Source organism: Notolepis coatsorum, assembly GCF_963971535.1.
Source record: "Notolepis coatsorum genome assembly, chromosome: 7".
Classification (NCBI taxonomy): Eukaryota; Metazoa; Chordata; class Actinopteri; order Aulopiformes; family Paralepididae; genus Notolepis; species Notolepis coatsorum.
This window is the reverse complement of record NC_140171.1, coordinates 7,957,174-8,029,262: the sequence shown is the minus strand read 5'-3', so window position 1 is coordinate 8,029,262 and position 72,089 is coordinate 7,957,174. Positions and strand designations below refer to the sequence as shown.

Sequence of the window (72,089 nt, the reverse complement as noted above, 5' to 3'; positions counted from 1 at the left end):
TCCTGGCTCACCTTAAATCCTGCCTACCACCCTCACTTGACCCCTACCAGTTTGCCTATACCGCCAGAACAGGAGTACGGACGACGCCATCTACGCAGCACTACACCCTGCCCTCCTCCATCTGGACCAGAAGGACACATACGTGCAACTTCTGTTCATTGATTTCAGCTCAGCATTTAACACCATCATCCCCTCCAAGCTGATCACCAAGTTCCACAACCTTGGCATCGACCCCTCCCTCTACAACTGGATACTGGACATCCTGACAGACAGACCTCAGCATCAGTGGCGTCATTTCAGTAAAAGGCAAGGTATGGCGAGGGGGGGGGGGGGGGGGGGGGGTGAAGGGTATTTCCACCAAGGGGAATTCCACCAAATTCCCCCTTGGTGGAATTTTTTTGTCAAATCAGTTGTGCAATAGTCACTTTTGGTGAGTTGTTTCTATACAATTCAGTTATATGACATTTAGGTATGACACAGGACTACACAAGCATTTTTAGTATAGAAATGTGTCAACAGACTAAAGCAGGGAACCACAATATTTTGCATACGAATTATGCAGAATGTAATATCATAACTGTCTATTACTTTTCTTGCAATTGAGCCAATTTTCCTTAGGTACGGTTTTGAGGTGTGTGTTCAACAGAATGTAGTATCAAAAACACATTCACAAAAAGTATGGGTTACTGAATGCTGAACTGCACTGTTATAATCACTAAGCCAGACCTTACCTGTGTCCCTGTATCACTTGTCTCTGTTGCCCTTTGATAAAAAAAACGTCCCTATGTCCATTTTCATTTTTTTTGGGCATATTTCAGTTAGTCACAGTAAAAGTCACCTAGTAAAAGTGAGATAATTGACAATATCAAAACATGCTAGGGCTGTACCGAATAGTTCGAAGCTTCGTTCATAATGTTGACATTCGAATTCTAAATCAACATAAAAAATTGTAAATAATTGGATGGATTATCCAAGGGGGGGGGCCCGGGGGGGGGATCGAGCGAGAGCATATATGTATAGGGTATTAGATAGCAAGTATTAGGTGTATACCTTGTATATTACATTTATTTAAATGGTCATTTCATTGGATGTGCACTGTTAATTAATGCTTGTATATCTAATTTTATGTTGTCATGTTTATGTTTATGTTTGTTTAAAAAATAGTAAAAAAAATATATATATAAAAAAATATATATATTAAATAATTTTATTTCTTTTTTTTTTACATTTTTATTTGCCAAGGTATGGCGAGTGCCATACCTTGCCATACCAAATTGACGCCCCTGCTCAGCATGTCAGACTGGAGAGCCTCAAGTCCTCCACTCTCATCCTGAACACTAGTGTACCGCAGGGCTGCATGCTGAGCCCTCTTCTCTACTCCCTCTTCACCCATGACTGCAAACCGGTGCATGGCTCAAACACCATTGTCAAGTTTGCAGACCGTGGTGGGACTAGTCAGCAACAATGACGAGTCAGCGTACAGAGAGGAGGTCCAGTACCTAGCTCAGTGGTGTGCTAATAACAACCTGGCCCTCAACACCAAAAAAACGAAGGAGATAGTGGTGGACTTCAAGAGAAATAAAACAGGCATGCACAACCCCATCCACATCAATGGAGAGGAGGTTGAGCGGGTCTGTAGTTTTAAATTCCTAGGAGTCCACATCTCTGAGGACCTGTCCTGGACCACTAACACCTCGACCCTGGTCAAGAAGGCCCACAAGTAGGGCTGACCTTCGATTATTTTTTGGAATTCGAAGCTCTGGGGCCGAGATTCGATTTTAATTCGAAGCTTCAAGATAAAATATTTTTATAAAAAATTTATAAATATTTTTATTTTTATTATTAATTTTTTTTTGTTTTTTATGTTGTGGGACTTGTACATCAATTTGTTCAACTTTGTCAGTGCTGTAACATTTAAACCTTTTTAAATCTTAGACAAACGAAACACTTTGCTTTCATGAAATATTGTAAGCCGTCATTTGAGGCTTTATAAAAGCAGCACAATGAACACAAATCTGTCAGTGCTGAGTCCGACCCCATCTTAAATAACAAACAGCATTGCTTGTTGTAGTTAACAAAGAGAGTTGATTTTGCACAAAAATTAAAAATAAAATAAACATTCCTTTTTTTGGTCGTTGAGTTTGGATTTTGTGTGTGAGCTTACTTTGAATATGTACATTTGTGATTTGTGATTTTTTTCTTTTCCTTTTGAAAGTCCACATGTGTGTTTTTGATTGATCTGTAAACAAAGACCGAAAATAAAACTATTCGTCAAATGTGATAACCCTGGTGATATGCCGGCTCTCTATCTACACGTTGGGTTGGGGGGGCCATTGGGGGCCATGTGGTGGGTGGGGCACATAGCATAGGCGTTGTCAATACCTGGAGCTCACATCAGGCAGGGGGGTAGGTGGAGGTAAACTTGGTAACCTTGTCACCAAAGAATGGTGTTAGACTGGTTTGAATTCCTGTACTTTCGGCACCTTCTGAATCCTAACAGTGTGTGTCTTTCTGTCTGTCACATATATCTTGAGAACTGTTCATGCGATCCTCTTCATGCTCGGCAGGTATATGTAGAGGACACAGGGGGTGTCTGGTTTAACATGTGATGCCATTTGGCCAGATGATGGTGCTATAGTCAAGTGTGTAACTGTCCTTCACGTTCGTGCAGCGGCCCACCTGATCTCAAACCTACCGAAGTCGGCCCATGTCACCCAACTTCTTAGGGACCTGCACTGGCTCCCCATTGCTGCACGAATCCGCTTCAAGGCCCTCGACCTGGCATACCGTGCGGCAAAGGGAACCGCTCCCGCCTACCTCAAGTTTCAAGTTTATTTAATAGTTGTCGTACAGAAGTACAGAATACTTTTATACAAAATGCTTCTTACTGTTACGCTCCAGAGACTGTGCTAGACAAGATAAGCATGAAATAAAATAGTATAGCATGTAAAATAGAAGTAAAAATAGAGGTCACAGTGTTCAGTATATAGACATATGTACAATGTTCGATGCAGAATAGAAGTAACTGAGTTACCATACCCCACAATGGTGGAATGAACTACCCACCCCAGTTAGGACAGCCGAAACCCGTCCAATCTTTCACGTCGACTAAAGACGCACTTCTTCAACCATTATCTGAATTAAAAAGAAAAAAGAAAAAAATATCTAACCCTAACTAACCTTACTGTCGTGCACTTGTCCTAATAAACTAACCTACACTGTAGCACTCAACACTTTGATGAACATTGTTACTCAGCTGATAGAGTTGTGCCCTTCTTGCTGACTTGTCGTACAGAACTTGTAAGTCGCTTTGGATAAAAGTGTCAGCTAAATGACTAAATGTAAATGTACTCTCAGCATGTTAGAGTTTATTCCAGGTACACTGATCATGGAGAGTACTTTCGGCATGTTAGAGTTTATTCCAGGTACACTGATCATGGAGAGTACTTTCTGCATGTTAGAGTTTATTCCAGGTACACTGATCATGGAGAGTACTTTCTGCATGTTAGAGTTTATTCCAGGTACACTGATCATGGAGAGTACTTTCTGCATGTTAGAGTTTATTCCAGGTACACTGATCATGGAGAGTACTCTCTGCATGTTAGAGTTTATTCCAGGTACACTGATCATGGAGAGTACTTTCTGCATGTTAGAGTTTATTCCAGGTACACTGATCATGGAGAGTACTCTCAGCATGTTAGAGTTTATTCCAGGTACACTGATCATGGAGAGTACTTTCTGCATGTTAGAGTTTATTCCAGGTACACTGATCATGAAGAGTACTTTCTGCATGTTAAGAGTTTATTCCAGGTACACTGATCATGGAGAGTACTTTCTGCATGTTAGAGTTTATTCCAGGTACACTGATCATGAAGAGTACTTTCTGCATGTTAGAGTTTATTCCAGGTACACTGATCATGGAGAGTACTTTCTGCATGTTAGAGTTTATTCCAGGTACACTGATCATGGAGAGTACTTTCTGCATGTTAGAGTTTATTCCAGGAACACTGATCATGAAGAGTACTTTCTGCATGTTAGAGTTTATTCCAGGTACACTGATCATGAAGAGTACTTTCTGCATGTTAGAGTTTATTCCAGGTACACTGATCATGGAGAGTACTTTCTGCATGTTAGAGTTTATTCCACATTGATGGTAAATAGTACTTGATGTTTTCACAGGCAAGAGATATGGAGAAGATGGAGCCTCTCATGATGCTTATCCTACTAGCAGGTATTTGTTTGAATGTTCTTGCTTATGTGTGTGAATGACTGTGTACTGTGCATGTGGGTATGCATGTGTGTGTGTGCAAAGTGTGTGTGATATGAGTGTGTGATGATGTGTGTGTGTGTGTGTGTTTCAGATGCTGTGATTTATATAATTCTGTGACATTGTTTTTTGTCCGATATTATATGCTACAAGCATTCTGTCAAGCATGAAGTTTGACAAATGACAAATGCCAAGTGTGTGTGTGTGTGTGTGTGTGTGTGTGTGTGTGTGTGTGTGTGTGTGTGTGTGTGTGTGTGTGTGTGTGTGTGTGTGTGTGTGTGTGTGTGTGTGTGTGTGTGTGTGTGTGTGTGTGTGTGTGTGTGTGTGTGTGTGTGTGTGTGTGTGTGTGTGTGTGTGTGTGTGTGTGTGTGTGTGTGTGTGTGCGTGCGTGCGTGCGTGCGTGCGTGCATGTGTTTAAACACTTTAAGATAAGATAACATATTCCTTTATTGATCTCCTTGGGGAAATTCAGGGATCATAGCAGCATGGGGGAGGGGGGAGAGGAGGTACAGGGTATGGGCATGGTAATTGTAGAAGACATAAATATAGGCAATACAATTATAGTACAGTAAAAAACGAAATCACATGTCATATAATGCTGCAGGGCTCTACATGCAATCATTTCGCAGGTGCTGGCTAGCGCTGGCTAACTGGCTATCGTTATGAGAGCTAACGTTGGTAGCTACTATACCTGGCGCTGGCTAACTGGCTATCGTTATGAGAGCTAACGTTGGTAGCTACTGTACCTGGCGCTGGCTAACTGGCTATCGTTATGAGAGCTAACGTTGGTAGCTACTGTACCTGGCGCTGGCTAACTGGCTATCGTTATGAGAGCTAACGTTGGTAGCTACTGTACCTGGCGCTGGCTAACTGGCTATCATATGAGAGCTAACGTTGGTAGCTACTGTACCTGGCGCTGGCTAACTGGCTATTGTTATGAGAGCTAACGTTGGTAGCTACTGTACCCGGCGCTGGCTAACTGGCTATCGTTATGTGAGCTAACGTTGGTAGCTACTGTACCTGGCGCTGGCTAACTGGCTATCGTTCCTGTTTACACAAAAATGGGAGCTTCCTAAAACAACCATCTCTTTCCCGACAATCCCCTCTGTGCACGAACCCTTACATATGGTAATTAAACATTAAAACACCTGTGGCTTATAGTCCAGTGCGGCTTATATATGTACACATCATTGAATTTAGCTGCTGCGGCTTATAGTGCGAAAATTACGGTAAATATAAAACCTCATTATTATCCTAGTTATATTTTATCTATAACATATCTGTGTTCAAATAGTGACGAAGGGAAAAAGAAAAAAGAAAAAGAAAAACATATATATCTATAAAAAAATAAAAAGTATACAAAAAATAAAAATAAACATAAATAAACATGTATACGTTTTGTACATAAAACTATGAAACTTTGTAACCTTTGCTAAATGATATACTGAATTATGTTTCTTTTTTGTATTTTTGTATTTATTTTTTGTAAATAGTGTAATGTAAAAAGGGTAGGGAATTATAAGCCTCGGCTTCAGCCTACACCTTTTCGGTCATTTTATTTTTTTCGTTTTTTTGACACATGCAATTTCAATTTTTATTATAGAATATAGAATACCAGGCCTATAAATTACCTTATTATAGCCAACTTGCACATCTATGGATCGGACCAAATCTCCTCTTTCAAATGGCAGAGTTCAATTTGGATTTAGTATCTCCAGGCGTGCAGGACGAACCATCCATTCTTATAATGGATATGGCTCTGCCATTTTGGATCGGATTGCAACGGGATTGTTGCTAAATGTTCACAGAAGGTATACACACTAACTGTGCTCCAATCTATGCCAATAAATCATCCGCAGATTGCGGAAATGATTGATCAGGGTTGTAGCCAATGAGTGTAGCTTTCCAATGATACCCCACGTGGGGGTGTGCGAATAAGGGATCTAGGTGAAAGTTGATGAGCGAAAATCAGAAATGAAAAACATTCCGAATTAATGGCCGTAGATGAGAAAATGGAATACCGGAGAGCTTTTTTTTTTGGCACACGGTTTACCCAGATCTCTCTAGAAGACTCATTTCTGAATAGATTTTTTGAAAATATGGACCTGCACTACATAAGACTTCAGACTATGGATCTGCAGTGTTATTATTTTCTTTTTATTTTCGTTTTGCAACTGCTACAGAAAATGTTTACTCTATTTCATTAGCACTAAAAGTGATTTTCCTTTTTTGCATTAGTAACTTCAGAATGTTATCTTTCAAAAGAGACCAGGCTTATGCATGTGCTAAAAGCATAACGTATAAAGATAAGCTTTGCAAAAAAGGTATGCAGTCCTCAAAATCAAGTTAAAAAATTGCCACTTTTCTGCCCACCTGTTAAGAGGTTAGAATTGTATAAAGAAAGTTCCATGTTCTGTCATCTAATAATATATTACATTACCTTTCTTATCGGTATCGAAGTCAAAATGTTAGTATTGTGACAACACTACAACATATAAAAGCAGCTCGACAAGCGATATCCTTTGCGTCTAGTAGGCATGGGCCAATGTGTGATTTTATTTTGGTGGTATGTGCTATTGCACAGATGTTTGTCCCTTAGTATGCACATGCACACACGCACGCACACACATGCATGCATGCACAGTATAATAATGCATGTAATAAATAGTTTGTTAATAAACTCTGTTACTTGAAAATGTTTCACTGTGCTCCTAAATTTCTTTGTGTGCTGCTAGATTCTTTCATTTAGGAGCATGTGCTCCTTGGGGAAAAGGTTAGCATAGAGCCCTGTAATGGGAATTTAAATGTGAGCTATCATACACCATTAAATTACCATACTTCTACTGTACAATGCAGTTGAGCATTCTGTCATTCTCTCCCACAGGACTTGGGCTGACTGGAGGGCTGACTTCCACTGCCGCTCCCACTACCGCTCCCACTGCCGCTCCAACTGCCGCTCCCACTGCCGCTCCCACTGCCGCTCCAACTGCCGCTCCCACTGCCGCACCAACTGCCGCTCCCACTGCCGCTCCCACTGCCGCTCCAACTGCCGCTCCCACTGCCGCACCAACTGCCGCTCCCACTGCCGCTCCAACTGCCGCTCCAACTGCCGCTCCCACTGCCGCTCCAACTGCCGCTCCAACTGCCGCTCCAACCGCAGCTCCAACCGCCGCTCCCACTGCCGCTCCAACTGCCGCTCCCACTGCCGCTCCCACTGCCGCTCCAACTGCCGCTCCAACTGCCGCTCCCACTGCCGCTCCAACTGCCGCTCCCACCGCCGCTCCAACTGCCGCTCCAACTGCCGCTCCAACTGCAGCTCCCACCGCCGCTCCAACTGCCGCTCCAACTGCCGCTCCAACTGCAGCTCCAACTGCCGCTCCAACTGCAGCTCCAACTGCCGCTCCCACTGCCGCTCCAACTGCCGCTCCCACTGCCGCTCCCACTGCCGCTCCAACTGCCGCTCCCACTGCCGTTCCAACTGCCGCTCCAACTGCCGCTCCAACTGCCGCTCCAACTGCCGCTCCCACTGCAGCTCCAACTGCCGCTCCCACTGCCGCTCCCACTGCCGCTCCAACTGCCGCTCCAACCGCCGCTCCCACTGCCGCTCCAACTGCCGCTCCAACCGCCGCTCCCACTGCCGCTCCAACTGCCGCTCCAACTGCCGCTCCAACCGCCGCTCCCACTGCCGCTCCCACTGCCGCTCCAACTGCCGCTCCCACTGCTGCTCCAACTGCAGCTCCAACCGCCGCTCCCACTGCCGCTCCCACTGCCGCTCCAACTGCCGCTCCCACTGCCGCTCCAACTGCAGCTCCAACCGCTGCTCCCACTGCCGCTCCCACTGCCGCTCCAACTGCCGCTCCAACTGCCGCTCCAACTGCCGCTCCAACTGCAGCTCCAACTGCAGCTCCAACTGCCGCTCCCACTGCCGCTCCAACTGCCGCTCCCACTGCCGGTCCTACTGCCAATTCTACCACAGGTGAGTGACTTCCTGCTTCTATAGGTGAAGCCTTCGAAAGAAGAACAGTAAAAGTCTGCGACGGCATTTATTTTAAAATCTTGAAATTCTTGCATTGCATACCGCCCCCTCTCACTGATCAACACGGATATTAAAATAATAACTAAAGCGCTAACCACCAGACTTGAAACAGTCATATCCACCTTAATTCACCCCGACCAAACAGGATTTATTAAAGGACGCCTCGCAACATGCACAGATTATTCCATCTAATGAATATAACCAAACAACAAAACCTCGATGTAATAATCACCTCACTAGATGCAGAAAAAGAGTTTGATCGAGTAAACTGGTCATTTTTATTCCGGACATTACAAATATTTGGTTTCGGAGAGGCGTTTATTCACTGGATTAAAACACTATACACGTCACCCAGGGCCACTGTTACTACTAACGGACTAACATCACAAAGCTTCACACTTCACAGACAGGGATGTCCACTCTCCCCCTCTCTTTTTGCCATTTTTATTGAACCTCTCGCAGCAGCAATCAGACAAAATGATGATATCAAAGGAATCATTACACACAATACTCACCATAAGATCAGCCTCTATGCAGACGATGTGTTGTTATACCTACAGGAACCAACCAATTCACTATAAGCAACTACCAAACTCATAGACTCCTTCTCTAAAATATCAGACTACGCTATAAATTGGTCGAAGTCAATCATCTTGCCATTGTGGGGGGGTGATAGGAGTCCTGCAGCTCAGAGCCCATCCTTCCCCTTCCCCTCAGGGAATATCAGATATCTAGGAATCAACATTTCACCCAGGCTGTCAGAGTTATTTCAACTCAATTTCATCCCACTGTTAAAAACAATAGAAGACGACACACAAAGATGGCTAAACTTACCACTCTCACTAATAGGTACAGTAGAATAGCATGTCAAAATGTCAATTCTCCCAAAAATAAATGATCTATTCACTATGATCCCAGCCTACCACCAACTGGTTCAACTCCCTGGACTCCACCATTACTAAGTTTTACTGGAAGAATAATTCATTTAACCACCCTTCAAAAAAACTAAAACCAAGGAGGACTTGAAGCACCTAACTTTCTCAACTACTATCTGGCCAACCAATTAATATACATCTACAAATGGATTCACCCTACCCAACAATACAACCCCTGGGAAGACATTGAGAAGGACGTGTGCATGGAAATCTCACCACAAGATCTGCCATTCCTTAGCGCAAGCATAAAACATCACTGTTGTTTTAGGAATACAGTCATTTCCACAACTCTGAGAGCCTGGTGGAAAGCCAACAAAATCACTGGTAACACACTAACCCCCTGTAAATCTGGCACAACCTTGACTTTCAACTCGGCAAATCACCCATATACTTCCCAGCTTGGAAACAAAAAGGCATTACTCATCTTCACCACATCTTCACAGACAATAGCCTAATCACTTATCAAGATTTGACTGAAGGATACGGCATTGGGACAGACCAACACTTCCAATTTCTACAGCTGAAATCAATTTTGAAATCTAAAATTAACACTACACAGAATGATCTTGAACCACCTCCAATTATATTAGCAATGAATAAAATAACATCACAGAAGAAAATATTTTCAAAAATATACAAAATACTGGCAAGCGCAGACACTACATTCCATCTCCCCTTCACAAAATGGGAACAGGGCCCCGTTCCCCGTACCTGGATAACTGAGTTAGCCGGATAATTTTCGGTCAAGCCTGACTTAAGCCGGACCTTCCCATTCCCCGACGCTCGATTGTCTAAATCACCATGACAACAGATCAAAAAGTTTGAGCCTGGTCGGGAGCAGGGTTAACTTCAGTTAGCCGGATGAACCATGGCCACGCCCCCACAAATAAATGACAGCTCGCTTCCTGAAATGATTCTCACAGTCTATATCCCATTATACCATTCTGAATTATGTTTCTGTGCTTCGTTTTCCTAGAGGGGGCTTTTGAAATGTATAATAATAGAACTAAATGCTGATAATAAATCATATTGAGCCTATAGATTTACTTTGTCCTAAATAAAATAATGCACGTCATATACGGCGCTCGGAGTCGCGATACACGCTGCATGTGGTTATTTTAATAACGGCGCATTGCAAATGTGAATCCCGCGGGGATATTTTTAATGAATGAAACCTATCGGCCGTTTGGCTCTGATTAGTTTCATATATTCTCCGCTGTAGATTTGCTTAACGGAGCGCCCGGATTGTGTTTCATTCAAGCATAAAATTGAAGTGTCTATGCGTGGATTGTGGATTTTGTGTGATATTGTAACTGGGATTAAAATGTCTGATGAGATGCGCTGTTTGACGGATTTGAGAAATTGAATGAGCCGTTGACGTCACATTAATGCATTTGAGAATAAAGAGATAAAACTTCATTCAAAAGAAAAAATATTCTAAACACGGGTCTCTTGTCCATTGATGGTCTTGGATAAACAATGAATCTATCCTGTCTGGCACAGTGGCGCAGCGGTAGTGCTCAATCCTGGCAACCGGGCGACCGGTGTTTGAAACCCAGCGTTTCCAATAAAATTTTTTGGAATATAATATTAATGATTATACGCAAAAGTAGCCTAGTTTTAAGTTAAAATATTATAAATCTACATGCATTGAGGATGTCATTCTTTATATAGCTCTCAACGTGCACCAAATTGAATTATTCCTACATTGCAAAAAGAAGGAAAAGACTAGGATTCGAACCCCGGCCGTCTGCGTGAAAGTCAAAAGCAGAAACCGTTACACCACAGTGAAGATAAGTAAATGATCCACCATACATCAATCAATGGGTAAGAGAGCCGTATCCTTATTCTGTATAACAGTTTAACTAATTATTTTCGCTAGCAAGATCTCATTTGATTATTCAATCCATAAACCTACTGCCAGCAGGCAAGTTTAAAGAAATATAATCTGATTGATTGAGGTAATGAGGGACTTAAAATTAGCCTATAGATAACGCATTTAACTTGTCGGCGAGGCGATTGAGCCGTACTGCAATCTGTTAATAAAGTTTTAAATCAATTAATCAATCAATGCCGTTAGAAAATCAGGATCTCTGCTATCGATAAGTGCTGGCTTTTCAACTGAAGCGGCCGCGCGCACTTATCCTGGGTCTCAAGTCTGGTTCGAGTTAACAAGACTGAATCCACCTTCGAGGAACAGGAAAATCCCTGCTTCAAACATCGGGTTAACTGAATCTGGATAATGGGACTCTTGATCGACTTAGTTGAACCAGGTACGGGGAATAGGGCCCAGGACTTGGCTTTCTCTCCCAATGCCGTATCCTGGCAACAAATTTGCACCAACACATTCACAATGACTAACAACACTAACCTTCAATTAATCCAATATAAGGTGTTACACAGAGTACATATCACACAGCACAGGATGTTTCAAATGGGATTTGCAAGCACAGATGTATGCTCCCATTGCACCCTCAACACCCCAGACAACTATTTCCATGCCACCTGGCTCTGCCCACCTGTTCAAGACTTCTGGAATTCCGTCATCAATACACTATCCCGGGTTATGAGCTGCAGCATTCCTCTCTCCCCCTCCCTCTGTCTACTTGGGGATACTACTGCTATCAATTTATTAGTCCAGAACGCGTCTATATTAATCCCAGCCGAAGAGTGCAAGAGCGCTTCCGCATTCTTCGCTGCGCATGCGCATGAGGTCCTCGCTTAGTTCAGACGCCCCATTCAACACGGTGAATCCCAAACTCGAAACTCCGTTAAGCTCCAGAGAGAGAGGCTGAAAACCCACAGTTCTTGCCCGAGGGATGGGAGCCGAATCGCGGATCCGAGTTTTCTGATGAATAGCCCCAAAACATGGAGGTTGCGAACGGCGCCGGCTTCGCTGACCAGAGCTCTCTCAGATTCAAAGTTTTAATTGCAGCCTGGAACATACATGTTTCGGAACCAATGTGTAACTAGACAGTTACAATATAACATTTATATTAATTAACCCAGTTAATGCCTTAAGAGAAAGAGTCTGGTGGTCAATTACTACGGAAATGTCGTGTCTTACTAATAATAACTAATTCCTTGGTCAATAGAAGTCTCTGTGATACTTTCTGAATATGATTTGGGAATGGGCAGGGTTATAATAGAAGAAAGACAGTGTAAACAATATAATTAACTCTGAATATAATAATGACGAAAAATAAACAGGATACACAACAAGGTGCACTACATATAATCTCATCTCATGCACCTTGTTGACGTGTATCCTGTTTATTTTTCGTCATTATTATATTCAGAGTTAATTATATTGTTTACACTGTCTTTCTTCTATTATAACCCTGCCCATTCCCAAATCATATTCAGAAAGTATCACAGAGACTTCTATTGACCAAGGAATTAGTTATTATTAGTAAGACACGACATTTCCGTAGTAATTGACCACCAGACTCTTTCTCTTAAGGCATTAACTGGGTTCATTAATATAAATGTTATATTGTAACTGTCTAGTTACACATTACACATAAAAAGCTAAATGACTAAATGTAAATGTAATGATAAAAGTCCAGCGATATGAGTCTGTAGTGCAAAATACAAGATAGTCAGTACGGTGATGTGAGTCTCTACTCAAGTGGGAAGTGATGACCGTGTTAAACATGTCTGATGTCTGTGTGTCACTGGTTTCAGCTGGAGGAGCGCGGAGCAGACCAGACGCCGGCCTCTCCATACTTGTCCTCCTCCTCCTTCTCCTCACCTCACAGCACTTTGTTCTCTGATACCACAGCAACGCTCTACACTGCAATTAATAAGTATTGAGAGATGGGAAATATACATTTTATTTTCATTATTTGGGATTTGTGTATCACTTTCAAATAGGTAACAGCTAAAGATGCCTTAAACGGTGTACATGTTTTCTATACACTACTAATGTTATTGCTTAAAAAAATACCTGTACTGTACATACCATTCACACACGTCGCCGTCGGTTGTGTGATAGTAAAGGGTTAACCGGCTGTCGTGTGGCAGTGAAAGGGTTAACCTTCTGTGTATTGTCGCAGTGAAAGGGTTAACCGTTTTGGTAGTGTGGCAGTGAAAGGGTTAATTGTTCCCAGATGAAGAAAGAAAAAATTACGTGTTCTCGAAATTATCTCAATTATCTCACGACTGTTCACCTGTGTGTATGATTTTATGAATAAATACAATGTGATTGCACAACAATAAGTTTAGTACTGTGAGTACATCTATGATGTCTTAATTGATATAAGAAAATAATATTTAATTGCTGTCCGATATTATAATAATTAGGAGACGATTTCTAAATATGATAAGTTTATTACAAATATGGATCCATACAAAAGCAATAGTAAAAAGATAATTAGGAAAGAGAGAGAGGGGTGAGGACAGGATAAAGGGTCAGTAAGAAGTGAGAGACAGAGCATAGTGTAGAATCATTTAGTCTCGTTACAACAAAGAAAGAGCGGAAACACAGTCATTATATTTAGGGATGCATAAACTAGATGTTTAACTTTCCTTGACATTTGAGATAAGATAGCAGGGTGCCAGATGTTAAATTAACTAAGTTGAACACTTAAATACTTGGTGTAATCAAAGGACCAAATACAGTATGTGCCAAACGGTGAGGGTGGAATCCTTTTTCATATAATTTACTTCTTTTTCAATTTCTTTGAGTGTGTTTTCCATATTCAACATTATTTAAAAAAAAATTCACATAGTTTATTATCAAAAACTATTTCCAAGCTATACAACTTTTTATAAAATGAGGCAAAGGTTGAATTGAACATTTTGGATCAGTCACCATAATACCTTCTTTATCTCTAACACTATAAAAATCAGCTAAATGCTAATTTGTTCTCAGTCTGAGGGCCAGATGATTAGGTCTGGAAGAATGGAAATATTATAAAGTAATAGTTTGGTCCTGTGCTCGGAACTGTGTCTCAGAATCGAGTTAATCTCTTTCTTTAATCGGTTATTTTTGGAGGGAAACCGCATCACAAAAATGATGTTGTAAAGTCGTATCAAGAGTAGCATATTTTAATTCCAGAGCTTCGTAAAAAGCAATAAAGTGCTGAAAATGTGGTATAGCTACAAAGTTAAGCGTCCTGCTCGGCCATGCTCCAAACTACAGCAATCAACTAAGTTGAACACTTAAATCCTTGGTTCACTTTTAACCTAGGCCTGGCGAGTCCATGGCGTTCAACGATTGGTGGGCTAATGCGTATTAAATCGTTTTTGGCGGCCATTGAGTTCAACATCACATCACAAAGCATTATTCGAAAATAAACTAAATGCATGAAAAAGACATGAAACACCATGAATGATTATGGATATAATGTGGAAAACATATACAGTAATTATGATGTTGTCAAATGTGTAGAATTCGCCTACTAACAACGGACTACCAACTGTATGTTGTTTAGAAGACGATCTATTTTATAGAACTAGAATTTAGTTCCGAATTTAGTTCCGCCAGGGCAACGCCTAACAGGAGGGAGGAGTACACTGTGAATGACCACATTATGGAACTCTGCATAGTATTGTATATTATATGGTAACTCAGTTACGTCTATTCTGCATCGAACATTGTACATATGTCTATACCGAACACTGTGACCTCATTTTCTTCTTCTAAATTACATGCTATACTATGTTATTTGATACTATCTTGTCTAGCACAGTCTCTGGAGCGTAACAGTAAGACGCATTTTGTATGAAAGTATTCTGTACTTCTGTATGACAACTATTAAAGAAACTTGAAACTTGAAACTTGAAACTCTTAGATTTGGCTGAATTAAGTTAAGCAAATGTATCCATTCCAACATCGGTGCATTCATCTCCCGGGAGGAGAGAAGCAAGCTGTGTCTAGTCTAATATCAAGGAGTGTGTTGTTTGGTTTAAAAGGTCAAGGGGGAAAAAGTCATTGTGATTAGGATTTTAAGTAGAGCATCCTAAAGACCATGTAACAAGTTAACAACACAGTTATAAGGGTTTATTTCATTTAATTTCAAACCTTTATTTAAACTCGTAAGGCAACAGGTTTTCCTCTTTTACAATCACGTTGAGTGTACATACAGAGTTAAGAAAAAAAAGGCATATAAAATCACACAGCATATAAAATCACAACAATAAGACAAGTAAGGACAACAATCAATTAAATTGATTGACAAAGGTTGGAGATCAAGGTTTTAAACTCTGCAACAGAGGGGAGAATCACAAGCTTTAAGGACTGTTGAAGTTCATTCCATGAGCTAGAGGGGCATCATAGCTAAATGCAGATTTAACCTGTTCCGAATAAACTCGAGGGACCTTAAGGACCAGCCAGTCACTAGAACGGGTTCCATAGGTACCAAAATTATCCTCACCAGTAGAGGTCCAGGGATTTATGGATTGGAGAGTGTCTAATACTTCATAATGTGAAAAGAGACTAAAGGAGAATTGAGGGGTGTGATCCACAGAATTCACACAATCAGTGTCTATATCAACATTAAGATCAACAGGAAGAAGTCTGATATATTCTCTATCAAACAGGTTCCCAGAAACTGCAAAGTGTTTATTAAATGCAAGACCATTTTTGTTTTGGCTAGAAATAACACAATCGTCAACACCAATATGAGCGGGTAGCGAATTAGAGGTCTTGTTTTTCTTTAAGTTAACTGCCTTCCAAAACGGAGCCGGGTTTGTGTAGGAACTTGTAATTAGATCTAAGTAGTAATCTGATTTTGACTTTCTCATAGCTGTGGTACATCTGTTTCTGAGCTGTTTAAAGGCAAGCCAGTGTTGTGGATCACCTGAGCATCTAGCACATGGCCAGGCCTTATTCCTGTCATTAAGCAGAGTTGAGCACTCGTGCGAGAACCAGGGTGCTATTCTATCTTTAATTCTGAGTCTCTTGAGAGGAGTATTTGTGAAGAGCTCAGGAGTCACCTGAACATCAGCAGACACTGCCATGAAGAGGATGTTGCTATGCATAATATCATTCATGAAAGCTTGTTCATTTAAACATTTTAAATTCCTTTTCATGACCGTATCTGACCTAGTTTTTTTCCATTTCCATACTCCTCACACATGCAGTAGGACAGTGATCACTATTACCTAGATCAAAAACACCAATGGCCACAATTTTGGAAAATACAAGATCAATTAGTGTGGGTTTTGAGGATTCTTTCAATTTGGGTCTAGTTGGTTCTGCTGTCATCTGGGTTAGGCTCAGGTTACCACTGGCTTCCTTTAGTGATCCAAGTTACTATTTACTTAGCCATGTTCAAGTTAAAATCTCCCACCACCAATAATTCATAATCAGAGAAATGAGGTTTGCTATACAGTTTCTGTGCCAGCAGCTAGGGGTCTATACACACATATTACAACCATTGAGGAGGGCCCCCACTGGATAAACTGAAGCAATAAAAACACATTTCTTTGGTATGGAGACTGAAAATGGATACCGATATACTTGCTTTGACATATATACAACCACTCCACCCACCTCTCCCAGCTCCATCCACTCTGTACAGATTGTAGCCCATTAGAGCTATATCTGAATCAGCAATGCTTTTCTTAAGCCATGATTCACTAAGGACACGGATATCAGGGTCAGATTGTAAAATGAATGTATTCACATATAGTCTAGTTTCTGGATTAGGCTTTTTGATATTTAGGTGGATTATACCCAGACCGTTACTGCCCTTAAAACTGTCTGGTTCAAGTCGGGGGCGGGGCCTTAGGGACAGAAGTGGTGCTAATAGGCTGCAGAGGAATTGTGACTAGATTTGAAGCATTAACATTACGAGTGGAGAGAGCACGGTGTATCAGTGAAGTCCGAACCGTTTCTTAAGTTACCAGGACATTTAACCGTATTTAGTAGGGATGCTCGATATTGGCTTTTTTACCGATACCGATATGCCGATATTGTCCAACTCTTAATTTCCGATACCGATATCAACCGATACCGATATATGCAGGGTTTTCCCCCCAAAAAACTGAATAATTTCAGGTAATTAACATTACATATCTCTTGTTGTGGAATTAACACAACATTATGCATACTTTTGACAATAAATAAAATCAGAATTTGTTCTTACTTGCTTGCCTGGGTAAATAAAGGTCCTAGAAATGTAAAAAAAATAAAAAAATAATAATAATAATAATTTTTGAAAACCGATACCGATATTTTCCGATATCACATTTTAATGCCGATATCGGCCGATAATATCGGTAGGCCGATAATATCGGACATCCCTAGTATTTAGGATACATTCTTTAGGTCTATTGCCTATAAAATCACATTTATGGGCAGATTTATAGGACCTGTAGAGTGCCACAGCCATCACAACGGATCAGACTTGGGCACAGAACGACTTGGCCAACATAAGGGCAAGGTCCTTATTGAAGGACAGGTTTATAAAAAACCCAGGATCACAGTTATAAGCGTTTATAAACCCCCAGGACCGTCTTGCAGGTAGGGCAGGTGTGCTTGGCGTTCTTCAAGCGGTCCACGCAGAACGGGATGAGACAGCAACCCAGGAAGAAGCTGGAAGAGACGTTAAGAGAACTCATCTGAATCAACCCACATGGAGGACGGCATCAGTTCAGACTAGGGATGCTCGATATTGGCTTTTTTACCGATACCGATATACCGATATTGTCAAACTCTTAATTTCCGATACCGATATCAACCGATACCGATATATGCAGGGTTTCCCCCCCCCCAAAAAATGGAATAATTTCAGGTAATTAACATTACATATCTCTTGTTGTGGAATTAACACAACATTATGCATACTTTTGACAATAAATAAAATCAGAATTTGTTCTTACTGGCTTGCCTGGGTAAATAAAGGTTATTAGAAATGTAAAAACCCGATACCGATATTTTCCGATATCACATTTTAATGCCGATATCGGCCGATAATATCGGTAGGCCGATAATATCGGACATCCCTAGTTCAGACATTCTCAAATTGTCATAACATAAAAGGACAAATAATATCTGATATTGCCCCGAAATCTCCATAGAATGATATAATCCTTATCCATGTGTGACTGTACTCTCATTCCACATCTACTGTATATAGTGGCTTGAGGGACCACTGAAGAGAAACACTGTCAATTGCACTGGATGACAAGAGAGGCATGACGTGTGACCTGGAGGCGAGGGGTGGTTTATGGAGACGAGGGCAATAAAAAGAGATGCATTTTTTTAGAAGAATAACAGCTGTGGTCACAGTTCTGGAGAGGTACAAAGAAGTCCGATGTCTTCACCCAGAATAGGTAAGACCACTCCTTACAATAGGGAACCGATTTTTTATCAATGACATCCTCCTCTGTATGGTGTATGTAACTTTCTGCGCCAAAGCACCTGTAGGCTGATCGGCCCTATAGACCCCGAGATATTGCACGGATTCACACACACACACACACAAATGTATAATGTCCACATAATTATATATTATAATCTTACAACAATAAGGCTATGACATTATAACATAACTCGTCTGTGTGAGTGTGTGTGAATCTGCGCAATATCTCGCAAACTACAGTATAAGGCCGAGCAGCCTTTTCTTTGGTGCAGACCATTATTAAAGAGGCACAAGGATGAGTGTGTTGGAATATGTCTCACATCAGGCAACGGGAAGTCTTTTTGAGGAATTAATTTCCAGCATTTTCCATTGACTTTCGTGTAGATTTTTTTTTTTTTTTTACCTACTTTTTCTCCTCCTTTTTCTGTGTTTTTTCTCCCATCCCAATTTCCTCTTGTGCCAATTTTCCCTCCCCTGTCCTGATCGTTGCTCGCATGTGCCCCCCACTGGCCGGTCGTAGGGAGGACGGAAGCCCATCACATGTCCCCTCCGATACATTGTGGAGGCAGCCAGTCACTTCTTTTCACCTGCCAGCGCGGATTATTGTCTCTTTCCATGTTATAGTGTGTTCAAACCCAGTTACAGAGTGTGAGTGTTATTTGAAATATCCACCTCAGCCCTTGGTTTTTAATTTAACAAGATTTGCAGACTTCTAGTTGGACAGTGAGAAGAATATTGGTTAGGATTTCACCATTGAAATCTACACTAATTGTCATAACCAGCTAGTGTTTCAGTCACGTTGCGTTTTGAGAAATCATATCATTTTCAGATGCGCTTGATGTTCTTTTTTTATCCTTTATGTACCAGGGTATTGACATAATAATACTGATATTCAACCTCTTTTTCAAGAGGGCCCTGGTCAAGAAGGCAGCGTAGAGAACATGTTCACATATAGAACAACATTAAAACAAACTTGGGTTCACATTTCTATGAAAACAGAGAATATTTTCATTACACTCCATGGCAAGAATGTGTCCAATTTTTTTCTTTAAAATAATCAATTCCAATGTGGAACTCTAGCTTCAAATCAAAAGGACAAGAGGTGACATAGAACATATTGTGTACATATCATCATATCATACATCCTTCATTCACTGGGAGGAACTATTTATGACCCACTATAGCATGAGGACATAATATGTAATATGCTATAGTGGGTCATAAATAGTGTATATTATGTGCTCCAATCAGCACCCGTTCTAGTTCTATATAATATGAAGTGATTCAAATTGTTCATGATCATTGAGAGAAATAGTTTGTGTAATCTATTTTATAAACATCAATATCTTCATTGCATTTCTCATTTGTCATGATGTTAGTACCTCAAGATTTCTGCTGGTCATAATACAGATCATATTATCTAATGCCGTCGGTAGTGTGGCAGTGAAAGGGTTAACCTGATGTTGTGCGGCAGTGAAAGGGTTAACATCCTGTGTGTTGTCGCAGTGAAAGGGTTAACCGTTTGGTAGTGCGGCGGTGAAAAGGTTAACCTTCCGTGTGCTGTCGCAGTGAAAGGGTTAACCTGCTGTTGTGTGGCAGTGAAAGTGTTAACCCGCTGTTGTGTGGCAGTGAAAGGGTTAACCTTCTGTGTGTTGTCGCAGTGAAAGGGTTAACCGTTTGGCAGTGCGGCAGTGAAAGGGTTAACTCGCGCTAACACGTTGCTCTACAGTTCATCCCCGACTCACCCGCAGAAGACGAGGCCTCCGCAGAACAGGTACGTGAGGAGACCAGCGGAGAACTCCACCTTGGTGACCGTCGTCTGGTGGCAGTTGGGACAGCAGACCTGCACCGGACTGTCCCCAAACGGACCCGCTGGGGGGGAGGGGTGTTGAGGAGGACAGGAGAGGGGTGTTGAGGAGGACAGGAGAGGGGTGTTGATGAGGACAGGAGAGGGGTGTTGATGAGAGGAGAGGGGTGTTGAGGAGGACAGGAGAGGGGTGTTGAGGAGGACAGGAGAGGGGTGTTGATGAGGACAGGAGAGGGGTGTTGATGAGGACAGGACAGGGGTGTTGATGAGGACAGGAGAGGGGTGTTGATGAGGACAGGAGAGGGGTGTTGAGGAGGACAGGAGAGGGGTGTTGAGGAGGACAGGAGAGGGGTGTTGATGAGGACAGGAGAGGGGTGTTGAGGAGGACAGGAGAGGGGTGTTGAGGAGGACAGGAGAGGGGTGTTGAGGAGGACAGGAGAGGGGTGTTGAGGAGGACAGGAGAGAGAGGGGTGTTGAGGAGGACAGGAGAGGGGTGTTGAGGAGGACAGGAGAGGGGTGTTGACCACCTCTTGCAGAGACAAGTCACATTTCTTTCCTCTCTCCCTAGGCCTTCAAGGTCGTTCCTATCGCCGGCTCTCGCTGCCTCCCTGCCTCCATGAAGCCTGTCGCTGCTGTGCTCTGTGCTTCGTGCCGGTTGTCGGACTAAACTCAAATAAAAAAATGTTGCCAGTCAGTCAGTCAAAACAAGCTGCTGGAGTTGAAGGCCCTCTTGGAGATAGGCGATAAGGACGGTACATGGCGTTCCTTTCCCCAGAACCACTACCTCCCCCACCCAGGACTTAGCTTTTTTGCATGTCAACTAATAAAGAAACTTGAAACTTGAACTTGAACTTGAGGACAGAAGAGGGCCGTGTATTGTACAAACATTTACAAAAATTAAACTATATTGTTTATTATGTAAATAGACTTATCCTTAAGTCATTGCTAGGTAAGCTGCCCTTATATATCTCCAGACTTCTGTCCTTTTATACTTGCTTTTTTAATACCAGATGAGCAGCAAATGGGATGCTTTTAAATGTTCCTTTGATGCAGTCAGAGCTTGGTAAAGCTGCATTCTCCCACTATGCTCCCTTTTTATGGAATACGCTGCAAGTAAAACTTTGTCTAGAGGCACTTCCTACTGTGAATGCTTTTAAAGGTATGCTACGATTGGCCCTTTATGAAACATGTAACTGTTTTACCTGATGCTATTGCTGATCTGATTATGCTCCTTGCCACTGCACAAATGGCCTTCTGTATTTATATTTGAATTGTATGTTTTTTGTTTAATGCCCTGTTTTATGTTGAAACTTGTCGTGTGCCGTGTTGGTCAGGACTCCCTGGAAGAAGAGATCTTGTATCTCAATGGGACATTCCTGGATAAATAAAGGATAAATAAAAATAAAAAGGAGGATGGTCCAGGCTCTACCTGAACCAGGACACAGAGGAAGCCTTTATTGTAACGACTACAGAAGTCTTCATCAGGGCAAAAGTGAAGACCAAGGTCGAATAAAAGTGTTAATTAATTGATTCCTCTGTGTCATTGTTTGAGTGGATTGTCTGGATCCTCCTCCTTCCACTGATTGTTTTTCCTAATTTCCAAGAGCGCCCAGAATCCTTTTTTGTAATTGTTTTTTGGATTATAGAGCTGCCACCTCCTTTTCCCACAGAATAATCCAGGGGTCTAAAAACCTTTTTCCATAATACACACCAATCCATATCATTAATGTACAATGCAGGTGTTGGTTAGAGGAAGATGAGGGGGTCTCTCTACCTCTCAATCCATATCATTAATGTACAATGCAGGTGTTGGTTAGAGGAAGATGAGGGGGTCTCTCTACCTCTCAATCCATATCATTAATGTACAATGCAGGTGTTGGTTAGAGGAAGATGAGGGGGTCTGTCTACCTCTCAGTCCATATCATTAATGTACAATGCAGGTGTTGGTTAGAGGAAGATGGGGGTCTGTCTACCTCTCAGTCCATATCATTAATGTACAATGCAGGTGTTGGTTAGAGGAAGATGGGGGTCTGTCTACCTCTCAGTCCATATCATTAATGTACAATGCAGGTGTTGGTTAGAGGAAGATGGGGGGTCTGTCTACCTCTCAGTCCATATCATTAATGTACAATGCAGGTGATGAGGGGTCTCTCTACCTCAGATTCTATTTCCCGCCCTTTCAGTCACTTTTTGTCTAAACCGGTATAGCGACTATCCTGATGTCCTGGTAGACGCTCGGTTGGGTGCGGGGATTCCTCGTCTTTGACGCGCAATTTAGAAAATTCACATTGTCGAGTCTGTGTCACCTGCCGTTGGGTGAAGTTCCCATTTAATTCAAGTATTTAGCATAATACAAGTGATGAGTCAAACAATAATTACTTCATAATGCTGTTACTAATATTTAAACCGAGCGAGGGTACGTGCGTGTGTTCATGCGGTAAAAACCGTGAGATCTCTCCGTCACCCATACCGAGATACCTGATTGACCATAGCCTACACCTGTGCCTTTATTCAAAACATATGCGCTCCGTGCTGCCACCCAGTGATGAACTTAACAAACTACAAACTAAGCACAAAACCCATCAAATAGCTCCTACAACTGGTTTTCATTGTTTTCTTTTTGTGTTATCTCATGCTGCTTTCCCCTGTTTCCCCCATGGTCTCATGTTCCTTTTTTGTTTTTGTTTTTACTATGTTCCTATAACTACCGTCAGCGACTTCGGGTCATTGAGAAGCGCTATATAAATCAATTGAATTATTATTATTATTATTATTAAGTGATTAATTGATTAAAAGAGTGGGAATAGTGCGCATGTGTTCACCAGCTGCTCTGCCTTCTCTCCTTTTCCTCACTACTATACATGTCAATGTTATGAATAAACCTGAACAGTTTTAGCAGTAGTAACAACAAGGTTATTATAATTAAACTAAACTAAAAACTAAAACTAGGCGTGGGGGAAAAAAACACAAGAAAAACTCAAACGAATACTTAAACTAATAAAAACCTGTGATTAAAAGACTATGATTTTTTTTAAACAATAAAAACTCAACTGAAATGAGCAAATCCACTCTGGAAACAAACTGAAACTAAACCGAATAAAAAAAATAAAAAAAAAAGATTTAGGAAGAAATACAAATAAAAAAATATATATATTATAACTTACCGACAGGCACCTGGGAGGTCGCCATTGACCCTCGAATATCTCAAAGTTGTGTGTCGAGTTTACAAATCGCAGGCGAGCTAAGAAAAACAGAAAAGTATACAATCGAATGCATCGTGAATCCTTAGAAATATGAACTCGCTTGTTATCAGTTTTCCCCACGAACAAAATAATAACAATCAACAAAGACTTGTTCCTTACCGACTCGGGGGCCGAGACAGAGGGCTGCTCCCAGGACGGAGGAGGTGTTGCAGCCAAGAGGCCGTGTGTCACATCAGAGACCACAGAGCTCCGTGTCCTCACTCCCCTCCCAACAGACCTGAGATAATAACCGTCTGCCTCTGGTTCAGCCTGCAGTCCTCACTTTGTGGGAGGGAACCAACGAGGGCACGTTAGTTAAGTAGTATGTGAAATGGATGTGAACTGACCCCTCCTGAAATCCCACCCCAAAAAAAGGCTTCTTCTTAGTGATCCACTCTGGCATTCATTATTCATGCCTAAATTACAGTGGTTCTGGAGGTAGAGAGCGGTCATCTGGGCCCAGGAGTTAAACACTTGTAAACCCTATCTGATTGGATCAAGATTTGTATTCATTCATTTCAACTCATTACGAATTGAAAATGGGGGACCCTGATGTAAACAAGACGAACGTCTTTCTCTGGTCTGCATCCCCTTAACAATTGTGTGTATTGAGCCGTACTGTATTGTACCTATTCTGCAATCTGTTAATTAAAATGTTCAATCAATCAATCAATCAATAGGGATTCAATGTTTCGAACTCCTGGGCCCCGCCAGGTAATCAGAAGGTTCCCGGTTCAATTCTGTCTCCTTTCCCGGCAGTGTGTCTGTCGTATCCATTGACTTGAAAACTGTTTAATTTCAACAAATGTGTAACTTGGGTGACTGCTGGGATGCCAGATGATAACAGGTTGGAACAACAGAAACAGGAACTATAGATTGGTTTACATGTCATAAAACCCCCACCAGCGAAGGACTGGTTTTGTAAGCATTCGTCCCAATCTGGGGGGACAGTTGCTAGCATTGCAACCGTGGCAGAAAGGGGCCAGCAGCTGTGAGATACTGTCATAATCACAGCGAGAGCGTACTTCACCCCTCCTCCTTCTCCCCTCACATTCACCACGCACTCCTCCTCATCCTCCCTTCCATCCACATCCACCACGCACTCCTCCTCATCCTCCCTTCCATCCACCACGAAAGCCTCACGCCCTTATACGGTCAACAGCACCCCTTCACTTCCCGTCATTCAACCCAGCTGCACCTCATCCCCTGATTCACACGCTGTCAGGCACCTCACTCCTCACAGCTGTATCCCATCCCGATGATGAGGACCCTACTTCGACCGGACGACGCTGACCAGAAGTCGTCGTGGGGTTAGTATCATTACCTCCGTGCCAGCGTGTCCCTGTCTGGACCCCCTGGAACCTACCAAGGAGTTCCTGCTCCCTCTCTCAACAAGGACCCGTGTCTCCCGTCTGCAGTGGCACTGGAGTGCACCTGCTTCCTTTATCCCCATTCATATCTGTTGTATATTTCTGGATGTAATTCTTGCCTACTTATTGGTGGTAGGCTGGGATCATAGTTAGCCTTTTCCCTCCCCCATGGCCACGTGCATTCATTCACTCCCGTTCAAAGATCTCCAAGCATGCCAGCTTCTCTTATCTTTCATATATTATTCTTAGTGACTCGTGGTCAATCAATGCCATCGGATCTGCGAGGAAAAAAAGCACATAAGTGCTGAAGAACTATCCTTGAGTGGAAACGACCCCTGAACTCAATAGTTCCATTAATGTCGTCCACATCCTTGTCGTCAGCGGACGGACGGGGCTGCTCTCGTGCTGCACGAGGCACGGGTTGCTGGGCTCCTTCTCGCGGACAATGTGGGGGAGAGTTGGTGGGAACAGAGAGAGAGCTCTTCTCCTCAGACACAAATGAGCAGCACATGGTCCAATTCTACCAAATTCGATTATGCTTGTTGTAGCCTCCTATAACTCTGGGCTCAACTCAAACACACACACACACACCGACGGGTCTGGAGGAATGGTCATGTGAATCTAAATCTACCCTCTGCTCCAGGTATCATGTGATGTGTGGACCATCCCCACTGGTAGTTATACTATCATCAGTTGCCCATCTGAGGTTTAATTTCCTATTAGGGTTTAGTTTGGAGCTTTTTCTTATGGGTTAAAGGTCAGGGGGGGGGGGGTGATGTGGGCCTGTGAAACCCATTGAGACATGCATTAGTATAATATACTATCATAGTATATTATACTAATACATGTACATATACTGATATTTCTTTGTTTCTTCTTTCTGGAAGAATTAGCAGTCAACTGATAACCAGTGTTGGGGAGTAGTTAACTACATACTGTAGTTCAATTACTAGTTTAACTACATTTTACAGTAGGTGGGGTGGTAGTTTTAACTATATTAAAATCTCAGTAGCCTTTTCAGTAGTTGACTACTTTGGGTCATGTAGTTCAGGTTTTTCCCTAGAAATGTAGCATTTTCCTGATTCCACCTCAACAACTGCTCCCTGGCCCCTCCCTTGGGTACCGCCGAAGTGGGGTTTTGCCTGGTCCTTAAACCAAACACACCCACACTGTGTGTCAGCTCAGTTGCTGTAATACGAGATTGCGCTCAGATTGTGATCATATTATGTGATGTAGTTGAAGTAGTTTTAGTTTGACAATTTTTTTTTAAGTAGGTAATATTTAGTTTAACTACTTTTCATTGTGAAGTAGCTAGTACTTTGGTAAAGTACAGTTTTGAGTGGTTTCCCCAACGCTGCTGAGAACACGAGACTGAAGGCCCTCTAACATGCTGTTGAGCTCCCTCTGCTGGACAAGTACTGCCAGTGCAGGTTCTATTAACAAGGGTTCATGAGAAAAAAGGGTGGTTGAAGCAGAGACCAATGCCCCTCAATATATTTGAATGAGACTTAATGATTTAAGAATAAGAATCATTTTTTTCCCAGAATAGGAATACTATTATAGTATAGTATAGTAATATTTTCAGGCTTAAAGTAATATGAATAAATGTCTAATTTGCGGTTCCATCACCTACTGATATAATAATGATTAAACACATCATGAATGCGGTTACATTTGCTGTTCTAGTCTCTTCTAACCAGCGGTGTCTGGCAGGACATTACCGGGAACATCTGGCATCTGGTGGCATTTTACGTCAGTTTAGTTGGAATGAATAGACGATTAACTCACTAGTTAGCATTAATTTCCAAGATGGAAAGCAAGTCAATACTGTGCAAAAGAGCAACAATGATCACATACAGACAAATAGACATGAGGATTACCGGATTGCAGATTACCACTTTAAGATAGTTTAAGTGTGGTGTGGGATCTTGCCTCTTTCCGAATTTGCTGAACGACAGTAACCATCAAATGGAAATAAACTTAATACAAGAGAAGCGGCGGCTCAAATTAACATTTTTAATCAGTAAAAACCGGTGCAATATTTTACATGTAAACAACTGCAGCATCTTATTCTTTATACCTGAATAGTTACATAGAAAAAGACATCTTTAGTGAATTGAGGTTCCATGTAAAAATAGATTAATTTAACAACAGAGAAAAAAAAACGTGTTAACGATAATCCCTTAAAATAGAAAGAAATGAAGAAAATCCATTAAGAAGACTTTAGGGATAAAACCGAGTCACTAATTAGTCTTCATTAGGACCACCGTGAAGTCACTGAGCGGCTGCCGTGACTCCGTCCAGGTTTATTTCTAGCCCCCTCTCCCTGTATCACAAATCCTGAAATCACTATTCCTCCTTTAGACACCCGTCTACCAGCCTGCACCCATATTATAAACAGTAGACCTAGTGAGACCAAACAACTGCACCACCAACCAACCCTCTGCTCCAAAGGGTGGCGGCTGAGAGTTTACTTAAAGAATGGCCTGGGATTTAGACGCAGGGTCTCTGCGGTAGATCTGGTGGATCATTTAGACGCAGGGTCTCTCTGCAGTAGATCTGGTGGATCATTTAGACGCAGGGTCTCTGCAGTAGATCTGGTGGATCATTTAGACGCAGGGTCTCTCTGCAGTAGATCTGGTGGATCATTTAGACGCAGGGTCTCTCTGCAGTAGATCTGGTGGATCATTTAGATGCAGGGTCTCTCTGCAGTAGATCTGGTGGATCATTTAGACGCAGGGTCTCCGCAGTAGATCTGGTGGATCACTTAAGACGCAGGGTCTCCGCAGTAGATCTGGTGGATCATTTAGACGCAGGGTCTCTCTGCGGTAGATCTGGTGGATCACTTAGACGCAGGGTCTCTGCGGTAGATCTGGTGGATATCATTTAGACGCAGGGTCTCCGCGGTAGATCTGGTGGATCATTTAGACGCAGGGTCTCTGCGGTAGATCTAGTGATCTCTCTGGGCTCCAATCAGAATCGAGCCCTTTGATTGTGGAGTTGGCACTTCCGAAGTTCCAATCCTTCGAATTATTGTCATCATAGCACCTCTGGTGTTCTATACTGAACCCTCTTCTGTCAGACCAAGTTACTTCAGCGCTCTCTCTCTCTCTCTCTCTCTCTCTCTTCTTCGAGTGTGGTTTCTGCTCTGGGCAGCCCCCCCCCCCCCCCCCCCCCCCCCCCAATGATGGGTGTCCTTCCTGCCGACGTCTCAAGTCTCGTCTAGGCAGCGTTTCTGTTCCCTGCGCCTCAGGTCAGAATAACACATTCGCCTGTTCATCCTAACCGACCCCATAATAACGTTCACTTCCCGTCCTCTAGAGGGTGCTGGTGGTGCCCTGCTGATGATGAAGAGCCTCTCGGGGCTCCGAGCGTCGTTGTGGACGAGGAGCGCTGGAGAGTGAGTTCACTCCACTCTTAACCGGTTCATCCGTCTCTCCCTCCGTCTCCTCCTCCTCCTCCGCCCGCCTCTCCTCTGGGTCACGAGGCCATGTGGTGCCTCCTCTGCTCCCCCTCCTGCCAGTCCTCCTCCTCCTTGGTCTCCGTCTCCACCTCCCGGAGGGCGCCCAGGAGCACGCGGAGCAGCGTGTTCTCCCGCAGGAGGCTTTCCGAGGCGTCGGCCAGCTGCTGCAGGCGCCTCACGGCCTCCGCCAGCTGCCGGCTCTTCTCGCGGTGCTGCTCCTCCAGACTCTGCCGCTCCTCCTGCAGCGCCACGTTCTGCGCCTCCAGGGTGCGCGTGTCGAACGTCACACGGCGGTTGTCGCGCCACAGCTGCGCCAGCTGCCGGGAGAGGCGCTCGCGGGCCTGGTGCAGCGTCTGGACCTCGCCCTGCAGCGCCAGGAACTGGGCGCGGAGGAGGGCGCTGGGCCCCGTCGTCTGCGCCCCCGCCTGGCTGGTTGGGGGCGTGACGGGCCGCTGGCCGTGGTCCGTGTGCTTCAGGATGAAGCGCAGCAGGTTGGGCAGCGTCATGGGCGTGTCGTCGGGGAACTTCACGCTGAGGTGCTTTCTAGGAGAGAGAGAGGGAGAAAAGCCCCCCCCCCCCCCCAGTCAAAACTCTTTGTTAAGTCAACACTATTAATGATATTCTTATGATGTCAAATGTATTTTCCACAAACAAGAAATTTTATTTATACACACCGTTGCCATAAACGGTAATGCCATCAGAAGTGGAATGATAAAAGTCTCACCTGTATTTGGGGAACAGGAGGACCGATGGCACGTGATCCACCATGAACTCCCAGGGGAGGTCGTTGCGCGCGACATTCACCCTGCAGACAGACAGTGAGTTAGAATAATAATTAAGGCTGTCAAAGTTAACGCGGTATTAACGCGTTATCGCCCGATTCTATTAACGCCACTATTTTTTTTAAACTCACGATTAACTTTTAAGATTTTTTTTTTTAAACTTTTCTTTTACATTTTTTTTTACTAGACTTCACTAAGGTGTATTATTGATGCTCTCATTGATACTATATTTGTTTCTGAAATGTGTGTGTGTGTGTGTGTGTGTGTGTGTGTGTGTGTGTGTGTGTGTGTGTGTGTGTGTGTGTGTGTGTGTGTGTGTGTGTGTGTGTGTGTGCGTGTGTGTGCGTGTGCGTGTGTGTGAGAGATATAGAGAGAGGGGGGGTGAGAGAGATGAGGAAGGGGCAAGAGAGAAAGAGAGCTGGGAGAGTGTGTGTGTGTGTGTGAGAGAGAGAGAGAGAGAGAGAGGGGGGGGGGGGTGATTACTCAGCCCTTGTGTGGGTGAATGTAACAAGTTCCTAACGTTTTCTTTCCTCTATTATTTCATGCACACTTTATTCATTGTTTTAAATTATTATTTTCTTTTAAGTTATTTTGTGCATCACTCTGTTTTGAATTTGATGCAAATTTGCAATGCATGAGGGTCATCCTTTTGTGTTAAATGGCTGCATAAAGCAACACAATACTGTAAATGAACAGTGACAGACACACACACAGGCAGCTGGGGAGTAACTGATTACACATGACTGCCTGGATAACAGGAATCTGATAACAAAAAAACACAAGGACACAGGTCCGGATATGTGTAATGCACGTGATCCGCCACTAGGTGATCTTCAGTGTCACACGTACCTCGCTATAGTGACGCTGCTGTTGTCCTGAAACAGTCGGGCCAGCTGGATGAGAACGTGGTTGAGAACGGAGCAGAACCCACACCACTGGGTGTAGTAGAACAGCAGCACGTCCTGCGCACGCACACACACACACACACACACACACACACACACACACACACACACACACACACACACACACACACACACACACACACACACACACACACACACACACACACACACACACACACACACACACACACACACACACACACACACACACACACACACACACATTTCTATTCCTCTGTAGTTCAAACTACATCGCTTTTCAAGTTATAAAAGAAAAAACAGTAAGACAATTAATGATAAATATCAATATACTGTCCATCTCTACACTGAATTAATGATAAATATCAATATACCGTCCATCTCTACACTGAATTAATGATACATATTAATATACCGTCCACTTCTACACTGAATTAATGATACATATTAATATACCGTCCACCTCTACACTGAATTAATGATACATATTAATATACCGTCCACCTCTACACTGAATTAATGATACATATTAATATACCGTCCACCTCTACACTGAATTAATGATACATATTAATATACCGTCCACCTCTACACTGAATTAATGATAAATCAATATACTGGTGTGACACTGAGTAGTGTTTCCTCTGTGGAGGCTCAGGACACAGGAAGGAAGGGACGCTGACAGAGTGGAGGCTCAGGACACAGGAAGGAAGGGACGCTGACAGAGTGGGGACACAGGAAGGAAGGGACGCTGACAGAGTGGAGGATCAGGACACAGGAAGGAAGGAAGGGACGCTGACAGAGTGGAGGCTCAGGACACAGGAAGGAAGGAAGGGACGCTGACAGAGTGGAGGCTCAGGACACAGGAAGGAAGGAAGGGACGCTGACAGAGTGGAGGCTCAGGACACAGGAAGGAAGGAAGGGACGCTGACAGAGTGGAGGCTCAGGACACAGGAAGGAAGGAAGGGACGCTGACAGAGTGGAGGCTCAGGACACAGGAAGGAAGGAAGGGACGCTGACAGAGTGGAGGATCAGGACACAGGAAGGAAGGAAGGGACGCTGACAGAGTGGAGGCTCAGGACACAGGAAGGAAGGGACGCTGACACTCACCGTGTGCAGGTCCATGACGGTTGGGTAGAAGGAGGAGGTGGTGAGCTCCGTGATGAGGCGACGCTCGGGGGACGCCTCCTGCTGGCCCCTCCCCCGCTCCGCCTCCCCCACCAGGTGTCTCTGCAGCGGGCTGTAGGGGGCGCTGAAGTTCCTGATGAAAGCCTCTGTAAAACAGGAAGTTTTTGAATGGCTATTTTCCCCTCCATGTTGGAAGAGGTGACTGTTGTTGCTATGTGCTAAAAACACAACAGCTGCTGTATGTCGCTGTGAAATATATCAACATGAATGTAGGGATGTCCAATATTATCGGCCGATATCGGCATAAAAATGTGATATCGGAAAATATCAGTATCGGTTTTCAATTTTTTGTTTTTACATTTCTATAACCTTTATTTACCCAGGCAAGCAAGTAAGAACAAATTCTGATTTTATTTATTGTCAAAAGTATGCATAATGTTGTGTTAATTCCACAACAAGAGATATGTAATGTTAATTACCTGAAATTATTCAATTTTTTTTGGGGGGGGGGGAACCCTGAATATATCAGTATCGGTTGATATCGGTTGATATCGGTATCGGAAATTAAGAGTTGGACAATATCGGTATATCGGTATCGGTAAAAAAGATATATATATATCGAGCATCCCTACATGAATGTAATAGGTGTGTTATTGAATCTCGTAAACAAGTCATAGTGGAACAGTAATATTATGCTTTTCCAGTGTTTTACCTGCTCTACCACGGTGCAGCGTTCTCTTTCTAAGGTTACCAATGGTTACACAGGCGACCATGTTGGAAGAGAGACAACTAGACATTCAGTGAAAGGCCTCCCTTAAGATTAGTCTTTATGACACAACGTCTCAAGAAAAGCAAGGCTTTCATTCCCCCCAAATCTCATAAATAGGGAGGTGTAGTGGTGGTTACGTCATTGTTGTCTCCGGCCGGTCCACCTCGCTTGAAATTGCAATGTATTTCCAATGGGACACATTTCTAAAATCGTCTCGTTTAAAACAAATAAAGCATGAACATTGGCATGGTGTTTGTACCTTTCTGTGTGTATTCATCCACAATCTATAGCTCAACATGAAACAATTAATCGTAAAATAATTACGTTGAATTTTATTTCAACCAAAAATGCTTACACAATAATGTTAGTGATAGAAGGGAACTCATTTTGTGCAAAAATGGAAAACTTGCCAATGTTCATGAGGCAGAATTATTACAATAGCCGATAATACATTTTCCCAATGATAAATCCCTAAACGGGTGGACAGAGCGGGCGGTCCAAAGTGACGTCGGATTACACCTCCCTATAAAGTAAGAGTTACAACTAGAGTCACAGCAGAGTCTCACCTAGTGATTCTGTCAGGGTGGCCGTCGGGCTGCGCTGGAGGACATAATGAACTTCGTCTTTAAGGTTCACTATCGCCGCAAACGGCCCGCGGCCGCTGCTGCCGTCGCCTGGCGGCCCCCTCGGGTGGGACGCGCTCTGGTTGCTAGGCGCCCCGAGCCGCACGGCCAGCGGCCAGTTCAGAGCCACGTCCAGCACGTAGAACCTCAGCGTCTTGTTGGTCCGACACCTCAAGCCCCGGAACCCCTCCTCCCCCTCCTGGTGTGGAGCAGAGGACGGCGGGGGGGAGGGGGAGGAGGAGGAGGAGGAAGGGGCGGGACGGGGAGAGGCTTCCTGCGAGGCGCGCCCCTGGTCGTCCCTGGGCGGAGGCTCCGTACTCTTGCAGCAGGCACTGTAGAGGCCGAACGGACTGTAGCTACTCCGCAGGTTGCTGCAGGCGACGGGAGCCGCCGCTGGTGGTGGTGGTCGGTGCGGGCAGCAGCGTCTGAGGTAAGACTGCAACACGTCGCCACCCGGAGTCCCGGAGGGGAAAGAGCAGCGTGCGGCGGCGGAGCCCGTCGGGTTGGACCGGGAGAAGTTGAAGCACAGTTCACACACGCTGGTAGCGGAGGCACTGGACCCAGGGAGGACCATGGACTGGCAGCAGGCAGAGCGCGACAGAGAGGCACTGCGGTCGTCCGGGCTGGAGAGGCGAGTGTTGTTACAGGAATGATAACGCACGGCAATGTCTGCAACCTAGGAGATGAGGGGAGAGGTGTGACAGAGATACTTAGGAGATGAGGGGAAACAGGGGAGAGGTGTGACAGAGATACCTAGGAGATGAGGGGAAACAGGGGAGAGGTGTGACAGAGATACTTAGGAGATGAGGGGAAACAGGGGAGAGGTGTGACAGAGATACCTAAGAGATGAGGGGAAACAGGGGAGAGGTGTGACAGAGATACCTAAGAGATGAGGGGAAACAGGGGAGAGGTGTGACAGAGATACCCAGGAGATGAGGGGAAACAGGGGAGAGGTGTGACAGAGATACCTAAGAGATGAGGGGAAACAGGGGAGAGGTGTGACAGAGATACCTAAGAGATGAGGGGAAACAGGGGAGAGGTGTGACAGAGATACCTAGGAGATGAGGGGAAGCAGGGGAGAGGTGTGACAGAGATACCTAAGAGATGAGGGGAAACAGGGGAGAGGTGTGACAGAGATACTTAAGAGATGAGGGGAAACAGGGGAGAGGTGCGACAGAGATACCTGAGAGATGAGGGGAAACAGGGGAGAGGTGTGACAGAGATACCTGAGAGATGAGGGGAAACAGGGGAGAGGTGTGACAGAGATACCTAGGAGATGAGGGGAAACAGGGGAGAGGTGTGACAGAGATACTGAGATGAGGGGAAACAGGGGAGAGGTGTGACAGAGATACCTAAGAGATGAGGGGAAACAGGGGAGAGGTGTGACAGAGATACCTAGGAGATGAGGGGAAACAGGGGAGAGGTGTGACAGAGATACCTAAGAGATGAGGGGAAACAGGGGAGAGGTGTGACAGAGATACTGAGGAGATGAGGGGAAACAGGGGAGAGGTGTGACAGAGATACCTAAGAGATGAGGGGAAACAGGGGAGAGGTGTGACAGAGATACCTAGGAGATGAGGGGAAACAGGGGAGAGGTGTGACAGAGATACCTAAGAGATGAGGGGAAACAGGGGAGAGGTGTGACAGAGATACTGAGGAGATGAGGGGAAACAGGGGAGAGGTGTGACAGAGATACCCAAGAGATGAGGGGAAACAGGGGAGAGGTGTGACAGAGATACCCAAGAGATGAGGGGAAACAGGGGAGAGGTGTGACAGAGATACCTAAGAGATGAGGGGAAACAGGGGAGAGGTGTGACAGAGATACCCAAGAGATGAGGGGAAACAGGGGAGAGGTGTGACAGAGATACCTAGGAGATGAGGGGAAACAGGGGAGAGGTGTGACAGAGATACCTAGGAGATGAGGGGAAACAGGGGAGAGGTGTGACAGAGATACCTAGGAGATGAGGGGAAACAGGGGAGAGGTGTGACAGAGATACCTAGGAGATGAGGGGAAACAGGGGAGAAGTGTGACAGAAATACCGACAAGCATTAAGAAACAACTGAAACCTTCGGATGAGGAACCGTGTTCATTTTAAGGTTTCAGATGAGCAATGCTGTCAAACTTGGTTATCTAAAGATGCTAAAGAGCTGTTTCTATTGCAAGAGTGAACAATAACAAACATCGATAGACATTGACGTAGTTATTAAAAGAAGAAAAGGCTGGACTACAAACGAGGCATTTCAAGCAGTCATTCCTGTGTGAGAAAATAACTCCCTTTGGCATCAGGGAGGGACTTTAGATTGTGTAACTCTGCAGACGTTCTACATGCACCTCCAGCTATATAACACTAAAGATGAGGGGAAAACACAAAAGAAACATAAATATGGCCTCTTTAGGTTAGAGTGCTGTGCACAGAGTTAAAGACCGTAAAGGTTGATGACTTGGGTGATGTGTATATATTCTAGTGTTGTCAAAAATATCGAAAAATCGATACATATCGATTCTGAATATTTAAAACGGTTTCAATACTCATTTCCCGAAATATCGATATTTAATTATTCATAAATTATAATTTTTTTGTATATAAGGAAGTTGCATTGTTCATTTCAATACCTGTAATAGTACAGTAGTCCACACACACACACACACACATGTGCATTCAGTTAAGTCGGAATATGACTGTAATACAAACAGTTCAGTTTGTCAGGTACATGCAACACAGATTACAGTGTTTACATCTGTCTGCTTGAGAAAATACCATGTTCTGCAATAAAAATGATTGAAGTGAGATGAACAGTTATTTTTAAATGTGTGATCTAAAGATAAACAAAGGGTTTTAAAAGTGTTATATTTATCTTCTCTTATAGTACCAGAGAGAAGCTGAGGAGAATCAACCAGCAACAAAAACAAAATGTATTAAAAAAAATTTAAATAATTTCGTTTATTTTTTTTCTCATTTTAAGATTGAACCTTTTTCCCCGTGGTATCGAAAATGGTATCGAATATCGATACTTTTCAAGGTATCGTATCGAAGTTCGAAATTCCAGTATCGTGACAAGTCAACACTAATATATTCCTCTGAAGAACTCCATCCATGACCGTCATTGTCAGTTGTGTTTAACGGACTCACCTGTGACAGCACAGTGTTGGGGCTCGATCCGATTGGATCGTGGGGCAGGAACAGCAGGAGGGCGGGGCCTTTGTTCAGTTCATATTCAAGGAGGCGGGACTTTGTCCCTGGCGGCTGCAGCCATTGGAGGACGGTCTCGCGGTGCTCAAACACCCAGCTACAGATGCCCTCTGAGGTGAAGTTGCGCTCCCAGCGAGGGAAGATCTGGAGGAAGGGATAATACACTGTATTCTATAAACCAAGGTAACTATAAAAGAAGGAAGGGTTCATCATGTCACTTCATGTAGCACGTCGTGAACGCACATTTTGGTGCCAAGTGTGGAAACTTTCCGTTCGGACGACAGTTGAATGGGATCAGCCGTCTCCTCGTTTATGTCATTCAAACCGGTTATTACCTCGGATTGTCAGAATCATCTGCAATTTGTTGCTTTGTTAATGATAGCTGGTATATTTAGAATTTTAATTTTAATAGAACTGGCACCAAAGTCAGGCACCAAGCAGAGCATAGAACGTTGGAATTCTGATGTCATGACCCTTCCTTCTTTTATAGTTTCCTTGCTATAAAAAGGAAGCCGTCATGTGTCGTTACCCGACTGTGCTTTTACCATTCGTCTGAAAACGAGTTACTTCGAGGAATACTCTGCCCGAGTCTGTATCACTCAGAGTCCAACCCTAACTCCCACTTCATCTTCTTGTTGACTTTGCTTGTCTTACATAACAAAACAAAAAACAACAATAAAAATAAACTGCATGGATCTTTTTTGTCCGTAGTACTATTGATATTTATTCATTTGGAGGCTAATATTCTTAAGTTACTTACTCAACATTGTCGATTTAACCTCAGTACATGTACATTTAAATTTTTTAGCTAGTTGTTACGTTAGTGATACAAGAATTTGAGCTCATGCTTCTGTTGCACTGGATACGAACATCTAGTAAATGCCTCAAATATAAGAACGTTTAACCCTTTCAGGTGTACGATCTCACATACAAGATTAGAATTCTGAGAGAGAACATTCTAATGATGATGTTGCCATGGCTACCAGCCAATGAAAGGTGTAGAGTGGTAGAAAAAAGACGTCCACACGAAAGGGTTAATGTTTCAAGTTTACATTCCATACAATTATATGTATTAGTGTGTATACACTAATCAATATCATAGTATATAATTTTATTTAACAAATATGTCATGGCCCAGGGATAATAATAATTCATTACATTTAGCGCCTGCGTCCACCTGCCGCATATTTCTGGGCGCACGCGTCTTTTGTCAATTGATCCCAATGGGGAGGGAGCGTATGCGGCCGTATGCTGCCGCCTATAGGAAATGCGCTGCAGTCGGCTTCTTTTTTCAGCGCTTTTCAGCTTTTTTGTGCGGCAGCACCCAGCGTTTAAAGTTGAAACTTTCTGAACTTTTCAGAGCGATGCGCCGAGCGCATTTGCAGACAACCAATCACAGCCTATCATATCTACCACTCTGTTTGTAACCTGACACCGGAGTTGCCTGCCTGCCTGCAAGAGACAGGAGCAGTATGAGGGCACAAATACACTAATAACTACACGAATACAGTAATAAAAAGCTAATTAAAAGCAAAGGGTGAACTGTGGTGTCAGGCAATAACTATATATATAATTAATATACAATAAAGTGTATTAAAATATGCTATATGTGCAAAACCGTGGCAGTAAAATAAAAAGATGGCTGTCGCTAGATTTATTTCTCTCTGTCATCTCGCTACAAGATGCGCTTCATCCCAGCACTACCGGCGTACTGCCAGCGTTTTTCAGCTGGAAATGTGCGCTAGGTGGACGCATGCCCTTATATAGCGCTTTTCTAGACACTCAAAGCGTTCCCCACAATGTAGGGTGGAAATTGCCTCCTTCACCACCACTGGTAGTACCCAACCTTGGGCTACGCAGGCTCCCATACACTGGCACCAGGCACACATCACACTACACACAATGGCTGAACGGCTCAGGAGACAGGGATTGATATCAGCCAATTAAGGGGAAGGAGGGATGATTCGGTGGCCTAGATGTCACTCACCAAGGAGGAGTTGAACCGTCGGTGCAGGTAAACCGTTTGGTCGTCTTTGACAGAGATCTCCTCGGCCACCTGCCTACTGGTCACCACCCCGAAACGAACCAGGCCGCGGAAATCTACACAGCAAAGACAATAGGGAATATATAAATTATTAACATCACTTTTAAAAAAAATAGCTGCCATGGGTCTTGTTTATCCGACAACAACATCACAATATTTAGCTTTAGTAATGCTTTCCTGGTCACATTATGATATTTGGTACTGGTTAGCTAGTATTAAAGGGGACAATTAATGGATCTTTTCAACAGTTTTATATGACTTTCTTGAATCTCTGGAACAGTTTTAGGTTTAGTTTTGCCAAGAAATGTGTCTGAATTTAAATTTAAATTCTTTATTTCTTTCCTGGTATCAAACACACCATTTAAAGGTTTAAATTAATCATCCCTTCCCTGCTTGGCTACCCCCAACCAAGAGTACATAACTTTTATAAACTATGCAGTACTTTATACAAATAAGAATAAAGAATAAATGATCAAATACGGCCCGGGATATACATTCTGTTATGTATATTACATACATTCTGTTATTCTACTTTTTCTATCTGGTTTCACTGTTTTTAACTGCGGTTTGTCTGTTGTCATTTATTTCTGATTTTGTTTTATTGTGTTTTTATATTAAGCTGTAGTGTAAAGCACCCTGTGCATTCGTGCTGTGAAGGGTGCTATATAAATAAAGGTCATTCATATATACATTCTAAAATATACAGCCATAAATATACAGATATATACAGTAAGTGTACAACATTTTTTATTTCGATTTAAAAGTAAAAGTCCAGGAAGATTATGCCAGATAGTAGTCACTCTGTGCTCAGTGAGGCAGTGATGCGTTATAAAGTCTGATGGCTGTCGGAATGATGGACTTCTTGTGCCGTGCTGAGCCTAACGCTAGGTAACCAGTGACAGCAGACGTTGTTAGTTAAACGCTGAGCTGAGCCTAACGCTAGGTAACCAGTGACAGCAGACGTTGTTAGTTAAACGCTGAGCTGAGCCTAACGCTAGTTAACCAGTGACAGCAGACGTTGTTAGTTAAACGCTGAGCTGAGCCTCACGCTAGTTAACCAGTGACAGCAGACGTTGTGTTAGTTAAACGCTGAGCTGAGCCTAACGCTAGTTAACCAGTGACAGCAGAAGTTGTGTTAGTTAAACGCTGAGCTGAGCCTAACGCTAGGTTAACCAGTGACAGCAGACGTTGTGTTAGTTAAACGCTGAGCTGAGCCTAACGCTAGTTAACCAGTGACAGCAGAGGTTGTGTTAGTTAAACGCTGAGCTGAGCCTAACGCTAGTTAACCAGTGACAGCAGACGTTGTGTTAGTTAAACGCTGAGCTGAGCCTAACGCTAGTTAACCAGTGACAGCAGAAGTTGTGTTAGTTAAACGCTGAGCTGAACCTAACGCTAGTTAACCAGTGACAGCAGACGTTGTGTTAGTTAAACGCTGAGCTGAGTCTAACGCTAGTTAACCAGTGACAGCAGACGTTGTGTTAGTTAAATGCTGAGTGAGCTGAGCCTAACACTAGTTAACCAGTGACAGCAGACGTTGTGTTAGTTAAACGCTGAGTGAGCTGAGCCTAACGCTAGTTAACCAGTGACAGCAGAGGTTGTGTTAGTTAAACGCTGAGCTGAGCCTAACGCTAGTTAACCAGTGACAGCAGAGGTTGTGTTAGTTAAACGCTGAGTGAGCTGAGCCTACCCCTCTTCAGCGCCTGCAGAGCGGAGAACAGGTACGTGATGTACCCTGGCGGCTGAGGAGACGAGTTGAACTGAAAGAATCCCACCACTCCAGGCTAGTCCGCGACACACCGCGACACAGATGTGGATAGGAAAGAAAGATTTTGATTTGTTTGACATTAAAAACATAATCAAGCGTCATCACTGAGGATACAAATGCTAAGGCAGACGGCAAGGCAAGGTTGACATTATTATTACAAAGAAGACTGGTAATGAAACGGATAGAAGAGCTTTTGTAATCCAAATACATAATGAGGTACAATCACTCGATGGCTATAATACAGAAGTAAAGATAAACGGGAGTGCATCATATTATTATCTCCGGTAGCCTGAGTTCCTGGTTTCCCCAAGCAACAGTTGTGATTGGAGGATCAGGAAAAGAGGGCGGGCTTGAGTAGATAAAGATCCAGACCCCAGGAGGACTCACCTCGTGGTAGGACAGGAAGTCCTGGAGCGTGGCTCGTGAAGGCAGGTAGGTGAGCGGCGTGATGACTCGGAGCACAAAGTTCTCCACGTATGAAGCCATGAACGGTCCCTTGTACTCGATAGGCCCAAACCTACAGCCCACAACGACAACAGACACACAATAAGGAATATATGTATACATATATTATACTGTATATATATAACGTGGAGGATGAATGTGTCTGTGAATGATGTAGGAACCCGGAAGGTCTGTCTTACCTTCTGTAGAACAGATGGATGACTGGGTACTGATAGAAACTCTTCTGTTTCCGGCACTTTCCGTGACTCCACCAGCAGTTCACAGCCACAAACTGCACCTGTGTGTGTGTGTGTGCGTGTGTGTGTGTGTGTGTGTGTGTGTGACAGTGGGACAAAACAGTTACTATCTTTTTAATGACAGACCTCAGTTTACCATTATTGCCACAAGTCCGGCTCTCAGGTCTCGGCACATCTGTGAACACAGGTCACACCCAGGTCAGTCACTGATGTTTACACAGGAGACCCAGGTGTGTCGTGTTTCAACAGGGTTATTATTATCGTGTGTTTGTGTCGTTGAACTTGACATTTTGAGTCTCTTTGATCTTGAATGCAAGATCAAAGAAAGTTCTCCGACCTTGTGAATGTGCCATTATTTCCAGGTGAATTTGAACACAGAACTGGGAAATTGCAGTTTATCCAACACATAAAGCTTGTATTGGGCTTTTTTTATATTTTTCAAAACAGCAGCAGGGGAGTGAATGACAACCGTTTCCTTCACAGCTTCTTCGGTGTAGATATTAAAATCCACATGGTATACGTTTGTTTGATTTACTGTGCGATCCCGTGTTCTTTGCATGGACTCACTTTTGATGGATTTAGCACCAAGACATTTGGGCCGTGTACAAAGATTTCGATTTGTCCAATGGTTCCAGGTGAATTAGGTCAATTCGGTCAGCTCTGTCTTTACTAGGGTCGGGCATCGTTTGGATTTGAACGATTCCGGTTCCGATTCTCCGTTTCTATTCCTGTTCTAAACGATTCTCGGTTCCGATTCTTTGAGGTGCAGGTCACAACAGGTCACAGCTTATTTCGCAGGAGTTTTTTTTTTTTTTATCTTTAATTTGTTTCATACTATTCACATTGTCAGTTGACTTGATACCGTTTAATTTGGTTGCTGTACTGTAACTAGGGTATTAATTAACAAAGAAAAAAAAAAAAAAAAAATTAAGAATCAAAATGCAAATATGTTACTTCTGGTTTAGGAACCGGTTCCTATTAGAACCGGTCCTCTGTGCCCAACCCTAGTCTTTACTTGCTACTACTGCTCACTTTCCATTTTTAAAAGATACTGTAATAACCCTGTTTGCTCGCCTTTATATCACAACGAGCCAAAAAAAAGCCCAGTGCTTCAACACGGGTCAGTTATTAACTCCTTCAATCACAACACTACCAAGTAAAGTAAGACCAACGCTGCAGCACTGACTGACTGTGTGACCTGGCGGCCCACTGAGCAGAGTTGTAAAAAGACACCCCTGTCTGTCCCACTGGTTCAAGCCTGACATGTTTTCTATTCCCGTGGCGTTCCGGGCCAAAGCCTTCTTCTGTTCTGTTCTCTCAGGTCTGCCATACCTGTTTGGCCAGCTTCTTTGCCACCTGCTGCACCTCCTGCCGGGCGGCCATGGAGTGAGCGCACCAGGGCGCGTAGAAGAACACGAGAGACACCTCCGCCACGCCCCTCAGCCGCTCCACCTGAATGAATGAATGAATGAAAACTTTATTTAACAGATTGCAGAATGGGTACAATACAGTACGGCTCAATACACACAATTGTTAAGGGGATGCAGACCTGAGAAAGACGTTTGTCTTGTTTACATCAGGGTCCCCCATTTTCAATTCATATAGGGAGAGAACGTGATGTTAGCACTATTACACACACAGTAGTACTAATTTATATATCTTATACCCAGTTTAACCCTGTCACTGCCACACTACAGAAGGTTAACCCTTTACTATCGCACTACCGACGGTCTGTGGCTCAGGGGGCGACAGTGGCTCAGGAGGTAGAGCGAGCAGTCGTCTGGCAATCCGGGGAGGTTCCCGGTTCGATTCCCGCTCCTCCTGGGCAGCGTGTCGATGTGTCCTTGAGCAAGACACTTAACCCCCCTAAATGCTCCCGTTGAGCAGGTTGGCACCTTGGCATGGTCGCCTCCGCCATCGGTGTGTGAATGTGTGTGTGAATGGGTAAAATGTGAGGAACAAATTGTAAAGCGCGTTGGATAAAAGCGCTATATAAAAAAAGCAGCCATTTACCATGTAGTGTGACAGTGAAAGGGTTAACCTTCTGTGTATTGTCGCAGTGAAAGAGTTAACAGTTTGGTAGTGGGGCAGTGAAAGGGTTAATCACCTGTACATTGTATATTACTATTTGCACTCTGGTTGGATGCAAAGCTTATTTTCGTTTGTACTGTACTTGTGCTGTATAATGACAATACATTTGAATCTAACGTAATTTTAATAATAAATGACTGAAGCCTGTTGTTGGTTCTGACCTGGTCTAGCTGGCCCAGGTAGAGGTCCACCACGGGCGCCTCGGCAGAGAAGAACCGCACCGGAGGTCGTGCCTGTGCCACCACATTCTTAGCACGGCTAGGAGGAAGAGGAGGCGAGAGGAGAGGGTGGAGACAGAGGGAGGGGGTGTTAAAATGTGGTCATTCCAGTTTGAATAAGGGACCTTCATTGATTGATTGATTGATTGAAAACTTTATTAACAGATTGCAGAATGGGTACAGTACAGTACAGCTCAATACATACAATTGTTAAGGGGATGCAGACCAGAGAAAGACTTTCGTCTTGTTTACATCAGGGTCCCCCATTTTCAATTCATCATATGACATACATGACATACAGATAGACAGTACTGTTACATCTATACATTTATGACATACCAGATTTGCAATTACAGTACTGTTTGCGATACAAAAAGAGTCCAGAAAAAAAAAAGGTATATACATTTGACGTAGAAACTGTACATTGGATTGGGTAGGTTGGGGTGGGGGGGGACTGTACATTGGAGGTGGTTGGGTGGGGGGGTGGGTAGGAGGGGTGGGTAGGTTGGGTGGGTGGGTGGGGGGGGGGTGGGTAGGAGGGGTGGGTGTCTAAAGGAATGACACTGTTTTATTATATTTGTCTACTATTTCCTTGGGGGGTTGAATTGGCCTGAATTGAATTGGCCTTCCCGCAAAGGAATAGCAGGGTAGAGCGTCATTCGTATTACTGTGTTATTCAGCTTTCTTCAAAAATAAACTCCACACAAGCACAACAATGGATTGTGACTGGAGACCTAGACGCAGAAATAAGCCTAATGCGCGTGGGCATTATAACACTGTGATGATAGGCTTTAAATGGTTTAACGCAATAATCGTCTTGTCCCAAAGAAGTGGGCCTACTAGTACAAGTCAAAACTCTCCAGACCAGTGACAACAACACACAACATGAATGTAACCACGAGACTGATATATTCCACACTACTACACGTCAGCATCACTAGTAGTAGTAGTGAATTATTAACTACCACAACACAGCAGCCTTAATTTTTCAGCCAGTGATTACTGGTGGTGGTGTGTGTACTGTACACACAACACAGTCTCATGAGAGCAGCTATCCCTCCTGCACTGAGGCAAACTGGGTAAATACAGACCACTGCAATTCCACGTTACATGGAGCTCTTTGAGTGAGAGATTGACGTAAATCAAGGCTCTCTAATCAACATTCATTGATTGATTGACATTTTTATGAACAGATTGCAGAATGGGTACAATACACAGTACAGCTCAATACACACAATTGTTAAGGGGATTGCAGACCAGAGAAAGACTTTCGTCTTGTTTACATCAGGGTCCCCCAGACAGTACTGTTGCATCTAGACATTTATGACATAACAGATCTACAAATATACAGTACTGTTTATGATACAAAAAAGAGTCTAAAAAGAGAGTATATTCTCTCCCACCATGAACTAAAGCACACAAGACATGTTGCGGTGGTGGTGGTCTATAATAATAGAAACAGAAGGTGTACCTGCAGGTGAACTTGACCGCCAGGACGAGCAGCACGCCGAGCAGGAACGCCCCGCAGAGCAGCGCGGGTCTCCGGGCGGACCGGGCCATCAGAAACACCACCTGCCGCCGGAGAGACTGCCGCGCCCGGCGCAGCATCACAGCTCCGAGACCACGGCCCTCTTCTGTCCCATTTATAGTTTATACACCCAGCCAGGTGGTGCGGAACAACACGGCCATTTATTTACCTAACGGGGTGGGGGAGAGACACGATAGGGCTACGATCGTGGATTGGACACATTGGTCTTGTTGTTATTGGGGAGTGAGGTCCTGCAGACAGTACACACGGCGCCGGACCAACCTTCAGTCCCCACGTCGCCTTAGCACTTCCGCACTGTCTACTGGTGACGTCACGCAAGGGAGCGTCGAGGTCTTGTTGTGGGTCGTGTAAACGGATAGAGAGAGAGAGAGGAGAGAGAGAGAGAGAGAGAGAGAGAGAGAGAGAGAGAGAGAGAGAGAGAGAGAGAGAGAGAGAGAGAGAGAGAGAGAGAGAGAGAGAGAGAGAGAGAGAGAGAGAGAGAGAGGGGGGGTTGGGTAGGAGACTGGGGGGGGGAGAGGTTGGGTAGGAGGGGTGGGTGGGTGGGGGACACTGTACAACTGTACAAACAAAACTGTACATTGGAATATTGACAAGACCATACTTGGTAATTTACTGTACATTGGAGGGGGTTGTGTTAGGACATTTACAGGGGCCAGTTTCGAATTGCAGTCTCCCGTAGGTGTTTTTTGAGAGTAGATAAAATAACAGAACAATAAAGTAAAGAATAACAATAACAATAAACTGCCAGAATCAAAGACTGTTGAACATTTTTGCATATTGTATTGTGTGTGTGATGTGATGACTGAATAAAACGACTTCTACTTCTACTACATGGTGCCCGAGCCCTTGGAACTAAACAAGTGGCCCATTATAATCGTCCAAATAATAAGCAAATAATTGTATTCCCCACAAGTGTTGGTTATGCGTAATGAGCAAATATGCTTTTGTGAGACTGTCCCTAGGATTTTTACAACGGTTAACCATTTGAGGCCTGAGCTTTATCAGACATTTTCTCAGAATTCTATTTTGGAATTCTAGAACAATTAAAATGACCAATAGCCGTTGTAATATTATAATGTTCAGGTTTAACAGATCTAATCACACACATGTGACCGTAAACGTTGTTCAATCACAACGACGTGACCTCAAAGTGTTAAAAAAAAGAAAATCCCTTTGCTGTCATGAAAGCTGCATTACCATCGGAGAGCACTAGATGGAGCCCACGTTCTCCTCTGGAGCAGACATGGCTCCTCAGAGCACTGATCACTCTGTCTGTGCTGAAAGTGACCCTCAGTGTTTGGCCTCAAATTAGTCAATAATTCTCCACTTGCACAATCTCAAAGTAGCCATTTCCGGCTGACTTCCGGTTGCCAATGGCACTTCCTGTCCCATCCAAATACATTGGTTTTAGCTACTTTTCTCCCCTTATTTAAACAACTTTGTCGTCACAGAGAGGCAATGAAACGTTTGTATTATTATAGTATAGAATGTATTTAATAAGCAAACGTTTGTCAGCAGGGTTTTTGGGCTGTATTTCATGTAAAAACGTTTACTGTTAGTTTCCTTGCTCAGCCAGCATTAGCCAACAGAAGCTAGTGGTTAAACAGGCCGGATTAGCTTTGAGCTAACTATCTTTCCCGACCCATGTATTCATTCCATTCTAAACATAACGTTAGTTTACAAAACATGACCCGTCTATATAACGTTGAGGAACAAATTATATAGACGGGTAATGTTTTGAACAACTAACGTTACGTTTAGAATGGAATGCATCGGCAAAGATCCGTTAGCTCAAAGCTATTCCGGACAGTTTATCAACTTCCTGTCATTTAGAAATATGATTTTATAGTGAAAATCATTACCAAAACGTCCGGAAAAACCTAACGGGAGCATTATAGACGGTCGTACAAATGTACAAATGCTATAAGGTGGCAAGAAATGCACTATAAACAATACTTTGCGGCGTCGTTTCTTGCGCTAGCCTCTTGTTAGCCAGCATTAGCCTTAATAGCTTTGAGCTAAGGATCTTTGCCGATGCATAAAGTATTGTTTATAGTGCATTTCTTGCCACCTTATAGCATTTGTACATTTGTATGACCGTCTATAATGCTCCCGTTAGGTTTTTCCGGACGTTTTGGTAATGATTTTCACTATAAAATCATATTTCTAAATGACAGGAAGTTGATAAACTGTCCGGAATAGCTTTGAGCTAACGGATCTTTGCCGATGCATTCCATTCTAAACGTAACGTTAGTTGTTCAAAACATTACCCGTCTATATAATTTGTTCCTCAACGTTATATAGACGGGTCATGTTTTGTAAACTAACGTTATGTTTAGAATGGAATGAATACATGGGTCGGGAAAGATAGTTAGCTCAAAGCTAATCCGGCCTGTTTAACCACTAGCTTCTGTTGGCTAATGCTGGCTGAGCAAGGAAACTAACAGTAAACGTTTTTACATGAAATACAGCCCAAAAACCCTGCTGACAAACGTTTGCTTATTAAATACATTCTATACTATAATAATACAAACGTTTCATTGCCTCTCTGTGACGACAAAGTTATTTAAATAAGGGGAGAAAAGTAGCTAAAACCAATGTATTTGGATGGGACAGGAAGTGCCATTGGCAACCGGAAGTCAGCCGGAAATGGCTACTTTGAGATTGTGCAAGTGGAGAATAGGCCCAATTGATAGAACAGGCCTCTTATTCGACATATGCCAGTAACCTATGCTCACAGCAAATTGACAACTCGAGTTGATTTGATGGACTATTGCCCATTGTGATTTGGAACCTTTAGACTAGCCACATAGGAAAATGTTGCTGTTTATTGTGAGCTCTTTTCATTCTCAGGAGAGTTTCTCATTTTCATTTAGTATTACTTTGTGCTGACTAATGTCGGAATTATCAAAGATCTTTGTTCGAGACCAGTTGAAAGTTATCTGAGAGGCAATTGAACTTTCAATATTGGCTCAAATATGACTCCTCAAATGTCACAATCACACAGAGGTTTCATTCAGATATTACTTCAATCTCATTTGTGCCGGCACTTCAAGAGAGAGCTAAATACTTATTTGAGTTGGAAAAGATTAAGTTTACCCTTAGAGGATCTACAAAAAAGAAAAGTGTACCCAATACTGGCAGCCGTTTATAACTTACTTTGAAAGCCTTACAACACTAGCCTACCCACCAACTAAGCCCTGAATAGCTGGAAATAAAACCTGCATCTGACAGACCTGATAACTATACACACGGTACACCAATCATGGCCTATAGCCTACAGCACCTGTGTGTGAGTGACTCCCTCGAACACCATTTTATTTGTGACTTTCTTACTTTTTATTTCTCATTTCTCTAAGTTTTTTTATATTATTCTTTATACTTTCACTTTTGATTGATGTATGCAGATGTGACTGCATATGACATATGTTGATATACTCCGAAATGTAAATGTTTAACTGCTCTCAGGAAATCATCTCCCTCTCAAACATACACACACACACGCACACACGCACACACACACACACACACACACACACACACACACACACACACACACACACACACACACACACACACACACACACACACACACACACACACACACACACACACACACACACACACACACACACACACACACACACACACACACACACACACACACACACACACACACACACACACACACACACACACACACACACACACACACACACACACACACACACACACACACACACACACACACACACACACACACACACACACACACAGCTAACCTAGGACTTCTTAAACTGAGGGGTTCAGGTTAATGTGGAAAGAGAGACATTTCCTGTTTACCAAACGATGCAGCAAATGATGAGTATAGTATTTTATTATAAGTATAAAGTATAGTATTATTATAGTATTTTGGTTTGCAAAAAAAGTATGCAGTCCTCAAAAACGAAAACTAAAATGGCCAATTTTGGGGGGCGCAGGTTAAGAGGTTAAAGCGCTCTTTCGGTTCAACCAGAGTGCCTGTCTATTCAGGGAATAATAGCAGTGCTACTCTGAGACCCAATGCAGCCGTTGTAAAGCGCTCTTATCGCTCCAGGGATATGGTTCCACCCTCCCCCGCATGCTGTTGAGGTGGACAAGAGCCTTCACCTGTTGTGTCCTTGTTGTGCGCCTTTAGATTTTTCTTAGGCGCTGCCGCTCACAGGACCTCATGGCTACCAGTCAATTGTTGGTTTGTCACGGTGGGCCTAACAAGGGTAAAGCGCTGTCAAAACAACGGCTGTCACATTTGTTGTGTGAAGGCATCGCACTTTCTTTGTTATACCTTGGCTGGACAGGTCCCCCCCCACAGGGATCAGAGCGCACTCTACTCGTGGAGTGGTGGCTTCTCCTGCCCTGCTCACAGGGGCTTCTCCTGCCCTGCTCAGAGGGTCTTCTCCTGCCCTGCTCAGAGGGTCTTCTTCTGCCCTGCTCAGAGGGGCTTCTCCTGCCCTGCTCAGAGGGTCTTCTCCTGCCCTGCTCACAGGGGCTTCTCCTGCCCTGCTCACAGGGGCTTCTCCTGCCCTGCTCACAGGGGCTTCTCCTGCCCTGCTCAGAGGGGCTTCTCCTGCCCTGCTCACAGGGGCTTCTTCTGCCCTGCTCAGAGGGGCTTCTTCTGCCCTGCTCACAGGGGCTTCTCCTGCCCTGCTCACAGGGGCTTCTCCTGCCCTGCTCACAGGGGCTTCTCCTGCCCTGCTCAGAGGGGCTTCTCCTGCCCTGCTCACAGGGGCTTCTCCTGCCCTGCTCAGAGGGTCTTCTCCTGCCCTGCTCAGAGGGTCTTCTCCTGCCCTGCTCAGAGGGGCTTCTCCTGCCCTGCTCAGAGGGTCTTCTCCTGCCCTGCTCACAGGGGCTTCTCCTGCCCTGCTCACAGGGGCTTCTCCTGCCCTGCTCAGAGGTGCTTCTCCTGCCCTGCTAAGAGGGTCTTCTCCTGCCCTGCTCACAGGGGCTTCTCCTGCCCTGCTCAGAGGGGCTTCTCCTGCCCTGCTCAGAGGGTCTTCTCCTGCCCTGCTCAGAGGGGCTTCTCCTGCCCTGCTCAGAGGGTCTCCTGCCCTGCTCAGAGGGGCTTCTCCTGCCCTGCTCAGAGGGGCTTCTCCTGCCCTGCTCAGAGGGGCTTCTGCCCTGCTCAGAGAGGTGGGCGAGGCCACTACACCTGGTTATATACTAGAGAGGTGAGGTCACTACACCTGATTATATACTAGAGAGGTGAGGTCACTTCACCTGGTTATATACTAGAGAGGTGAGGTCACTTCACCTGGTTATATACTAGAGATGTGAGGTCACTACACCTGGTTATATACTAAAGATGTGAGGTCACTACACCTGGTTATATACTAGAGATGTGAGGTCACTACACCTGGTTATATACTAGAGAGGTGAGGTCACTTCACCTGGTTATATACTAGAGAGGTGAGGTCACTACACCTGGTTATATACTAGAGAGGTGAGGTCACTACACCTGGTTATATACTAGAGAGGTGAGGTCACTACACCTGGTTATATACTAGAGAGGTGAGGTCACTACACCTGGTTATATACTAGAGAGGTGAGGTCACTACACCTGGTTATATACTAGAGAGGTGAGGTCACTACACCTGGTTATATACTAGAGAGGTGAGGTCACTACACCTGGTTATATACTAGAGAGGTGAGATCACTACACCTGGTTATATACTAGAGAGGTGAGGTCACTACACCTGGTTATATACTAGAGAGGTGAGGTCACTACACCTGGTTATATACTAGAGAGGTGAGGTCACTTCACCTGGTTATATACTAGAGAGGTGAGGTCACTACACCTGGTTATATACTAGAGAGGTGAGGTCACTACACCTGGTTATATACTAGAGAGGTGAGGTCACTACACCTGGTTATATACTAGAGAGGTGAGGTCACTTCACCTGGTTATATACTAGAGAGGTGAGGTCACTACACCTGGTTACATACTAGAGAGGTGAGGTCACTTCACCTGGTTATATACTAGAGAGGTGAGGTCACTACACCTGGTTACATACTAGAGAGGTGAGGTCACTACACCTGGTTACATACTAGAGAGGTGAGGTCACTTCACCTGGTTATATACTAGAGAGGTGAGGTCACTACACCTGGTTACATACTAGAGAGGTGAGGTCACTACACCTGGTTATATACTAGAGATGTGAGGTCACTACACCTGGTTATATACTAAAGATGTGAGGTCACTACACCTGGTTATATACTAGAGATGTGAGGTCACTACACCTGGTTATATACTAGAGAGGTGAGGTCACTACACCTGGTTATATACTAGAGAGGTGAGGTCACTTCACCTGGTTATATACTAGAGATGTGAGGTCACTACACCTGGTTATATACTAGAGAGGTGAGGTCACTACACCTGGTTATATACTAGAGAGGTGGGCGTGACCACTTCACCTGGTTATATACTAGAGAGGTGATGTCACTACACCTGGTTACATACTAGAGAGGTGAGGTCACTTCACCTGGTTACATACTAGAGAGGTGATGTCACTACACCTGGTTATATACTAGAGAGGTGAGGTCACTTCACCTGGTTACATACTAGAGAGGTGAGGTCACTACACCTGGTTACATACTAGAGAGGTGAGGTCACTACACCTGGTTATATACTAGAGAGGTGAGGTCACTTCACCTGGTTATATACTAGAGAGGTGGGCGTGGCTAGGTGAATGGTAGGTGCATAAAAAGTTCTTTCAACGAACGCCCACAGGCGCAAGCATAGTCCAATAGGCGAAGCAAGACGCTTTGCCAGTAATGACATAACTAAGGATTATAACCTTTGATATACAGGTGATAAACATCAGTGTTTCACTTTCTACACTCCTCATCGACCGACACCCGCCCGCTCCAGATAAAACCCACAGCTCGTACTGAAGGAGTAAGACTAGCTTTAGACAAACACAGGAACGACTAGTGATCAAACGGTGACTTCAACCAGCTGCTGACTGAATCTAAGTAAGTTTATAACAAAAGTTTAAAGTAAACTTCAGGGAGCTTTCCAGAAGAGGGAGTGTTACTGAGAGACAAAATGGCTTCGTCTCATTGTGAAGAGGATCTGTCTTGTTCCGTGTGCCGTGACATCTACACAGATCCTGTCCTCTTGTTGTGTAGCCACAGCTTCTGTAAAGCCTGTCTGCATCAATACTGGAGAGACATAGAAGACAAGGACTGTCCACTTTGTAGGGAAGTCTCTTCAAGTTCAGATCCTCCTGGTAACTTGGCTTTGAAGAACCTGTGTGACGCCTTCAGGGAGAGAAGCCAGGGAGCTCCAGCAGGTCCTGAGGTGCTCTGCAGTCTGCACGGTGAGAAACTCAAGCTCTTCTGTCGGGATGACCACCAGCCCATCTGTGTGGTGTGTCAGTCCTCCAGAAAACACAAGGACCACAACTGCTGTCCCATAGATGAAGCTTCGGAGGACCACAAGGTATGGCAAAATCATTATTATATTAATTTATTCAATCTTTAATTATACTCAATAAATACACTGAGTACACATTGTTGTCATATTGTTAATGAATACAGAAACATTAGACAATCAGAACAATTAGATGGGATTCGATTCAGACACTGATGTTGGAGTTGATTTATTTTTGTCCACAACGTAGGAGGTGTGGGAGTCAATGTCAGTGTGGGAGTCCATGTCAGTGTGGGAGTCCATGTCAGTGTGGGAGTCCATGTCAGTGTGGGAGTCAATGTCAGTGTGGGAGTCAATGTCAGTGTGGGAGTCAATGTCAGTGTGGGAGTCAATGTCAGTGTGGGAGTCAATGTCAGTGTGGGAGTCCATGTCAGTGTGGGAGTCAATGTCAGTGTGGGAGTCAATGTCAGTGTGGGAGTCAATGTCAGTGTGGGAGTCCATGTCAGTGTGGGAGTCCATGTCAGTGTGGGAGTCAATGTCAGTGTGGGAGTCCATGTCAGTGTGGGAGTCCATGTCAGTGTGGGAGTCCATGTCAGTGTGGGAGTCAATGTCAGTGTGGGAGTCCATGTCAGTGTGGGAGTCCATGTCAGTGTGGGAGTCAATGTCAGTGTGGGAGTCCATGTCAGTGTGGGAGTCAATGTCAGTGTGGGAGTCAATGTCAGTGTGGGAGTCAATGTCAGTGTGGGAGTCAATGTCAGTGTGGGAGTCAATGTCAGTGTGGGAGTCAATGTCAGTGTGGGAGTCAATGTCAGTGTGGGAGTCAATGTCAGTGTGGGAGTCCATGTCAGTGTGGGAGTCAATGTCAGTGTGGGAGTCCATGTCAGTGTGGGAGTCAATGTCAGTGTGGGAGTCCATGTCAGTGTGGGAGTCCATGTCAGTGTGGGAGTCAATGTCAGTGTGGGAGTCAATGTCAGTGTGGGAGTCAATGTCAGTGTGGGAGTCAATGTCAGTGTGGGAGTCCATGTCAGTGTGGGAGTCCATGTCAGTGTGGGAGTCAATGTCAGTGTGGGAGTCAATGTCAGTGTGGGAGTCAATGTCAGTGTGGGAGTCAATGTCAGTGTGGGAGTCCATGTCAGTGTGGGAGTCCATGTCAGTGTGGGAGTCCATGTCAGTGTGGGAGTCCATGTCAGTGTGGGAGTCCATGTCAGTGTGGGAGTCCATGTCAGTGTGGGAGTCCATGTCAGTGTGGGAGTCAATGTCAGTGTGGGAGTCAATGTCAGTGTGGGAGTCCATGTCAGTGTGGGAGTCAATGTCAGTGTGGGAGTCCATGTCAGTGTGGGAGTCAATGTCAGTGTGGGAGTCCATGTCAGTGTGGGAGTCCATGTCAGTGTGAGAGTCAATGTCAGCGTGGGAGTCAATGTCAGCATGGGAGTCAATGTCAGTGTGGGAGTCCATGTCAGTGTGGGAGTCCATGTCAGTGTGGGAGTCAATGTCAGTGTGGGAGTCCATGTCAGTGTGGGAGTCCATGTCAGTGTGGGAGTCCATGTCAGTGTGGAAGTCCATGTCAGTGTGGGAGTCAATGTCAGTGTGGGAGTAAATGTCAGTGTGGGAGTCCATGTCAGTGTGGGAGTCCATGTCAGTGTGGGAGTCCATGTCAGTGTGGGAGTCCATGTCAGTGTGGGAGTCCATGTCAGTGTGGGAGCCAATGTCAGTGTGGGAGTCCATGTCAGTGTGGGAGTCCATGTCAGTGTGGGAGTCCATGTCAGTGTGGGAGTCAATGTCAGTGTGGGAGTCCGTGTCAGTGTGGGAGTCCATGTCAGTGTGGGAGTCCATGTCAGTGTGGGAGTCCATGTCAGTGTGGGAGCCAATGTCAGTGTGGGAGTCCATGTCAGTGTGGGAGTCCATGTCAGTGTGGGAGTCCATGTCAGTGTGGGAGTCAATGTCAGTGTGGGAGTCCGTGTCAGTGTGGGAGTCCATGTCAGTGTGGGAGTCAATGTCAGTGTGGGAGTCCATGTCAGTGTGGGAGTCCATGTCAGTGTGGGAGTCAATGTCAGTGTGGGAGTCAATGTCAGTGTGGGAGTCCATGTCAGTGTGGGAGTCCATGTCAGTGTGGGAGTCCATGTCAGTGTGGGAGTCCATGTCAGTGTGGGAGTCCATGTCAGTGTGGGAGTCCATGTCAGTGTGGGAGTCCATGTCAGTGTGGGAGTCCATGTCAGTGTGGGAGTCCATGTCAGTGTGGGAGTCCATGTCAGTGTGGGAGTCCATGTCAGTGTGGGAGTCAATGTCAGTGTGGGAGTCCATGTCAGTGTGGGAGTCCAGGGTGGCCTGGGTGGCAAACGTACTCCAGTCCGTGTGTTGAAACCGGTGCTGCAGCACAGAGTCTTCAGGGGGAGACTTGCATCTTTCAAGTGAAATACATCATGAATAAATGAATGAATGAATTCCATTGCAGAAGCGGCTCCAGGCTCCACTGAAGACCTTACGTGACAAGCTACAGGCCTTTAAAGAAATCAAACAAACATGCGTCCACACAGCAGAACACGTAAAGGTACAAATATGTTGTTGTATTAATGATAAACGATTTACTGTAAGGTTGTAGCTGCACTCAACCTGCACACAGTAAAAATAAGTGACCTATTGTACATTTGTAGTCCATTGTGGGAGAGACATGATTTTTAACCCCCCTACTGTATATTTCATTTAGTTAGATAGTAAATTATAACACTACCTTATGCATACTGCACCTTATATGACACTGTGAATACTGTATAGTTAGTTAGATAGTAAATTATATTGACTTATTTCCTTAAACTTATTTGTTTACACTGCTTGTGTTGTTTTTACTACCTGTACCCCCCCAGGGGCGTAGTTATGGGGGGGGGACACAGGGGACATGACCCCTGCATGACTTGTCATAAGTGAATTGTTTATAGAAACAACTCACCAAAATTGACTTGCACAACTGATTAAATTTTTTTAATCTACGAAGGGGGGGGGGGGCCTTCACCCCACCCCCCTCCCCCACCCCCTGCAACCTTACAGCCACTGACCACGCCCCACAAATGTGTCCCCTCCGCGTCTATGCTTTCCACAACAAATTTGTGTTTCCGCGTTCGAGTTTTGCGCTCTGATTGGCCACGCGCGTTTCTGGTCATGTGACATGTGCGCCAATCGTGGGACGGCAAGTTCTGCGCCTATTTCTAACAGCCTGCAAACTACCTAACGCCTAGTTTATCACTGGTTAAGCTTAGGCGACTCTTTCGCAGTTGGTTAAGGTTAGAGTTTGGAATCAGGGCAGGCGTTCTATCGCCATGCTCTAAGACAAACTCTAACCTTAACCAACTTCGAAAGAGCGCCTAAGCTTAACCATCCAAAAACTTGCGGTCCCACGATTGGCGCACATGTCACATGACCAGAAACGTGCGTGGCCAATCAGAGACGCGGAAACACAAATTTGTTGTGGAAAGTATTCAGGCGTCCCCTCCACCATTGGAAACAAAATTATGCCCTTGCCCCCCCCATCCCCCATGCTGCTATGATGCCTGAATTTCCCCAAGGGGATCAATAAAGGAATATCTTATCTTATCTTATCTTATCTTATCTTATCTTATCATCTCCAGGTCCAGGCCCTGCACACAGAGGAGCAGATTGAGGGGGAGTTTAAGAAGCTTCTCCAGTTTCTCCACGAGGAAAAGGAGGCCAGGGTAGCTGCACTGAAGTAGGAAGAGGAGCAGAAGAGCCAGACGATGAAGGAGAAGATTGAGGGGCTGGACAGAGAGATGTCAACCCTTTCAGACACAATCAGAGCCATAGAGCGGGAGCTGAGAGCTGAACACGTCTCCTTCCTGCAGGTCAGGACTGGTCTCTCTTCAGTTCATAGGGAATGATGCTGAGGATGTTTAGTACACTGTAAAAACTGGGATTGGGGTTCATTCATATTTATTAGTATAAGTATTATAAGTATTAATAAGACTATGTGCCGTTTGAAATAGAATTGAGCTGAATTCAATGCATTTGAACCATTTATGAATTGCATTTACACAGTTTTAGTTGAATACAATTAGCTGATAGTTTAAAAGTGACCAGACGACGCTCAGTTTTTACAGCGTAGTGTTTAACTTGATCTGTCTTTACCTCCATAGAACTCCAAGACCACACTGAAAAAGTAAGTGATTTACCTCTCTTTTTGTCGCTCTCTTTCTCTCTCTCATCTCTATCTCTTTCTATCTCTCTTTTTCTCAATTTCTCTCTCTTTCTTTCTATCTTTCTCTCCTTTCTCTCTCTCCTTTCTCTCTGACTCTCTTTCCCTGACTGCTCCCATGTTAACCCTTTCACCGCCGCACTACCAAAACGGTTAACCCTTTCACTGCGACAAAACACAGAAGGTTAACCCTTTCACTGCCACATGACAGCCGGTTAACCCTTTCACTGCCACACGACAGAAGGTTAACCCTTTACTATCACACAACCGGTTGTTCACCACGGCCGTGGGTGGGTGCGCGACTTGAGGGCGGGAAGCGAAGTTCTTTTTCCGCTCCGGTTGGATTCAGAGGCGTGCGCCACGCGCATTTTCACAGAAATACACTCAAGATCTGCATTCTTACCACACATATAGATGTTGTTCAACCAGCTAATGTGTCTGTATCTTTCCCAATACAAATAAACCATACTATACTTTTTCAGGAGTACATCACACTGATTTCATCATTCTAAAATGCATTCTAACATTCTAATTAATGAGATAATAACGGGTTATACATGCAAAATGGACACTGGAACTGGAAATCTTATTTTCATTATTTTTATCTTCAAACGGGGACTGACTTCAACTTCAACTTCAAATTACTTTATTTTCCTTTGGGAACTTCATTTGTGCAGTGGTTGAAAGACAAACATACAGTCACAATACATAGACACTCACCACTATAAACATAGTTAAAACTACAGTAAAAAGACCACTATATAAAAAAAACACCAACTACATTATATTGCCAAAGCAATATTAAACATAAACATGGATTACAAACAGATATAAGTACATACAAAATATCATCGTAAAATAAAACATCAAATATTACGGCGTAAACATGTCAGGTGACTGTCACTCACTGTCCCTCAGTTTGTGGCAGGCAGCAACATTATGCTGCTGCTAGCTCACAGCTTGTTGAGTCCTCCCCTAGCTGTTCTCGCACGAAACCCATGCGCGCCTCTCTCTCTCTCTCTCTCTCTCTCTCTCTCTCTCTCTCTCTCTCTCTCTCTCTCTCTCTCTCTCTCTCTCTCTCTCTCTCTCTCTCTCTCTCTCTCATTCTCTTGTTTGCTCTCTCTCTGTCTCTCTCTCTCATTCTCTCGTTTGCTCTCTCTCTCTCTGTCTCTGTCTCTCTCTCTCTCTCTCTCTCTCTCTCTCTCTCTCTTCTCTGAAGCTAAGCCCACAGCAGGACTGACTCTTGAATGTTCTTCCAGAGCTCAGTGCAACCTGCCTCGTCCACAGCAGCTGGTCTCAGGACCGCTGATAGACGAGGCCAAACACCTGGGCAACCTGACCTTCTCTGTCTGGGAGAAGATGAAGGAGAGGGTCAAGTTCACTCCGGTCACTCTGGACCCAAACACTGCATCACCCTGGTTCTCTATATCTGATGATCTGACCAGTGTGAGAAACACAGCCACACGGCAGCAGCTCCCTGACAACCCAGAGAGGAGCATTAAGTATACCATTGTTCTGGGTTCTGAGAGCTTCAGCTCAGGGAAACACAGCTGGGAGGTGGAGGTGGGAGACCATCCTAACTGGGCTATAGGTGTAGCTAAAGAGTCATTTGACAGGGAGAGTAAGGGGCTAGTGGCAACACCACGACATGGTATCTGGGCTCTAGGTTATTATAGTGGTAAGTACTATAATGGTCTGGTGTACCTCACAGCGAAGAGGAGCCCCCAGAGGGTCAGAGTACAGCTGGACTATAACAGGGGGAAGCTGTCCTTCTACGACCCTGAAGACATGACTCACATCTGCACTCATCAACACACCTTCACTGAGAAACTCCACCCATTCTTCGATATAGGACCGGCTGGTGATGCCAAACACCCTGATATAAACATCTGCCCATCAGAGGTGTCTCTCTCTGTGATGTAGTCATGACAGTGAGGTGTGTGTGTGTGTGTGTGTGTGTGTGTGTGTGTGTGTGTGTGTGTGTGTGTGTGTGTGTGTGTGTGTGTGTGTGTGTGTGTGTGTGTGTGTGTGTGTGTATGGGTGTGTGTGTGTGTCTATATGTGTGTGTGTGTGTGTCTATATGTGTGTGTGCTTCTATGTGTGTGTGTGTGTGTGTGTGTGTGTGTGTGTGTGTGTGTGTGTGTGTGTGTGTGTGTGTGTGTGTGTGTGTGTGTGTGTGTGTGTGTGTGTTCGGGACCGATCCCACTTCACTTCCCTTCCTCTGGCTCTACCCCCTGGCAGGTATTACCTTAAAGAGATTAAGTAAGGTATTACTTACCTTAAAGAGATTAAGTAAGGTATTACTTACCTTAAAGAGATTAAGTAAGGTATTACTTACCTTAAAGAGACATTTCACTTTAGTTTCACTAGTTTCCTCGGTCTTCCCTCCACACCTTCAGGAACGGTGCTGTTCACAGAAGATGACTTGAGGTTCTACTAAAGTGAAATGTCCCTTTAAGCAGTAACTATCCATTTATGAACAAGGATGTATCTTATTTGTTTTAGGACAGAGGAGGCGATTGTCTTTTCACCCCACGGCTGAGCGATATCGATGCCATCGAGGTCAGAGGTCAGAGTTGAGACGCACCGCTTGACCCCCACGTGTTGGGGGGGGGGGGGGGTACTGCGGTTAGATACATGTAGTGGAAACACTGGTGTCTGTGAGAGCGTGTGTGTGTAACGGGATGTGTATGAAATATGAATATGAAGCTACAAGGAATCCATGGGAAATGCAGTTGTACATTATCACTACAGTATTGAACTGAAAGACCCTCCAGTTAGAACCCCCCCCCCCCCCCCCCCCTTGTCTCTATTCTTATTTTTTTATCGCTTTCTTTGTAGTATATGAGAACTCTTGTGTTTCTCAGTAGGTGTAGTTTCTACAGAGCGGCAGGCGTGTCTCTGATGCAGTGCAGACTAGAGGTTCACTGGTGACACCAAACTGGAGCTTGTTCAGTCTTTTGGCGCCACCTTGTGGCCATATTGATGTGTGTTTTTGTTTTGTTTGAGTTTCAGTATAAACGAGACTTCTATCTGATCAGAGACACTCGGTGGTTAAAACATCATTCTGGGATAATACTAAAGTTCTTCTCTGTCTCCAGAACGTCTCTGAGGACGGGATCTTTAAAAAAAAAAAATATATATATATTGAAACATGTGTAGAAGGGTGGATTATCCCTACTTGGTGAGGGTGCTATTCTACTGGCACCGGATAGTAGGCACCCGGCAGAACTAAGTCCAGCCGGGTCCCCGACTGTAGTGTTGAGGTACTAGGCTTAAGGTTAGCAAAGGTGACATATAGGGCCTTAGGATTTACCAACCTAGGACTGGTGTACTGGTCCTTCCCGCCTCTTAAGGGCAATACTCAGTAACCCCTAATCACCCACGCTCCCCTAGTACGCTCCACACCCCCTCACACCCGGTGGAAGTAGTGGTTGGTGTGTAATTCTCCCCAAAGCAGTACCATACCTTTCTCTGTGGAGAGACCTGAAATTAACACCTACCCTGCTGGGTGAAATACAGGGTATTAAAAGAAGTTAGACAGTACGACACCATAAAACCACACGCACACAGCCAATCCAATTATCAGTCTTGTTTTACTGAAAAATGGGAATTGAGCAGTCACAGAAACATCAATGTTAATTAAATTGGGCACGTTTAAGGAGGTGCTGCGTTAGCACAATGCAGAATACTAATACCAACCCTGGTTCAACCCCGTGGGTACCCTGGAACATATACCACAAACAGCTAGTACAAACCACGGTTCAACTTTGGCACACGCCTCACATATCGGCATGTAACTCGAGAACCGCTGAACGGATTTTGTCACCTGAAAGGGCAATTGACAGGCAACAAATAGGGCGTTAATTCTTATAATTAATAATAATATAATTAATTAATATATTGTAAAAGAAATGCACACCTGAGCCGCTAGAGGTCAGCAAAGTGGCGTGTCGCGAATCGTCCCCATTTAGCCAAGAGTAAAGACCATAACCCTATCAAAACAGCAGTCAAAGTGTATATTTTCATTTTTACCGATGTTTTGTAAGATTTACCGAAAATAAGAATTTATCGAAAAAAAGGCTAATTATATCTCTTTTATTGTAAAACCGTGAGGAAATGACTAAATCCAGATTTAACCCTGCCATTGGAAAGAGGAGCCTTTCCCCTATCCATAGATGTATGATTTGGCCATAATAAGGTCAAGGTGACGTTCAAGGTCAAATATGAATTTATAATTAAAATCGATTATCATTTATTACTGTATCTACAAATCCATCTGTTTAATCATCTTCCCTTTATTCATTTGCTTAGATTTTTTGTACACTTGATCTCAATAAGGTGTTGAAGGAGCTCAGTGAGCGAGCTCGGTTTGCTCACAATTGTAACACGGTGTTATTCACCGGCACAGATGCAAAAAAATATCATCATTTATATTCTCCTTTTTTTCATTACAATTTACTCAAGCCTAATAACAGACACAATATTTCTGACACTGGAAATACATTTCCCCCAGGTCCCTAGATGTTCCTAGATACCAAGAACATGCACATTGACCTTGTAGAAGTGGAGCAATCTTCCATTTACTTTGGACCGAGATACAACTCAGGTATCCTGCTCTGAAAGGGGCAGTAATAGGAAGTGCTTGTTGCATTTGACCTTGTCCTATTTGTTTTTATTTCTGATGTAGAGGCTAAATGCCTATACTCCAAACACAGGAGAGGGGGGAAGAGGGAGAGGGAGAGAGAAGAGGGAGAGAGAAGAAGAGGGAGAGAGAGCGAGGGGGAGGGAGAGAGAGAGGGAGGGGAAGGAGGGGGGGGGGAGAGAGACGGAGGAGAGAGAGAGAGAGAGAGGGAAGGAGAGAAAAAGGAAGGCCTCGTCCTAGTAGTAGGACCTGTTTTCTCTTTTCTACTACATTGTTCTTTGCACTTTATCTTCTGACTGAAGTACACAGATGTAACTACATAACATGTGTTGATGGTAACGACAGTAATGGGGAGGGTTGTGTGGGGAGGGGGGAGAGGGTTCATTATTTGGGAGGGAGGGGAGGGGGGTCTGTTACTTTGACATCGTTCCAACTATTACTACTATTGCTACTGTGTTTTTCTCACTGTTTTCCTCTAATATAGAGGTTAAATGTTTACGCTCCATACATTTTAACAGATGTGTCTCGGGGGAGGTGGGAAGGGGAGAAAAGGGAAGGGGAGAAGAAAAAAAAATGTTAATTGCAAACTGTTTGTAACCTGAAAATGCTAATAAAAATATATATAAAAAAAATATACCCTGAAGACTCTAGCATGGGAGCACTCATTCATGGTACCAAAGTACCTCAAAAGCACTAAAAACAAGATTACAAACATCACAAAACAAACTGGTCAGACTACTGCTTGACCTTACTCCTAGAACCCACCTCACCCCTGCCCATTTTGACTACCTAGGATGGCTTAGAGTAGACGACAGAGTACAGCAACTTGCAATGGGCCTGGTCTACAAGATACACTACAGTACACCACATGCATGTCGGGGTACTTCCCAAAGGTCAGTGAATACCACGACCACAACACCAGAGGGAGCTCCACAAATCATGTGCAACCCAGATTCGGCTCAAACAAGGGACTAAACACATTTCGCAATTATGCCACATCAATGTGGAACGCCCTACCCACAGCCGTAAAAAAAAATGTGAATCCCTATACCCACCTTCAAAACCGCCCTCAAAGAGCACCTACGGGAGGCTGCAATTCGAAACTGGCCCCCGTAAATGTCGGAACAGCCTCCCACCCCGTGACCCACCGACCCCCTCCTAATGTACATTTCCCTCCCCCTCATATGTATATATTTACTGTTAGGATCTCTGTTAACAGTACTGTATATTTGCATATCTTGTATGTCACAAATGTAACAGTACTGTATATCTGTATGTCATGGTTAGATGACTAGATTAGACTAGATTAGATTTTTATATCTGTATGTTGTGTATGTCATAAATGTCATTATGAATTGAAAATGGGGGGACCCTGATGTAAACAAGATGAAAGTCTTTCTCTGGTCTGCATCCCCTTAACAATTGTGTGTATTGAGTTGTACTGTAATGTACACATTCTGCAATCTGTTAATTAAAGTGATCAATTCAATCAATCAATCAATTCAATTCAATCAATCTCCTACACCCAGAGGTAAAACAAACAACGCTGGGAGGGACTGATGGACAATCAACAGAGATAGATGTCATACTTTAACAGGACAGCGAAGGACATGGACACATTAAACCCAGGAGACAGAGTCAGGATCCAGCCTTTTGAACGTCACACCCTCTGGTGGAGAGCCACGGTAGTGTGACCAGTCGAAATAGGTTGCTCCGAGTGACACCAATATGCACAGAAGTGAAGAAATATGAGAAACGTTAGGTTATGACTATAACCAAGTTCTGTTAGTATAGCGACGCTCGGCATCGCTCTCTGCACTATCTCGCATACGTGCACGCGCACTGAATAAAGACCACAATGTACCTTTAATCCCAATATTCGTCTGACCACACCCCTATCAGCTTACCCATATAAGCAGGGGTGGGGCCACCACTCGCCTCCTTCCCAAGCTTTCGCCACAAGGCGAGGTCAAAGGCTGCAGCGGCGTCGGATGCCGAGCGTCGCTATACTAACAGAACTTGGTTATAGTCATAACCTAACGTTCTGTATCGTATCGCTCTCGCTCGGCATCGCTCTCTGCACAAGGGAGGCCGAGCGAGAGCCAACGGCCGACAAATACACCCCGCTGACAGCCCCCCACAAACCATCAGAACAGGGAGGGCCGAGCCCCCCCGACCCACCCTAATGGCGGGCACCCCCCCTATTAGGGGCTTCACGGGAGGGCGACGGACCCGACCGTGCGAAGAGGCACTCAAGCAACTCAACGCACAGGGTGAGCAGACCGTGGCTTGACCCCACGACTACACACACGCACAACCCGCATGCCACCCGGGAACGAACGGAGGAACAACCTCGTTACTGCCCCCAGAATCACGGGGTCAAGGGCAAACCCAACCCCGTGGCAAGGCCGTAGCAGCGGAGCACGAAGGAAGACCCAGACCCACCAAAAGGACTGGACTCCCTAGAATGGGGGCCCGGAGAAGTCCATGATGCCAGCATCAAGACCCCACCAGGTGGGCACGTAGTGCCCCGCCCCCCACATCGCCAGCGTATTCGGACAAAGGCCCCTCAGTTACTGCACCTGGTATTCCCAGGCGGAATCCCATCCAAGTACTAACCAGGCCAGAACCTGCTTAGCTTCCGAGATCGGACGAGATCGGGCGTGTTCAGGTCGGTATGGCCGTAAGCCGAGCGGGCCCCGTCCCCCCAACAGTACACCGCCTGGCACACTGACCCTGCAGAACAGACAGTCAGCATGGCCGTAAGCACACAAAAAAGGTTAACCAACGGAAGCAGGCAGCGCACCGGGGAAAAACCAGGCAACAGGCTGTTAACCCTAGCCTGGAGACTGCGGACGAGACAGGCGCCAGAGGGGACAGCTGAACACAGCTGCCCCGGCGGAAGGGGCGTATGCTGGCGTTGTTGCATGACCAAGCCTCCATTTAAAAACCCCCACCCAGAGGGGTCGAGGCAGAGAAGGCTGACACGATTGGCAGACGTCATGAACGTGCAGGGGCACCCTCAAACGGTGAACCCGGGAGTTGACACTGCACCAACACACCAGGGAATCAACCACCTCGGTGTTACCCAATGCGGTGGTTGTTCCTATAACCCCTCAAGAAAAAACTCCAAAACACACCTGCGGGTATACACCGGCTATACCGCAGTACAAGTGTTTCAGTTTCCAAAAAGGGTTAACCCAGGCCTACGGGTCGCAAACATCACTTCGGACCGGGCCTGGCGGTACGGGAAGCACAGGGTCACCAGAGGAGGTCAAAAAAACCACCCCCACAGGCCCCTCTTCGCCATGCGTGAGAGAGGAGCGAAAAATAATGGAGAACCAGCCCCTAAGCACACCGTACTTGGTATTCCCAGGCGGTCTCCCAACCAAGTACTAACCAGGACCAACCTGTGTAGCGGCCGAGATCCGACGAGATCGAGCGCGTACAGAATGGCATGGCTGTAAGCCATGACGACAGTGCTGAGTAAAAACATACCCAACCAGGGTCTCCATAGCGCTTAACCCTGTGACACCCAGACCGACCTGGCATTTTTCCCCCTGAAAAAAGCCCAAGTCCCTCAGGGTACCAGAACAGCAGATCTGCATCCCCGGCGGACAACGGGTTCAACTGATCTGGACCAGCGTGACCAGAACCAGTCCCGTGCCCTAACCACGCCGACATGCCTACTCCAGGAGAAGGGCAGATATGCGTGTTGATCTTAACATGAAAAGAAGGCGCCACCCAGACGTTCGGACGAACCGCGCCTGGTGGCCCACCCCAAGGGCGTGAGACCCCACCACATATGTTCAGATCCATCCCGTCATCATCCCCCAGACATGAACGAGAATCCGTCGACAACCCACCCAGGTCATGGGATGTGGTCGTCGGAAGAGGAAAAACCCCCATCTCAGTTGCTTTATAAAAACGCTGTTTCAACCACAAGCAACCAAGGCGTGCCAGTCAATCGCATGTTTACAGCGAGCTAGCACTATACGTGCGTCGGGACACACCCCCATCAATGAACAGGCTATTTAGACCTGTCATTGAATCCCCAAGGCGCCCAGGGGAACGACAAGAGGGGTGTGACACTCCCTAACTCCAACACTTCTGGAATAGAAAGAAGGAAGCATCAACAGTATGTATCCCAGTCTACACAGCCGGGGTAAAAAATGTTCACATTTTTACATCCCACCACCCTCCCATAGGAAAGAGACGGGGATCCCCAGAGAGACTTCCCACGCGAGCTGTACAGATTGAAAAGAATATATTGCACCTTGAGCCATGTAAAAAACTGGTTTTAGGGCCTCCGGGGAAGAGGCACTGAACCCATACACACTCAATAAACGAATTGAATCGAATATACATACAATAGAAAAGGACCCTTCTAGAGGGTCCACTCACTTTGACAATCTGAGGAGGAAGGCTCTGTACTCTGATGGAGGCTTCCTCACATGGAAGAAGGAGTCCGAACTCACAGAAGGCCTGAATAGGCGCTTGGTGAGGAGGAGCCCTGACCACCCCCCCTGAAAACAGATCCATCACATGGACCTGAACAGCACACGGAAGTCCTACCAACAGAGACGCGCACGGTGACGTACTCTATGGCGGGGGAATTCCTGCGGTGCACACGCCCAATATACCAGGCCGTGGGACCAGGAACTCCCCCCCCCCCCCCCCCCCCCTGTAACGTGCCGAACCGCCACGTGACGGGAACCTTGAAGGACAGGGGGTGTACCCCTGACCGACAGAACAATGGGGAGAGGAAAGGTTACCAGTTCACCCCTTTACGACCCCACACCCATGATACGATGTAACGACAAAAAGAGAATATGACACAGTCATAGTCAGCTCTATGAAGCGTTTCACAGCTCCACACAGCGCATGAGCTAACCTGCTATCTGATTTTTACTAAGGAAAAAACACAGAATAGAGAGGGCTCTAAGAGCCCCGGTCCAACACACACATGTGCTTCTGTGGCCAGTCCAACCCAGTTGTAGGTCACATGACACACACAACCCATCATCACCTACAAAAAATGGCAAAAACACTCTACAGAGGAACGCCGTTTTTCATAATGAGAGAATACATCATTCTTGATTAGTATCGACCACAGGCCTTGCTAAGCACACATGACAGCAACCAAACCAATTTCCCTTTAGGAAATAAGTTTCTCCAGCAGATTTAGCACAACCTCAGCAATCAAGCTAAGAGTTACATCGTATCCCTACCACACAAAAGACACAATTAATGCACAACATGTCTGATAGGAGGATGAAAAAGTCCCCAGGGAACCGGGGGGGAAACACAATCCTCCTATTTTACCCTCAATACGGCCAGTTAAAACAGGAAAACCTGTTAATGTGTGAACACACTGTTCATTGTCATTACAGTCTGAGAAAGAACATTCTTTTACTCACTTGTCACCAAGCATAGCTTCATAGGTTAGTTACCTTAATTGTGAGTACACGGTACATATAAACACCATGATGTTTCTCACACAACAACCAGATCATTACATCCCGATTTTACACGGAGAAGCTAACTGCCAGTGACAAAAAACAGCTCACACATAACCCGCAACGTATCCTAAATGCATTGCAACAACACACGTTTTGGGAAAAAACACCGTTATTCACAATACATTTAGCAAAGTAAAACCAGAAGACGTGTTATGAGGTCTGGTCAACCCCGTTCCTACCCGGAACGCAGATCAGCGAAGTGCAGTCACAGACACCGTAGGAACACAGCCGCTCCTGTGTTGTCCGAACTGGGTAGCGTCACCGCCCCAACCCGTACTACAGTCCCCCGTTGATGCAACCTTGCCGTCCAGGCTCAGGGCAGGGTCGACGAAACATCCCCTGTCAAGGATGACGTTGCGGTCAAGAGTGTAAAACATGTTAAAATCAAAGCACGTTCAACAGAATAGCATCAAGCTAACGGCCGCTCCAACCGTTCGGGTGCTACTGCTTCTGCTTGCGAGACGCCGAGCTAACGACGCACGCGATCAGAAGCGAGCTCACGGCGGCGCGCGAGAAGCTAAGCTACCCCGCGCCAGCCATGGCCCCGTAAGCTAAGCAGCTATCAACTGAACATGTAAACAATGACATAACACTCACCCAGACAGGCCGCCGTTCTGAACCTCTCCTCACTGTTTAAGAGAACAGAGAAACAAGATGTCAACACTGCTTTACAACGGTGATTTTACCAACACCCGACGGAATCAGCACAATACCAAACTGGCCTGTGTAGCTGATTTGAACATGGATCTGCCGCTATCGCACATCCATGCACATATCCCCTCGTGAAGGAATACTCTCATTTGGATATGAAAGATGGGGCCTTAACACGGTGACAGAGAGATGTCCACTCGTCCAGAACACACAGGGATCACCAGTGTTAATGGTCGCGGCCCACTAGTTAAAACTATAATGGTCTTCAGACCAAGGCCTTCTGTCGCCTAGGTGGCTGAACAAAGGACCCTAGCCTGGGGCCGGTTTCCATAAACATTGTCAAGTAGCCCCCATAGCACTAACAGACAAGTGGAGCCTGCCAGCAAAACACTACTCACCCAACCTGGAACGCACCGCTTCTCACAACAGCGGCATGTCCGACAGTTCAGCTGTGGCCTGACAGGTTTCACCCCAACAAACACAGCAAGGAACTGCAGTTGAGAAGCATGCAGCGGCGTGCTCCCAATACGAAAACCGGTGGAGGGTTTTTAGAATGATCATCATCTTCCAGACCCTCCAGTACGAAGACAATATCGCCGTATTTTCTCGAAAATAGTGAGAGAGAAAATAAAGATATGATGTCAACGTATCCTTGTTTCCCAAGCTGCTCCTAAACCTTTCTTCCATCATGGTGTCAAGTGTGGGGATCTACCGAGGCACTTCTTCCTTGTGGTGAAAGCGAGAAGGAGGCGAGTGGGTGGCCCCACCCCTGCTTATATGGGTAAGCTGATAGGGGTGTGGTCAGACGAATATTGGGATTAAAGGTACATTGTGGTCTTTATTCAGTGCGCGTGCACGTATGCGAGATAGTGCAGAGAGCGATGCCGAGCGAGAGCGATACGATACAGAACCGCCATTATTCTCCATTTTACTTGTCTAGAAGTAAATTAGTTACAATTTAGGTACAGCACAAGTACAGTACAACGGAATTAAGTTTGGCATCCAACCAGAGTGCAAATATGACAGTAAAGTGTAATATACCATGTACAGGTGGTTAAACTGGGTATAAAATATATAAATGAGTACTACTACTGAGTAATAGTGCTAATCAGATGTATGTACAGAGTTGTAGTATTAATATATACAGTGATATAGGTATAAAGACACATATAGTAAGTCATACTGACCAGCAGCATAACTAGTAGGAGTAGGTAAGGGATATGTAAAGATGTAGTATCTACAGATATGTAATAGGATTATATGCAGGTATGTACAGACCGATGTGGATAGATATATATATATGGTAAGAATAAATATTTAGAGTTGTATGGGTTTTTTCATGTGATTTGTATTAATTGTGTTATTACCCCGAGTTATCTAGTCTAATTATCAGGCCTACTTCCAATTTAAGATGATAATATAGAAAACGTATGAATCCACAGGGGGTTGCTGTCAACAGCAACACACTGTCATTATGGGCTGTGTATAAAAACATATCAAGATGATGTGAACAATAAGAACAGATGAAAAGTTGCTCTACAACATGGGTTTCCAACGCGTGGTCCGGGGTCCCCCAGGGATCGTTGAGGGTTTTCCAGGGGGTTCCCAGAAACACGTGGAACAGTCTTAATGTCACCATTTCATTCAGTAAAAGTTAGGCCAGAATGAGAGAATATATGAGTGATTATAGGTTTTACTTTCTCCATTGTTATCTCAACTACAGTATAGACCGCTATTGAATTCTGGACATAATCATGTCTTTAACCACAACAATCCTCTCAGATGGGGGTCCCTGAGACAACAACCTTAGCAAATGGGGGCCGGCTGTCTTATGAGTATCAGTTTGGGGTCCATGGACAGAAAAAAGGTTGAGAACAAAAGGTCTACAGCATAAATGGTAAATGGTGCATTTATATAGCGCTTTTTATGCAAAGCGCTTTACAATTTTCTTCCTCACATTCACACCCCGATGGCAGAGGCAACCATGCAAGGTGCCAACCTGCTCATTGGGAACAATTGGGGGTTCAGTGTCTTGCTCAAGCCAGGACACTTCGACACGCTGCCCAGGAGGAGCGGGAATTCAACCGGGAACCTTCCAGACGACTGCTCTACCTCCTGAGCCACTGTCGCCCTCATATTAAATTTACACATTTCCGGAATGTCTATTCACATATTAACAAAGTGTTGCGAAGATTCAGCAAATGTGCAGAATATGTATAGTAGATGATCATGTGGCAGAGCTGTCTGAGACCAGGATTCAAGAGGTTTATTCATCACATACATACACAAGACATATAGTGAAATGAAGGTGGCCATGCCCGCTTCGATTGTGCAAAAAAATACAAATAATAATAGTAGTTTATTCAGTCATCATCTCACACAATACAATATGCACAATCATTTTACTATATTTGATTTTAGTGACTTGTAAAAAATACATGATAAAAGTACTAACATAAAATACAATACAATGCTAAGCTTACGAATAAAAAAAGGTAATGAGTCCTATGTACAGGCCAGGTGCAGGAGGTCCTGTAGGAAGAGCTGTCTGAGGCCAGGTGCAGGTGGTCCTGTAGGAAGAGCTGTCTGAGGCCAGGTGCAGGAGGTCCTGTAGGAAGAGCTGTCTGAGGCCAGGTGCAGGAGGTCCTGTAGGAAGAGCTGTCTGAGGCCAGGTGCAGGAAGTCCTGTAGGAAGAGCTGTCTGAGGCCAGGTGCAGGAGGTCCTGTAGGAAGAGCTGTCTGAGGCCAGGTGCAGGAAGTCCTGTAGGAAGAGCTGTCTGAGGCCAGGTGCAGGAAGTCCTGTAGGAAGAGCTGTCTGAGGCCAGGTGCAGGTAGGGTGACCAGATGCAAAAAGTCCAAAAGCAGGACAACAGTAAGATTTTGGTGGGACAGATAGATAATGTAAATTTTATTAGAATAACTCGTCTTCACCGAATAGATAAAGGTTAAATCAAAATAAATACAAATTAAATACAGAATTATATCTCTCCACATTAATCTTGGCACTGGCAGCCGGCTTGTTACCACCTAACATCTGTTTTTGTAGGGAGGGGCTTTTAGACCAATGTTTTTTTTTTGCTTCGAAAAGAGGGACATCCTCTCAATATGTGGGACATTCGGTCAAATGGTGGGACAGTACAACCAAAAGGGGGACACCTGGTCACCCTGAGGTCCTGGATCTGTCCGCCAGGTGTTTAACACGAACAGCAAGCTTCTTCTTAAGTCACATTTTAACATCCTCTTGTTCTCTCTGTATCCCAGGGCTTCTGGCTCATTTGAACCCACATCCACCATTTTGAAAGAAATTGCTAAACAGTAATAAAGAAAAACGTTTGGTAATCAGTTTACATGTTGTTATACCTTGGTAGTTAATGAACAACATGTATGCTGTATCGTTTCAAACCTTGCTGAATTTGCATCGACACGAATCATTACATCCAATATGTAAAACATTTACTTAAAGAGCACAAATATACTAACCACTTTTCTGATGTGCTCCATCAAAGCTCGAGTTAGACAGGTTCTTCCTAAACTTGTGGTCAAATTACAAAGATATTGTACATTTCCCTTGATACAGGAGGTGGGTCACTTTACCCCTCTCCCCTATTCAGTAGAGGTGCATCCGTAATAATGACAATCACCTAACAAATAAAACCCCATGCATACTAAATGAGCATTCTTTAAAAATCTTTATTGTCTTTTTAACTCTTCATTTTGGAGAACATCAAAGAACCCAAATCCAGAACTGAATCACAGTGTAGTACTATTTGTATAAGTGCAAAATAACAATGTAATAAATAGAAAAAAAAATCTTTTAAATCAATTTAACTACAACCTGAAAAATGGAAGAGAAGGTTGCAACAAAATCTTTTTTGAATGATTATTTTGTTCTTTAAACAAATGCAATGTACAATGAACAAATATCAAATTAATAAATTGTCAAGACGTACAAGCAAATAAATCGAGCTACATCCTCCAAGCCACCGTTTAGACGGAGCAAGGACAAATCAAGCTTATAGCCCTCATTGCGAAATCTAATGTTGGACGAACGGATTTTCCTTAAAAACATTAGGAATGATCAATATTAGCATCTCCAGTCCAAATTCCTTTTCAAAGAAAGAAAAATATCTTACTTAAAAAACCATAAGTGCCACATCTTTAAAGGAAAACTCCAACATTTTGGGAAATTAGCTTATTTAACATCTTCCCTGGAGTTAGACAAGAAGATACATACCTTTTTTGTCTCTGTGCGTGCATTTTAGCTTTGGGAATAGACGCTCCGTTAGCATAGCTTAGCTTCATCACTGGAAGTGAGTAGGGGCCGGAGCCTTACAGTGCCTTACAGTGTATTGCAAGGTCTGACATTGACCAAACTTGATATGCATGACCTTGGTGGGCTCTAGGTCAACTCCTGAAAAGGGGGTCAATGTCAGACCTTGCAATCAAAAGTTAGGGGGCACACTGAAATTATGGCAAGGGTTATTAGCCCCCTAACTTTTGATTGCAAGGTCTGACATTGACCCCCTTTTCAGGAGTTGACCTAGAGCCCACCAAGGTCATGCATATCAAATTTGGTCAATGTCAGACCTTGCAATACACTGTAAGGCACTGTAAGGCTCCGGATCTCCCCCACTTCCAGTGATGAAGCTAAGCTATGCTAACGGAGCGTCTATTCCCAAAGCTAAAATGCACGCACAGAGACAAAAAAGGTATGTATCTTCTTGTCTAACTCCAGGGAAGATGTTAAATAAGCTAATTTCCCAAAATGTTGGAGTTCCCCTTTAAGGAAAAAAAAAACACAATTCAAACAACGCACTTGAAATGAGTCAATTGGTCTTTAAGACTCTGCGCCGTCTGTGTTCCCTTTAATCAACTATAAGGCCTCGGCTGGGTTCATATTAACAGACGGCCAAACCAACTAGGAATCCCCGACACGTTTCTCACACACGTTGCCAAACCCCGTGTGAGTTTCCAGAACGCTCTCTTAGCACCGAGATAGCATTTCCACTAATGCCACACACCAGAAGTACACCGAGGCGCCACAACAAACCCAGACCGGCGTGCAGGAAGCTGTTCTTATACACATGAAGTGAGTGGATCCTATTAACCCAGTTGAGATGAACCCTGAGCCTTCAGACAAACCCAAGACGCACCAGGATTCTGCGGGAAGCTGTGGAGTGAAATGTATGTCGAGGACCTGTTCCAAGGATGGGATCTTCATGAACCAACTAGTTCAGATGCGTTCAGCCTTGTGACTTTGTGAATAAGATCTCCTCTCCTCGTCCCTGGAGCCGCCACAAGGCCTGTTGGATGAGCTCCCAACACTCAGAGAGGTGTGTGGTGTCTGGCGTTGTGTGTGAGATCATGCAGAGAGTGGCCTCTCCTTCACTCCACTACATTAAACACGACAACTGGGAGGAGGAGTTGGGATTAGAAATATCACATTTGGACAGTCTCATCGTCTGTGTGTTAAATGTGGAT

The 72,089-nt window shown here is 44.6% G+C and overlaps 4 protein-coding genes across 5 annotated transcripts in view; 1 reads left to right on the top strand and 3 right to left on the bottom strand.

Moving 5' to 3' along the window:
- Window positions 1-15,300: 15,300 nt before the first annotated feature.
- On the bottom strand, window positions 15,301-23,828 carry LOC311231438 (lipopolysaccharide-induced tumor necrosis factor-alpha factor homolog). The gene is made up of 4 exons (XM_084318018.1): window positions 23,722-23,828; window positions 23,524-23,600; window positions 20,298-20,424; window positions 15,301-17,783 (listed from the first exon to the last, which is right to left on the bottom strand). Exons 2-4 carry the CDS (start codon window positions 23,546-23,548, stop codon window positions 17,675-17,677), a joined length of 261 nt encoding a protein of 86 aa, XP_084174144.1. The 5' UTR covers window positions 23,549-23,600; window positions 23,722-23,828; the 3' UTR covers window positions 15,301-17,674.
- A 4,313-nt stretch (window positions 23,829-28,141) lies between these two features.
- txndc11 (thioredoxin domain containing 11) lies at window positions 28,142-44,418 on the bottom strand. The gene is made up of 13 exons (XM_084318986.1): window positions 44,102-44,418; window positions 42,574-42,670; window positions 41,654-41,773; window positions 40,265-40,362; window positions 40,008-40,137; window positions 39,543-39,636; window positions 37,799-37,911; window positions 35,752-35,955; window positions 32,564-33,296; window positions 31,211-31,374; window positions 30,066-30,178; window positions 29,159-29,239; window positions 28,142-28,977 (listed from the first exon to the last, which is right to left on the bottom strand). The coding sequence occupies exons 1-13, from the start codon at window positions 44,236-44,238 to the stop codon at window positions 28,452-28,454; spliced, it is 2,610 nt and encodes an 869-aa protein (XP_084175112.1). The 5' UTR covers window positions 44,239-44,418; the 3' UTR covers window positions 28,142-28,451.
- A 6,845-nt stretch (window positions 44,419-51,263) lies between these two features.
- LOC311232610 (zinc-binding protein A33-like) lies at window positions 51,264-57,714 on the top strand (the record flags this gene model as incomplete). Its single annotated transcript, XM_084319470.1, has 4 exons — window positions 51,264-51,659; window positions 55,211-55,294; window positions 55,733-55,755; window positions 57,051-57,714. 4 exons carry the CDS (start codon window positions 51,264-51,266, stop codon window positions 57,712-57,714), a joined length of 1,167 nt encoding a protein of 388 aa, XP_084175596.1.
- A 13,623-nt stretch (window positions 57,715-71,337) lies between these two features.
- Window positions 71,338-72,089, bottom strand: part of LOC311232072 (bifunctional apoptosis regulator-like) — a 39,459-nt gene continuing 38,707 nt past the window's right edge. For both annotated transcript variants that reach the window (XM_084318753.1, XM_084318752.1), the window contains exon 9: window positions 71,338-72,089. This exon is cut by the window's right edge and continues 1,473 nt beyond it. The gene's annotated coding sequence lies outside the window, so the exon portion shown is untranslated.

Coding starts and splice junctions, on each gene's coding strand:
- txndc11 (XM_084318986.1), bottom strand. CDS start 44,238: ATGCTGCGCCGGGCGCGGCAGTCTCTCCGGCGGCAGGTGGTGTTTCTG. Junction 42,671..44,101: donor GCGGTCAAGTTCACCTGCAG/GTACACCTTCTG, acceptor TCTTCCTCCTAG/CCGTGCTAAGAATGTGGTGG. Junction 40,363..41,653: donor CAAAGAAGCTGGCCAAACAG/GTATGGCAGACC, acceptor ACACACACACAG/GTGCAGTTTGTGGCTGTGAA.
- LOC311231438 (XM_084318018.1), bottom strand. CDS start 23,548: ATGGCGACCTCCCAGGTGCCTGTCG. Junction 20,425..23,523: donor GACCTCCCAGGTGCCTGTCG/GTAAGTTATAAT, acceptor CCTCCCCCCCAG/CGGGTCCGTTTGGGGACAGT. Junction 17,784..20,297: donor GGAGGCCTCGTCTTCTGCGG/GTGAGTCGGGGA, acceptor CGTCTCTTCCAG/CTTCTTCCTGGGTTGCTGTC.